The sequence below is a fragment of the Diadema antillarum genome, unplaced genomic scaffold, assembly GCF_040938485.1.
Source record: "Diadema antillarum isolate AM-2024a unplaced genomic scaffold, OU_Dant_1.0 seq00000829_RagTag, whole genome shotgun sequence".
NCBI lineage: Eukaryota > Metazoa > Echinodermata > Echinoidea > Diadematoida > Diadematidae > Diadema > Diadema antillarum.
Window position 1 is genome coordinate 72,923 of NW_027271705.1, and position 72,089 is coordinate 145,011.

The following is a 72,089-nucleotide window of genomic DNA, read 5'->3' on the forward strand; positions in this document are numbered from 1 at the left end:
AGTAGGTTTGAAACGTATAAAATTTGTTTTAGAGACATTAAGGGATAATTTATTACATATAAACCATCGGGAGACTTTGTCTATTTCCGTGTTCAGAGTATTAAACAGTGTTTCAAGGTTCTCATGGGAGTAAAAAATATTAGTATCATCCGCAAAAAGTATAAATTTAAGAGTTTTTGATGTATTTATTATATCATTAATATATACAAGGAACAGTAGGGGGCCAAGAATTGATCCCTGGGGAACACCACATACAATATTAGAATTCGGAGATTTAGATGACTTAAATAGTACATATTGCTTTCTGTTGGATAAATAATCAATAATCCAAGAAAGTGCTAAACCACGAATACCATATCTTTTTAATTTGTAAATTAATATATCATGATCTATGGTATCAAAAGCCTTTGATAAATCCATGAAAATTCCTATAAAATGTTTTTTATTTGCAAAAGATTCAGTAATCTTATCTAACAATTGAATTATAGCTAAATCGGTGGAATGGCCCTTTCAAAATCCAAACTGATTAGGTATAAGTAGGTCATTTACATGAAGAAAAATGTACAGGCGTTTATGAATAATCTTTTCCAGAATTTTAGAAATACTAGGTAATAACGATATTGGTCTATAATTTGTTAAAAGAGAAGGGTCGTCTTTTCTTTTGAAAATTGGAACTACTTTCGCAATTTTTAATGAGTTTGGGCATATTCCAGAAGACAGTGAAAGATTGGAAATGTAAGATAAAGGTGTGGTTATTTGTTTGATGATTTTCTTCAGTATATAAACACTTATTTCATCATGGCCACTAGATCTACTTGGCTTTAATCTGTTAACAATCTCCAGTATTTCTTCCTCATCTGTTGGGGTAAAGAAAAGGGATTTGTCGCAGTTTGGTGGAAGAAATTCAGTAAAGTTTGAATGAACATGTTTGTTTTTTATTTTTGAAGCTAATTGGGGGCCAATATTTACGAAGTATGAGTTAAAAGCATCAGATATTTCATCAGGGTTTATGAGTTCTTTGTTGTCATTATAAAAAACGGACGATGTTTCCTTATTATTTTTACCTGTTATTTCATATATAGTTTCCCATAAACCATTTACGTTATCCTTTTGATTATCAAACTTATCAGAATAATACATTTTAAGAGAAATACGAATCAAATTACTGAGTATATTTCTATACTTTTTGTAATCTGTAAAATGTTTTGTATTGTGGGTAGTAATCGCCAGTTTATACAATTTATTACGGGTTTTTATTGAATTGATGATTCCCTTTGTAATCCAGGGATGTTTGTTCTTTCTGCGTGTTTTTTTCTTAACTAAAGGAATGTTTTTTCGATAATAATATAAAAGTTTATCTAGGAAAATATCATAAGCTTTATCGGCGTTATTTTGAAGATACACTTCTTGCCATTCTTCCTTCACTAAGTCAAGATTAAGTAATTCAATATTCTCGTCTGATTCTTTTCTGTACATTATCGGCCTGGGTTTTGAAATACTTTTGACGTTTTCAGAATAACGAAGAATAATGAATATCGGTAAATGATCAGATATATCATAATATAAAATACCATTAATGAATTTATTTACAGAAAAGTTATTAGAAAAAATATTATCCAACAAGGTTTTAGATGTTTGGGATATTCTTGTTGGGTTATCAATATGGGAATGGAAAGCATATGAAAAAAGAATAGTTTTTAATTTTACCGCTAAAGTATCTATTTTCGTCATGTCAATATTATAGTCGCCCATAATATAAATTTCCTTATTTTCTTGTGTAATCGTGTTGAGGCATTCATCAAAATTTTCTAAAAACATTTCGGTTTTATAATTTGGTGGCCTGTATATAACACCAATTATCTTATTTTTCATTTTATCATTAATGATTTCCACAAACAGGCTTTCACAACCTTCAATATCAATATCAGTTCTTATTTTTACTCGCAATTCGTTATATATATATAGGGCTACCCCTCCCCCTCTACCTCTCTTACGATCAGAGCGAAATATTTTATATCTATCAAGGCTAAACAAATTTGGAGACGTGTGCCCTAGCCAAGTTTCAGTTATACCGATTGCGGAAAAGGGAAAATTTTGTAAAGAAAGAAGAAGTAATTCAAATGAATCAAAATTTTTGTTTAAGCTTCTAGCATTCCAGTGGAATAAGCTAAAATCTTTAATGGGGTTATAATTAGTGTCATCATTCCTATTTGTGGAATTACTACGGGAATTATTAACATGACTTGCAGTGGAATCAAGGGAAGATTTGAACATATTATTGAAATCCGAAATAGTGTAGTATTTACTGTGATTACTTATGATACCCTGGTCAGGATGATCGTTGTTATGAGTCATGAGGATTTGAGTGCAAAGTTGAGAATGGTTGTTCTGGGGCCATGTATTTTGTGTAGTACGTTGCAATGTCTGTGCGTGAATGTAAATGTGAGTGTGTGCATGTGTGGGGGTGTGCAGTGCATGTGCGTTGATAATAACAATAATGATACTGATACATTTTTACGTTATACAATAGAACAAATGTTACATCATATAGTCTCGCTAAATTTATGTCTACAAAAGTAAATGGAATCCTCCTACACTTAACGTTGGTGAGGTAAATTCGTATGCGTAATATGAAATAACAATGATTATAAAAGAAGACAAGGCGCTTCTATGGTAATAACAGAAATATAATAACTCCAATAATAGCATACGAACGAGGTGTTCTAACAGTTAAGGTAAAAAAATTAGATTGGTTGTTTTACAGAGTCATGCTGACAAGCCCCTTCGAACGTCTATGCATTTACGTAGAGATAGTTTGTGAAGGTGAGACATGAAAGAGGAATGTACATCTGGAGAAAAATTCTTGTGTCAAACTACAATGAAAGGGTTCACAAGTTTACAAGAGTGCAAACGGGACATTCTTGAGTGATTTATAACTGTGCACGGACACAGTCTTGACAAAAATAAAAAATTTTTATGTTATACAATAGAATAAATTTTACATCATATAGTCTCGCTAAATTTATGTCTACAAAAGTAAATGGAATCCTCCTACACTTAACGTTGGTGAGGTAAATTCGTATGCGTAATATGAAATAACAATGATTATAAAAGAAGACAAGGCGCTTATATGGTAATAACAGAAATATAATTACTCCAATAATAGCATACGAACGAGGTGTTCTAACAGTTAAGGTAAAAAAATTGATTGGTTGTTTAACAGAGTCATGCTGACAAGCCCCTTCGAACGTCTATGCATTTACGTAGAGATAGTTTGTGAAGGTGAGACATGAAGGAGGAATGTACATCTGGAGGAAAATTCTTGTGTCAAACTACAATGAAAGGGTTCACAAGTTTACAAGAGTGCAAACGGGACATTCTTCAGTGATTTATAACTGTGCACGGACACTGTCTTGACAAAAATTAAAAAAAATTCATTCTGTATACATTATCTACTGGTAGCTTAGGAAAATCCAGACCAATTGAATTTGTCCCGATCGTCAAAAACATCAGCCGTTTGTTTATCTTATACAAAATTTTTAGAATCTGATTTAAATGTAAGCTGGTATGTTGTTTGATTCGTCAGAAGCGGAAATAAATGATACTCTGCTGATCAATAGTGCTCTATGGGGAAGAAGTTCAGTTTAAACAAAAACAAAAAACAAAAACAAAACAAAACAAAACAAAACAAAACAAAACAAACCAAGATGCGGCCAACTGATGTCATTGTCAATATCAAGGTTGAAAGGTAAGTGCAGTTTAGGTATAATCAGATATGCACGTAAATAGAAAGTCTTTCCGGTAATGCAGCGGCGCCGGCAGGGCCCGGCATTCGGACGAAAGGGTCATAACAAGATAAAAAAAAGAATATCTCAGTTGCTATTACTGAGTCATGCTGCTTAACCCCTGCTAACGACTGTGCACTAGCGGAGAGAAACTTTGTGCAAAGTTCATGCATTCTAAGTAGTAATATGACAATAATAAAATTATATTTCATTAAATCCAAATGGAATGATGTGGTGGGTGTAAATCCACGAAGACCTCTTTAAGAAAGAGAAAAGAAATGTGTTAATTTTGGTTTAGCCCCTTTGACTTTGATTTGTTTTACGGGGGGGGGGGGAACAAAGCAACGATAAAAGAAAGCTCTTCCACATAATAAAGACATTCGTCGTGGATTTGTGCTCAAACATGCGACAAATGATATAAAACGTTGTTCGTTGTACATGATTTTCTGCGTATTTCGTTGGTATACTGTACTCCCTTTGGCTATGTCATTTTAATGGCATTCCAAGATATAAGTGCATAATGTATCTATATAAATATACACAATAAGATTTGTATTATATTGGTACATTGCTGGAGAACACAGTAAGATTTGTTTGTGTTTATATATTGCAGATGTATCAACATGATTACAACGTCATACTGTGTTGGGGAGGTCAATAAATTAATGTATACGGCAATTTTGAGTGTATACCTCGCTTTTTAACAGTATTGAGTACAGGCATAATCATACAGTAATCTACAAGAGTTACAGGGAGTTCTGCCACAATAACAAAAAAAAAAAAAAGCAGTATGCACGTTTTGACAAAATGGGTCCTATGTATTGGGCAGGACAATAGCATCCTTTACAATAATATCATTGTCTATTAAGGTAAAGTTTATCACATCAATTGACCAGATCATGCAGTACGATCTAATTTAAAGTCATTACAGCATTTTTGGTAACTATACACAATGATCTATACATATGTTGAGCTTTTTTATCGTAGTGAAATTGTAGGGTGTGTTAGTTGTCTTATATAAATGCACATTTAGATAATAATTACGATTGTTTTCAGTCTTCGGTCTTATATCACGAAAATACATCGTAGTATAGGCATATATGAATGTCACAAGTGAATGTATCAATTGCAGTTTGAAACTGATGCATTATTGGGTTTCAATAAAGAGTTTACTACACGTACTATCAATCTGTATATATCAAACAAATCAATCTGTATATGTATTATGTCAAACAGTAAATAATGTCATAAATTTCCACTGACCATGTTCACTCGATGATCAGGGAGTGAATGAGGGAACATGTGTAACTACTCACTTGAAGTTGAAGGGAATGCCTCCATGTTGGCGCCATTTCCCGGCATAAAAACTCAGTTTGGTCCCTTTTTTGTACATTTCTTGGACTTGATCCCTCCATTTTCGTTTTTCCTCCAGGTCACTCTGGGTGAGGTCGTCGACGACGAAGCATCGCTCATCCTTTAAGGCCTCCCGGGCACGACGCATCACATCTACCTTTTCTCGGTATGAGAGAAATCTAACTAGGATGTGCCTTGGACGGCCTTCAACCTTACGACCATCACGATGGGCTCGTTCCAGTTTCGTTTCCATCTCGAACTTGGATCGAAGTAAGCCTTCAACAGCTTCAACGCAATCTTCCCTCTGGTCCTGTGGTGGTTCCGGGACTCCAACGATGCGAACGTTGTTCCGCCTGGAGATTCTTTCGCTTTTGTTCGCCGCAATTTTATTTTTCATTACCTCAGAACGGAGCTCGGCGACTTCCTTTTCCATCATTTTCATTTTGCTTTCCATTAACTTTTGATTTTCCTCAATAGCGTCGACACACCGTAGATTATTGAAGAAGATCACCCACTATGGAATCACAGGGAGTCTGCACAAGTGGATATCCGCATTTCTCACAAAACGAGAGCAATCAGTAGTTATCGAAGGGGCAAAGTCCAGTCCTGCTCAGGTAACTTCAGGTGTCCCACAGGGGACAGTCCTTGGACCCCTATTATTCCTAATATACATCAATGATCTTCCATCTGGAATTGAGTCCAAAGTATGTCTTTATGCCGATGACTGTATTCTATACCATGAAATCCGCTCACCGTCAGATAGTGTTGTTCTCCAAAATGACCTCCAGCGCCTAGAAAAGTGGGCGAAAACGTGGCTAATGTCATTTAAATTGCCAAAATGCCAGATGATCCACTTCACAAAAAGGCGTACCATTATCCCAACTTCATATACACTCTACGGCCATCGCCTTGCAGAGGTGTCACAACACAAGTACTTGGGAATAACCCTGTCATCGGATCTAAAATGGAATACACATATTGACAACATCACCAACAAAGCAAGCAGTATGCTCGGATTTTTACGGCGTAACCTCCATAGAGCCCCTCTTAATGTCAAAGTACAAGCATATAAGAGTTTAGTTCGCCCTCACCTGGAGTACTGTAGCCCTGTTTGGGACCCGCACACTTTGAGGCTTATCCAAAAAGTAGAGGCTATACAAAGGAAAGCTGCCCGTTTCATAACCAACGATTACAATTATGGAAGCTCTGTAACAACCATGCTCCAGAATATCAAACTACCTACCCTGGAACATAGGCGTCACATGAACAGTATCATATCCATGCATAAAATAATCTATGGCCTGGTTGATTTGCCCTTCGAAAGACACGGTGAATTCAACCCTGAACCACTTAGAAGGACCAGGAGTTGGAAGCCTCTCCAAATCAAGCTCCCTACTTCCAGAACTGATCTCCATCTACACTCATTCTTCCCAAGAACCACCAGATACTGGAACTCCTTACCACAAGCAATAACCAATACAGCTGATCCACGTTCATTTAAAGATACATTATTCAAACATTTTGAGTAATGTCCCTTCTACACACTAAGAAAAAATGATTCATTCTTGCACCTTTTAAGGGTGCAAAGTGATGTCACACTGGTGGCTCCCTATGGGTGTTATCTTGCACCCTCGAGAAATGGGTGCAAAAGTGGTACCTTGCGCAAGGGTATAACCTTGCAACCTGTGGGTGCACCTTTGCACCGCCAAAGAAGGTGCAACATTGCACCCTTTATTGAGGGTGCGAAGTGGTTCCCTTGGGTGCATATTTCCACCCACACAAAGTGGTGCTAAGTTGCACCCTTTTCTTGAGGGTGCATCTTTCCACCCACACTAATTGGTGCTGAGATGCACCTTTCTTGAGGGTGCGATCTTTCTCCCTTTAATTTTCGGCGCAACTTTGCACCCTCTCTTGCCTCTACTTTTGGTGCAACTTTACACCTTTCGTGAGGGTGCAAAGAAGCACCCTAAGTTCCAAGATTGTAGCCTCTTTTGAGGGTGCGATTTTGTGCCATTCTTATAGGTATAATGTTGCACCTATGTGGTGCTTATTTGATCCATGACTGCAGCAAAATTGCTTCTTTAAAGGAGCCAGTCAGTGTCATTGTCTACGCCTTTAGAGGCGCAATGTTGCCCAGTGTAACCTCAAGTGAACCTTGAGATTACTGGGCAATATTGTGTCTCTAGAGGAACAGGCAGTGACACTGATTGGCTCCTTTAAAGAAGCAATTTTGCAGCAGTTATGGATGAAATAAGCACCACATATACTTAATATATATAACAAGGTACAATTTGGTTACTTAACTACTTTAAACCTTGAATAGTGCGAACTAATGAAAGCCTGTTTGCTCAGTATATCAAAGTTATGCTGTTGTTGCACTCTGCAAAGTAAATAAGATTGGTGTAATTTGGATCCTGTGAATCATGAAATGTGTGCGTGGAATTTGTGAGTTTTGAAATGTTAATGTAGAAGTTAACTTATAGTTGTGTTTGGATGACATACTAAAACCAAATATTTACCCAATTACCTTTCCAATGAGGTGAGCACTATCACTATCTATCAAACAAACCCTCTAGGCAAGAGCATACATCTGCATGAAGGAAGAGGTAAAAATATGATATACATTTGTCTGGATACGTTTTATTCAAAACGTACTTGAATACGTACTTATTCACATAATCTATAAGAATAAGATATGCTTTTTGCCAGTACACAAAGCCTCAAAAAACAAAAACATGCTACGTACATTTCTAAAGTATACACCATATCTAAAAATAAAAAAAAAATGTAAGAGGATTTAACAAGTTGTTTGTATGCATTTAAACGAATAGGCCTACATATTTCCATGCGTACAATATTCATGTAACAGTGACGTCATCATGAATCATCAAAAAGATATGTTTCCAGCATAGATATGAATTTATCTAAAATTTAAAACATGTCTTACAATTAGGAGTTTGTTTTATAATGACGATGCCAATTGTCTTAAAGTCCTTATCACGACATGTCTTGGTGTTCACACTTATTCAAATCATGAGATTCTTGGCACTTAGATTACGACTACAATTCATTATGGTTTAGATACTTAACTGACGTACGCATACCATATTCAGGTATACGGGCATTTCGATGAAAACATCTAAATACAAAGTATAATTACAATATGAAAATCGAACTTGATACCAGCCCTTATGGGCTACCAATGGAGACTAGGCAGAATCGCAGTTATCATGGTTATGTATTCAGATTTTGTTTTGGGTGATCAATTCGAGTCCCTCGAGCTGAGATTCCGGAACTGCAATGAGCAAATCATCATAATGACTAACAAAGTGACTGAGAATAATACATGCACCAGTTTCTGTTTCGTTGTTCTATACATAGAAAGTTGTTACGTTTTCCAATCCTCTGTAGGTACACAGGGATTTGCAGATCACCTTTGGCTATAACGCCATGGTCGCGTGCAAAATGATTGCAGCTTATCTAACTTGTAGTTTCCGAATAGGGGACTACCGTGCTTATACATATTAATCGGATGATAGACCCCGTCAAAGAGTAAATTGCGGATATCGTATACCATTGTCAAATCCACTTTTTGTTCTGTACACAGTTTCACTGGACTCTTATGAACCACTTAAGCATTACCAAATCATGGAGTATAAGAACAATCTTATGTTATTTCCTTGAAACGGCTGCATTATATGAGCGGGAACAGTTTGGCATCATACATGACTAAATGCATGTATTATACAAGGTTTCAGGACACTTTGAACCGTGTTTCCCCCCCCCTCCCCCCCCCAAAAAAACCCCACAAAACAAAACAAAGCAAAACAACAACAACGAGTGAAATGTTGTATACCCTAGGCCCATTAGTGTATGATCTTTGTCCTTTGAATACATTGCCCATATTTTTCAACGAATAGGCATCTGGATGCAACGTAGGTATATATAAAATGAATTTTTTTAAAAGGAAAATACATTTAACCACTTCAGAAATAACTATGAAACAAATAGCATAATATTGACACGTTCCCTTATTCCTAAATGACGTGACAGAAAACTTCCCTCACCGAAATCATTCTGTCGTTATTCAAGTACAAGACATTGGTGATTATATACCTAGTTCGATTAAAAGTATACATGGAGTCATTGCAAAAGTATCTAATGAATAGCATGCTTCAGAACTACATCATTGTCATTTATTCTATGACGCTAATAATAGAGTAATTGTTCCGCCATACTGCCTGGCAGGTTGTAGTCCTCCTACGACGTTTGTTCAGCAAATAAGGCACAAAATAAAATTTTGCGAATTTTACACGCTGTTGCCAAAGTATCTAATCTTCTTTACCACTATTCTCAGACATAAGGTATGCTGATGCTGTATGAATTAGAAACGGAAGCTTCACAAATATTCACCATCTAACAAGGTAAAAGCGAAGTGATGTCTTGCCCACATATCGAATTTGTGATTACACTGATTTTCAAATGTAAGCTCATTGACTTTTTGACTGTTGACGGAGTCGGACGTCACCAATATCAACACTTGACAGCCATCTTTAGATGTTCTGGGGAGTGAATTTGGTGGTCATATAGCTCAAAAGTGTGGAAAGTTATTAAAAGAACACCACAATACTATGTCGACAGTGCTTACAAGGTGAGATACAAAGAAAGAGCACGAAATGACATTGTAGAATTTGACAATGACCTACAATATTTGACCTTGAACGCTGGCACCCACAAGGTGGTAGAAGAACACATAAGTGAACATGGAAAATCGTATAATGATCCAGTGGAAGTTATGCATTTTTTAAAGTTTCAGTGTCACTTTCATGTACGGAAACGTATATGAAGAAAATATCAAGGGAATGCCATAAAATCTGATTCTAAATGAAAAGTACAAATTGCCTCCACTTATTTGTCGTTGCCATAGTGTTAAGGGTAATATTACCCCCACCCCTTCTGGAAGAAGTAAATCAAGTGCTCCTTTTGTAATGCTAGAAACGTGAAACTATGCCTATTTTCTTTACATTTCTTTATATAATTTTCCATGGTTGACGTCAAAGATGTAGCTTTCTCATCTCGTAATGGCGGCACTGAAACTCGAATAGTATGTGTATATATAGCTCTTCAACGGATTTCCGATATTCCTCAATTTGTGACGATGTGTTCAACTGCTAAAGTAATCTCCCTGCATTAACTTGTCCACTTGTATTTTTCGTTTCATTTCCCTTCGTGATACAACGTTGCCATAATCGATAACAGACTGATGTACGAACGGAGAGACAAGCTGAACAACATCATTTCTCTGGTGACAATTCCTTGTAAAAGTATACACCATGAAAACTTTAGGCTGGTAAACTATATCAAGACAATTATTGAACAATATTGTTAATGAAATGCCGTAGGTTTTTCTTCGTGATAGTTGCCTGTTCAGATCAAGGCTTGCAATGTACTGCTGAAGTATGCATCGGGTGTTTCTGCCTTGTCTGGGATACTGAAAGCCACAGAGCACAGAAGGCCGGAAACATTGTAGCGAAGGAAGACACGATTGTATACAGGAATTCGGGCAGATTTCACAACCATCCAGCCAAATAGTGCGCAGCATTCACAGTGAAGATTGTGGGATTTAGTCCTGCCAGGTTCTGAAAGAGATTTTGGCATGAATAAATAATGACTGAATAAAATTTTGAAGGAAATAGGTCGTTTACACTATAGGCGGTTTTGTTGCTTACATAAACTAACAGGTTGCAACTATGACCATTGACCAGAAAATGGAAAATTAAATTGATTGCATAGATCTACTTCAGGTTTCTAACGTCTTTTGCTGAAATAATGAGAAATGGTTTTGAAATAGCTGCGATATCCAAAACAGAGCAATAACAATATAATATAGCACTCACTTTTTATCACGATCGCTGCGTTTTATTTTGTTTTTGGATGGCTCATCCATTTCAAAACCAATTTTCATCAAATAATCTTTAGAATTCCTCTTAGAATGGCATACTCTCTATTATTTCATAAGTAGGTTCTTGGTATATCACAAAAAGTTAAAAGCCCAAATCCTCACCTCCACCAATACTATACCATCCCTTTAAGCTTTGATATTGGTTTCTAAACAAATCCGGTCGGATAGATTTATTTCAGCTCTTTGTCATATAAGTAAAATATGATAATGTTGCAAAGAAATATTCCTCTTATATTTCTAGTCACAAAGCAGATGGAATTCCCGTCTCCCATAAAAAGAATAAAAGTGCAGCACTTACTTTGTCACAGACATACAGCATGTCCTCTCCAGGCAGACGGGGAATTAGGAGACAGCATGCCGACATCACTAAGTTAGAGCTGAAAAAAAAAGAATAAATGTGGAATAGCCTGAGTAAAGTCATGTTGAAAAGAAAAATGTGGCGAATTTGGACTGAGATGAAAATACACACCTTTTATGTAGGCCTGCATACATTTATGACATAGGGCATATTCAAATATTCCCACATTTTTCCTGACCAACTCAAAGTCTTCATTACATAAAATAACAAAGTAAGACAACATCAAATTACATGCCAATCTAACATCAGTTTGCTGTATATTTTACACAGTTAGGAAAGGAGTAAGACTTATAGACCTCAGCCATTCAGCCGTTGCTGAGCTTGCCACAGATGATGGTCCGGGTGCTGGCCATGGCAATGGGTGTAATGATGCCCATTATGGTTGACACCTCTAATCCTGCTACCACACACAAAAAAAAAAACAGAAAATATAGCCCCCTCTACTTATTCATAACATTGATTTGATTTGCTTTGATAATACTGGTTACAGAAAAGAAGATTACCCCCCCCCCAAAAAAAAATAAATAAATAAATAAATAAAAAATAACAATAATAATAAATAAAATAAAATGAAATAAAATAAATAATATATAAATAAACAAATAAATAAAAAAGAAAAAAAAGAAGATTCTTGCGGGGTAGAGATGCTGCCTGTATGAGTTACAATCCATCATGGAGTTTTCAGGAAAAAGTCCAAAAAACCTGAGAAGACGTAGAACGGAAAAGGCAAGAATGAATGATCGCAATGGTCCACTTGAGTAACATATCTCTCGATTATAGATGGTATCAAAAATTGCACTATAGTCTTATCAAATTTTCCGCAACCCAAAAACGGTGGCTACGTTATAGTAACAGATAAAACTGCGTTCATGTGTAATAATACGCTTTAATATAATATACTTCACGGATAGCACATGCTGAAAATCTAGATGAATCGATAACCTGAAAATACATATACAAGTGTACATGTATTACGGATTAATCCATTAATGAAACTTACATATTCTGTTGAGGAATCACTCTGTCCTTCAGAATTGCATATCAGTTTACGTGATCAGGAATGTGCGCAAATTATTGTATCTTGCTTGAATACCTGAAAAGGAAAATCAAGTGTCATGAGCTCAAGGCCACTGTTCATGCGTGTGCAATAATTTTGCAGAAGAGCTAACTTATGTAAATGTGACTACATAACTCTCTCCATGGCAGCTTAATGTATAGTTCAATTTTTATGCACTACCTGACTACAGAGAATTATCCCAGCATAAAGATAAGCGTGCAATGTTTGCCATTATAAGTTTAGTTAGTACACTAGTCTATTTATCCATAAGTTTATCAACAATTATTCATCAACTTCAGTTCCGTTCATTTTATTCGTTATTAATCAAATGTGGTATGGCACGACGCGATGTATTATCCTTGGGGATGTGTGTTTGTGTGTGTGGGGGGGGGGGGGGGAGGTGGCGTAAAGGTTTTGTTAAGGATACACTTCCTATAGGAATATCCGATTCCACGTTTTCTTAACTATTTTGTTTTGTTGTTGATCGGTAAATATAAAGAATTACTTGAAATTTGTGATTATGTATGTGTTCACTGCATTGTGAGTATAAATTATGCTTGTATAATTGTGTATGTAGTGAAAATTGTATCATTTATGTGTACATGTACATGAATATATGTGAGTTTATGCATGTACGTAGATATTCCTATGTGCACGCCCATGTACCAACAAAAAGAATTTCCTAAATGAACAATAAATGAATCTGAAATCTGAAATCGGAATGCCATGACGTCTTTAGCAAGACATTTTATCGCTAAAGCTGCTCTAATTCCACAGAATGGTTACGAAACAAAACAAAATAGAACAGAAAACAGCACGCATAAAACTAGCCAGTTTTAACAGAACTCTAAAATGAACATTTTAATATTACTGCCTGCAAGCCTACATTATAAGACATGGCTATACAACCAAAAACATAACAGATACAAGAAATTTGATGAAGGGTAATATCGAGAGTAAGGCCTTGGTCGAGAACATTGTGGATATTTCAAATCATGCTTTACGATGATGTTTTAACTCACCATTTTCCACGTGGTAGGAATCTGCGGGGTCTTGATATTATGAAGTGGACAAAATAATTTTGAAGTCAGAGTTGCAGTAAGCCGCTACGAAAAGCCTCAGAAGAGCTGATCTGCTATGGAAATGGAATTTGCGCTAGATGCTCAGCTCAAACACGCATGAACGAGCTGTACAATGAGCCATCTGGGAGTCAACTTATGTGCACATAAGTTTGCACGACTCAACAATTCAATGAATTCATAAATCATGTTCAAGAAAAGAATGAACATGCCCACACCAGGTGACCAAACTACTGGGTCCGTGAATTGACACTCTAGGAAACATCCATGTCATTATTTTGCATCGAATGTATTCTATGGATTAATAGGCGTTTAAAAAAAAATCCCCTTTTGATTCTTAATAATTCAGTAACTATATATCAGATAACACTATCATTGATATGGGAGATAGTTGTATAGTGTACAATTTCGTTGGAGGTGGTTTAAAACACAAATCAGTTTCATGAAATCCATGATCAATTTCACAGTTAGGTTACAGATTTTGCTCTATTTCCAACCCTCTGTACAAAATTTTCACTTTGCACAGGGGTCAATGGGTGTGTATGGGAGTATGTGGTTAACACCCTGACATTGGTGTTGAACAATAGCCAGGGTTTTAATGCTTTATTATTTATTCATGAGAAATTCCACTATCACAGCTAGTCTTTATTCATTCTAAAATGTGGTGTTTGCAAGCACACGGAAACATGTGCTTACATTTTCATGTGCATGCATTTTACCCTTAGGCTTTACCGTGCATGAATCCATGAAAAAAAAGGGGGAAAAAATCAACCTTTACAAATAAATCGTGTAGTTTGCACCCTTATATATCCGCGAGTTTGCTCTCTAAATGGTTTTAGTTTATCATTTCCTTTACGTTCACTTAATAAAATATGCATACATAAAATGTGACAATGGTATGAATAAAATGACAATGTGACAAACAAACAAACAAAGCAAACAAACAGCAAAAGATATCAAGTGAAGGGGTGAGTGAGAAGGCAATTGGCCTTATTTAAAACTAATCCCGGAAAAGTAAATACATTGTATATACAGAGAAAAACATTGGCACACACGCACACACGCACACACACACACTCACACATACACACACATGCATACACAGACAAAAACATGGACCAGCGCATATTAGCAATACACAAGATGTCATTTTCACAAACACACCCTATCTTGCTAGTCTCTTATAAAATCGTAAAATGATATTGGTAACTTCCAGAACCTTTCAAGTAAAATACATTTTAAAGCTTCCTTAAAACTTTGTACCGTTTTCTTACATTTCACGTCAGAGTGGATGGAATTCCAGATTTGAGGGCCTTGAAAAAATATTGACTTTTTTTTCTGTCCCGAGATCGAGTCGCAACGAAAATCTTTAGCGTCTAGTAGGGTTTGATTCCATCATCGCACAGTAAGCATGCAGGGAATGCTGTGACATATTCCATTTCGATTGGTCAATACCAGACGAGCAGTCAAGTATTCTTCGTTAGCTTGTTCGCAGACCCTTTCATCAAAGACTCAACTTCATTTAAAAATGCTCCGATGAATGATTATGAAATTATGGGAGAACATCAAGTTTTATGATGTCTTTAAAAAAACATGTACATAGTAGCACCACAACGGTATGCAATATTGTATTCAAGTGTCGATCAACACCATATGGGTCTTTCTTTGAGACTTGTTATGGGCTCAATATTGCACCTTAGCAAGAATGAACCACAAACAGGAAGATATGTCTTTGTAATGGTAATTACGTTTCGACATCCCAACCAATAAGAGATAGGTTAGGTGAATGTTAAAGACACGGGGATACCCGAATAGAAATTGCTCCAAAAAAAAAAAATGAAATAAAACGAACATTATTCTAATAGGCATGCCTGGGCAGTAATCTGATGTTTCTATTGATAGAGAATTCTATTTGAAGATTCATATCAGTTTGCTTTGTCAGAATCATGAGGAAAAGTGATAAAATAAACCGGCTACTAATATCCAGGGTACAGTTTAAACACTTTCACATGAAACAGCTCTGATTAACACTTTTGCACAATAATATTTCTGTTCAGAATTGACTTTTGTTTTATATGTTTTTATCTTAAAGTATAGGATTTCATTTGAAGCAAAATATAGCCAATATTACGTAAACGTCCACAATAAATCTTCAGATTGCTCAGTGAGACGGCGGCATCGAATCTCGATCAGCGAAGGCACAAATGCACCTGTGGAATTGTTTTGTACAGCAATAGAAATCTGACGACTATTTGAATAATTACATCCAGTTGGAACTTCACCTGTTAAACCTCCTAGGTTATGTGTACAATGTGATTGGTCAATACCAGACAAGCAATCAGGTATTCTACTTTTGTTTTTTTAGTAGACCCCTTTCATCATGGACTCAACTTAATTTGAAAATATACTCTCGATGAATGATTATAGAATATGAAAGAAATTTAAGTTTCCTGATATCAAAAAATATATGTTCATAATATCAGCACAAGGATATGTAATATTGCATTTTAGTGCCGAGCAACACCATAGGATGGCCTTTGTTTTGAGACTAGTTTGGGGCGTAATATTGCACCGTCAATGACCGTGGCAAGATCGAACCCAAAATGAACCATATAAGAAGCAAAGTTCCACCATTTTCGCAAATCGTGTAGTTTGCACCCATTTTCGCGACTTCGAACCCTTCTAGCTCCCTTATTGAACCTTTTTTTCTTAGTGTGTACCATGACCTATGAACCAAAGTTGAGTGTTGCTCTACCAGGGCTGATCAACGTACACCATCAAGATCAAGATCAAGACACGCTTCCTTTCGAATTGTATGGAGGCATCAACACTGGATTCCAATGTGGTCAGCTTCTCAAGACATTGGTCCACTGCTTTCTGGATCATAGAGTGGAAACGATCTGTTGCCTGCTTGAAGTATATATCCAAGTATCCTGGTGTAAGGATATGGGTAGGTGTTGAGGCCATGGCATTGCCTTCCTTCTCGTGGGGAACGGCGTGTTGCGTGTTCTCTTCATCTACCGATGTGGATCCGGCGGCCATATTTGTGACGTCATCAGGTACTAGTTCCACTGATTCCGCATCGCTGGTTGTTGCCTGACTGCTAATGACTCTCGCTGCACGGCGGCCGGAGTCAGTGGCGTGGGGCTGGCAACCTTCGCGTTGGGATTTGGCGGGCTTTTTGAATGTACCTGGGTAGTGATTTTTCTCGATGCAGGACCATAGTTTTTCGGCTTTGTAGCGGCCACCCGCTGTGGACGAGCAGACTTCAGTGGTTCCATCTTGCACAGTAGTTATTAATCCGTCGTTTGATGAAGTTGTGTGATTCACATAAAACAGGAGGATATCCAAAATAAGTGAAATTTAGTCAGTTTTGCGAGACTTACGAGAGGTAGTGTGCAACTCAGTCCATAGCGCCCTCTATCGTTGAATCAAAAATGAAATAAGGTTCGCTATTCACTTATTCCGAATGTTCGTTTATCCAAAATTTTAAAAAAGGCTCGTTAATCAAAAAATGAAAAAAAGGTGTGTACTAACGAACATTCGGAATAACGTACACCATCCCTTTCTATGGACCTGATGCTTGCCTATATTATAAAAGGTTTGTGGTTCTTCTACACACGAGTTGTGCTAAAACAACTTATTTTGTTTTCGGATAAACGAACCTTTGGAATAACGAACCTTCGGAAAAACGAACAGTAACCCATAGAGGGTGTCTTTATGTGTCTGTATATATGTGTATGTTTGTCAGTGTGTGTGTATGTGTGTGTGTGTGTGTGAGTGTGTTTGTGTGAGGCGCAAAGTTGCAATCATTACCAAGTAGGCCTACACTGGCAGTTTCTATGTGTATAGTGGTTGCCTTGTGTATTTGAGGCCAGTTAACCTCCCCCTTTTGTCTAATCTGTCGTCTTTTCTTTGCATTGTTTGTCTGTATTTCAAATCCGCCAAAAGGCCCAAACTATTCCTTGCATGGAAGCCAGTTGTATGGCAAGATGGACCGTTTTGAAAGGAGAAACGTTAATAGCTGTATGTCCTCAGACATCTGGACGACAATCATCGAGGAAGAGGGAAAGAATTCATAATGACTGTTACTACGTTTTCGTTGATAGTGAGGACTGACGTTGGAGTAGGTCAGCAGTGTCTGGACAGGCAGTACATCTGTGCGACACACGGTTAAGAAGTTATCTTCATCTTCCGCTCAAATGTTACCGTTATAGTGTGCCATGTGCGTTGCACATTTGGGTTCGAATGTCAGTCATCTCAAACAGTCCATTCTCCCTTAAAATTTGTCTAAACCTTAATTGATAAACGGTGTTACTGTAATCTACAAAAACACTTTCGATGCTAGACGCTAATAGTTCGAGTATATGACAATCCGAGGACAAATATAAGGTTGATAACTATCAAGCTTATTTTTTATTAATACTCATATGATTATAAAACAAGAACATTGACAATGGTAACAATCATATGAAATTATAAATGGTGTTGAATAATTACCACCATACTATAGTAAATAGCCAATGACGCGAAAACCGTTATTACTTTGACATTGGTCACGGCACGTACACACAAATAACAAAGGATGATATTCAAGCAGACATACAGAGCCAACAAATAGGATAGCTGTAGGGTAATCAGTGCAAAAAGGACCCCAAACAGACAAAAGCGACAACACCTCATAATTAAACTAGCCTAGTATACTGTAATGATCTGAATTTTGTAAAGGATAAGGAAACTACTGCATTACTATACTTTTCACTTTAATAATGTAAAATGGGGTTGATTCGGTCTGAAATAGTGGAAATGACTGAATCTAAAAAAATAGAGAATAAAAAATGACCGTCACTTCACTTTTTCCTATCACATTCGTATCGTCGGATAATCATACAAAGAGAGAGAGAGAAGAGAAAGAGAGGGTGAGATCGAGAGAGAGTATGTGTGTGTGTGTGTGTGTGTGTGCGTGTGAGAGAGAGGGAGAGAGAGGGAGAGAGAGAGAGAGTGTGTGTGTGTGTGTGAGAGAGAGAGAGAGAGAGAGAAGGAGAGAGCAACTTATTACGTGATGTGAAGATAACAGATAAAAAAAAAGAAGATCAGAAATTTTTCTTCAAATTATTCTTACAAGAACTTAAACTTGGGGATGCCTTTAAAGTATAAAATATTCAATTTTGAGAGACGTAGGGTGGTTATCATCTCCAGCATGTACAGTATGTCAACGAAAAAAAAGGATTATGATCAGAATTTTCCGTTGACAACTTTCAAAATGATTAAACAATCCCGATGTTATTTCAAGGTATGAAACTACATGTATAACTTCTTACTAACATCTTGCGGAAACCCCTCTTCAATTTGGTTAAGTGGTCACAGTGAAATGCAGATCGTTGTAAAGAATGTCATGGGTCCATTTTAGCACTTGGATGCTCGTGGCATCCATAACACAATGGACTGAACTTGGAGGGAAGAGATTTCTGACATGCTCGACAAGGGTCCCCATTTCTCTTTGACCACTGAAGCAAATTGGATGGGGTTTACTGTAAGATGTCGGTTATAAGTTATAGTTTCATACCTTGAAATTGCATTTTCATTGACCCACTATTCTTAACGTTAATTTGTGAGATGGTGATGTCTCCGCCGCATACACCGTACATGCTAAATTTCTGTAGTGCTGTGTGACTTCATTAAAAATCACAAAATATTGCAAACGTTCTATTCTTAAATGCTCTTCTCGAAAGTCTGAAGTTGTTATAAAATAAAATCAAGCTAAAGCTTCAGCTTAAGATGACGGTCTCCTGCATTTTGTATATATCAACTCAATTGAATAATCGATGTTTTTTTTTTTTTGTTTTTGTATGAGTATAATTCACCTATACAATATTTCATTACTGGTACATTATGACTATATTTCTATTCATCTTGTGTTGGATTATAGTATTGGAAAATTGTTTGTTATGTTGTAGGCCTATATACTTTGTGAAAAATGCAGAAATAAATCAAATCAAATCAAATCAAAATCAAAACTTATCAAATAATGTACGAGTATTTTGAATGATACATTTGCCTTTAGTCGACGTGTTCTGTATGCCTTGAATGTAAGTCATAGGTGTAAAATAATGTAATTATTGTTTGTTTAGTCGTGCTTCTTTGACATCATGAATATTAGTGACTTTTCAATATTCCCTTCTTTCAACTCTAGGCACAAATTAACGTATCAATACGTTACGGTGAGATCATAAAATAGATTCGGAAGAATAGTTTTCATTTACTCATTTTCACTCATTTATAATACAAATAGTGTAAAACTGTGATCTTGATAATGAAAGAAATGAAATAGATCCTTATAAATCCATTCAATTCAATTCAATTCAATTCAATTCAATTCAATTCAATTCAATTCAATTCAAACTTTATTTTCATCTTTTTTTTCCAACAGAATGTAAAAGAAATATTAAGAAAAAAAATCTAACATGCGTGTCGTTGAGAATATAGAAAAACGTCTGCTTATACACACATTACACCAAAGGAAACATGTACGAGATTTGAGATTAGAAACAAGTTATCGAAAAAAAGTCAACTTTAATGAAGACAAAAATTACAATTTCGTTATCTTTTTAGAGTAATGTTGAAAAAGAAAATGAGAGGAGAGAGGCAGAGAAAAGTAGTTTAAAGATGGCGCTATTGCAGACAGCAATTCACCCATATTGAAGTGCTTACGACACATTTATACAGGGCCAGAGTCTGTAATAATAATAATAATACAGGGTACTTATAATGCGCCAGTTCCACATAGTTAACGTGCTCAAGGCGCAGTAGAAGAGTAAGTTATGAAATACAAAAATCTTTACACAAACATGCACATGAAAATGAATGAAACAATAATGACAATGAAAAAAAAATATACATCATAATATACAATTCTACCGGAAAATGGTCATGAACAAATGAGTCTTGAGGGCAACTTTAAAGGAGTCAACATTCGAAATGTGACGGATAGCTTGAGGCAACTGATTCCACAGGTAAGGTCCAGCATGTGCAAATGACCGATCCCCCCCATGATTTCTTCGTTTTTGGAACAACAAGCAATCTACAATCGGATGACCTTAAACATCTGGAAGGATTATAAAATGTCAGTAAATTAACATTGTACTCTGGGGCAGATCCGTGTATGCAATGAAAAACAAATAATAATAGTTTAAATACAATGCGAGATTCAACAGGTAACCAATGCAATGAGGACAAAACAGGGGTAATGTGAGTATTTCTCCTGGTAAGGATAACAATGCGGGCTGCTGAATTTTGCAATTTTTGTAACCGTGAAAGTTGAGATTGTGGTAGCTGAAATAGGAGTGCATTACCAAAGTCAAGTCGGAATGATATAAGAGCATGAACTATTTTTTTTCTGTGGCTGAACGAGTTAGATACTTGCGAATAATGCCCAAATTGCGTAACTGATATCTCACAGATTTACAGACCGCAGAGATCTGAGATCTGTAGACATGGTAGAACTGATCGATGAAGCAAACTTGGCTATTATACTTGACTCCACCTCTAAATATTCTCGGCTTCTGCGGAATTCTCCAGTGAGTGCATCTTGACTTCCTTTGTCATCAATGTTATTATGATGGTTATGATGGTGACATTTTTTATCAGTGTTTTTACTAAGTCACAGGTTTCCACACACATCCGACACATGCCTACAAGAGCTTTAAACTCTGACCAAGATACTGCTCGCGACCCCTACAAAACACAAAGATTTAAACGTTATTGCGCCATCAACGTTGACTGTCAGTCAATTTTGTACAGTGTCGTTCATGATCATGGCAACAATCTAAACTTTAGATTATTGGCTAGCATTTCGACACGACCCTGAATCAGTCGCTATAATCATGAATTGTATCTACTAAATGTGAGTTTGTTTGTTTTTTGCATTGTTCTAGGATTGTTGTTGTTGTTATCGTGTTTGCCTGCGTGCGTGTGTGTGTTTGTGTCCACTTTTTAGACCTCAAAATTCCACTCCAATGATCAAGACTAAAATACTCAGGACACGAAACGTTTCATTTTGCAACACTAATATGGAAAGTCATGGGATTTTACCCAATATTACCACGAATGAAAACAGAATTGGGCTATGATGTCAGTGTCTTAGTATTTTTTTTCTTGCAAAAGTAATCAATGCAATATCAGTACAAGACCGGGTTGATTTTGATGCGAGGAAGTAGGTTAATGTCAACCTGATCATGAAAGGGGAGGTTCTCCTTGTGGGTATCAACTGTGATGTCTCAAACTTACAAGGTTGTTTTATCCTCTATGGGAAGCTCTTTCAGTTTCCAGGAAATCTAATCTAAGGTGGCCTTTCGTACAGCAATGAAAAGAGTCAAATTATAGCTCACAATACTTCCCCGTTTAAGAAGTGAGGACCATCGTTTTAGATTTTTCAATAGTTTTGCTGATGCTAAGATGTCAAACCAGACTTCAGAGGATACATGTTCTATATAAATGCCGTCAATTTCCTTGTGAAAATATCAGAACAGAGATCGAAAATAGCAGCCGATTCTATAATACAAACTTCAGTTTATTTCTAAACAGCAGTAATAATTGATTTTGGACCTCCTTTTAGACGACTGACTCTTTCCTCTTTTTTATTCTTTTTTTAAACGTTTCGTTCCTTGGTATAATATTGTTTGCTACTCTTCTTTTATTTCGTTCTGTCTATCATTAGATTATGTCGATTTTGCTGTTAGCAACATCTATTGGTAAGGAACTGTGTACGTTCATTCGATGATCTATAAAGTAATATAATAAAGGAGAAATGAGTTATTCCACAGAGCTATATTAATAACTTACCTACTCTTTTCATTGAAATCACGCTAAATGACATGGAATGAGACAGGAAGAAGGCGTTATAAAACGTCCTCACTATCAGTGTCCACACCAATGATTATCATATCACGTTCTCACTGACCTGTCACCTTCCCATTCCATTCCTCTCTATCATTCAATATCATATTATAAAATGGGCTTTAGAATCTCTGTAATCTGATTGGTCCAATTGTCATGCATTGATGTTTACTGATCCACACTGAGCCATGCGTCCGGTAAAATCAGAACGCATGGCTCAAGTCTTGTATAGTGTAGTAGTAGGTGTACCGGACGCATGATGAATTTACGGGCTCATTTTATAACACAAATGATGCACAGGCCTATTTCATGGATGAGTGAGAATTGGATGCTCTCGTCTAACTTTAAATGTTAAAACAGTCTAAAACCCACTCGCTGCGCTCGTGGGTTTAAACAATTTCAAAGTTAAACTCGCGCACCCAATTCTCACCGATCCACTCTGTCCTGTGCAGCATTTATATGTTATTCAACAAGGTTGGATATGCCAATCACTGGCCAATGAAATGTATAATACAACTTATGCAAATTGAGACGTCCTCAAAATTATCTTGACGTAAATCATTCGAAATTCATGAAAGTATTTGCAAAACATTTTTTTTTCTTTTACCACAAGAAAACAAGAAAGAAAGCTCACATCACTATAATAAAACCAAATTAAATAGCACATCCGTTGTCATCAACAAGGATTGTTTGTTTTTAAAACACGAGTCTTGGTCTAATAATCGGCCAGTTTGTCCGTCATAAGAAGATCACAGGCTTATCTAGTGAGGTTTTAACAGCGGTGTAATTGATTACTCATGTCGGCGGTTTCCACTATCAAGTGTTTCTGAGACGATGAAATGCCTATACTCACCCCCGGCATTACAGTTGTTCAAAAGGTTTTAAACATTGTCTTGAATTTAACTTTAATTCTCCTGGAAGAAAGTGCTAATGTGAAATTATTAAAAGACCAGGACATTGGAGGTCAATGAAATGATTATTCATCTCTTTCAGCTTTTTAAGCCACAGCATTTGTTTAAATTCTTAGTTTCCTTCCCCCTCCCCCTTTTCCGGCCCTACCCGTTTGCTTTTCGTAAATACGCATTATGCAAGCCTCTATGGAGATGCTTTCTTTTCTAGCCTAAGCTATTCAAGCTTTGAATTTGAATTTACGTTCCTCCCTCTTACTGTCATAATGAAGTCAACTGCTGAGCAAGATTTGTTCGCAAGATGTAAATTTATATTGCATCGTAACATCCCTATTTATTATCAAACTGAATTGACATTTATTCCAACTTTCAGTTATAAACACGACACAAAATGAACAATTCGAAGTTAAGTACATTACTGGTAATAAGTTACACATTATGAACAAGACAAAAGTAGAGTTCACTCCTTTTGAAGTAAGCAAACGCAATTTTATAGACGTGACAATCTTAAGATATATGATTTTTTTCTTTTTCATGGCATAATTCGGAAGAACAAAACAGAAATTGAAGTGTATATTATGTTATTACCAAAATGATACTAATTTTAGCAGTGTTTAGTGGGGGGAACCTACTGAAAAGTTAATAGGCTTGTAATAATAGAGCAGGAAAGAGAGAAACATGAAAGTAGAACACAGAAATATACAAAGTACTGGTATGCACGTACATAGCAGTAAGTGTATGAAAATAATACACACATAGACAGTATCCAGTGGAGATACACTCAATGAACATTCAGCTGAAATTTGATGTATGCCAAGAGATTTTTAAGAAACAAACAAACAAAACTCTCTGTCACACGTATTGTTTGAATGCGCTCATTTTCCTGGTTCACTTCATGCAGTGAACTCATATTGTGCTCATGCTGGCAGGGATGAGAAGAAAGGAAAAGAAAAGGAAAAAGGAACCATGGCCGCTTTTTTTTTGGGGGGGGGGGAGGGGGGGGGGGAGTGGTCACCCACCCTTATTTTTCTTTGGACTTGGATATACGAGATTTTCAAATAATTTGATAAGTGCTGGAGAAAATCACGCAATGAATAAGGAATATAATATACTATATATTCTTCATTTCTTGTGTTTGGAATTATCATTTCTCGCATCTTATTCTTCTAGTGCGAAACATGACATCTATTTATCATGATACCGTAGCTCCATGGTGATACAATACAGTGTATCTGTCTGAGGGCGGCGAGGTGGCTCAGTAGCGACCGTATCAATCGAATCAATCGAATGACTTGGTTTTGGCGCTGGTTCGAATCCTATGCAGCGAGTACTGAGCAATGTTGAGTTTTCTGCCGTCCCATCTATAGTAGAGGCAAACACACTGTCAGTCGGATAGGACCCGTGTTTGAGAGAGTCACAACCAACGCAAGTATTAAAATGATTCCACTTCATACATCGCAAAAGAGCAGGGTGCATAATATCATACTGTGTAAAACCAGAATATTCGCAGCATGAAATATTCTTAAATTGCCACTGGTATTCAATGTATTTATAGTGTAGACAAGAACTTTCGCGTGCATTTTAATTTCTCGAATCTTGGCTCCTCGCGAAATTCGTGAAAATTTCATGCAAGCAAAAATTCTGGTTTTGTAGTAGTATATAATTTGGTAAACTGGTCTGTTCCTAGTACATACAACTGGACCCCACGGAAGACCAGCTAGTACAGGTGAATATGGGCTATCCATCCTTCCCGTCAAACGGAAAGTTAAAACAAACATTCAAACAAATAAAATGTCAACACTCCGTTCACTGCTGGGGCCGGTTAGCGCATGTACCTCCATAAACTTTCATAGTAGACAGATAAACAAGCAACAAGATGTGACAGATACCATGATTCCAAAAGCTCCCTCGTATGGGAGGGAGGATACCTCTTGCCACACTCTTTCCCGCTCGTTCAATATCCAATAAACGCTGATAGTTTCTTTTTTTTTTCTCGCAGACGAAGAAAGAGGTGACAGATACAATTTAGTTAGTCACATTTTGTTTTTTTACTTTTTCTGACTCTCTGGTTATTAGTTTTCTGAATATTACACCAAAAAGTGTGCATTTAGTTTGCTGTTTCTGCGTTGTTCATCGAATCTTCATCTACCTAAACTGCATTTCTCTCCTCATCTGTCAAAAATGGTTTTGTCGGTAATTTGAGCATCCTGCATAATTGACATCTCCCGGCTTCGATGAAGGTTTTGTAATCTGTTTCTCTCTCTTGAACGGACGACACGTTAATAAGTCTTCCAATCAGTCATCCAAGGAAAACTTACATTCACTTCCGAAGAGCTCTTGACTTCGTTGTCAGTGAACAGGATGCAAGTAAAATCATATCTCTATGACTACGACTTTTTTCATTTTTCCAAACATTTTCCTTCCATTGACCATCCTCCTCCTGGGAGAGCTCACACAGTTTCACTTTATCTCCATGCAGGAATCACCATCCTTCCACCTGGTTATATTCAATTTCCCAATAGTTCCTGAGCAGAAACTAGGATGAAACTTCAGGAATCATATTCAAGGACTACTCTGGACTGTGCCAAGCCAAAACTCATCTGAAGGGGCCTTATTACAGGTCACGTGGAGTTAAAAATAGACATTTGCCCTCATGATATGACTGAGATTCATTAACAATGATAGCATGCACTAAAACTTTTGTTGTTACTAGTATCATTAAGCTTAGGAGGTGAAAACAATCCTCTGCTCCGGAAAAGATTCCAGCAAAAATTTCTATAAGATAAAAGGCCTACCGCCTTGGCGTGTTCTACAGGAATTATCCTATAGAAGTCTCTTAATAACATTTGAAAACAAAACAAACACAAATCATAACACTACTGGTCACTAATTTGAATGACAAAATTAATGATTAAGGAGTAATTAAGCGAGATTGCCATGGCTATTAAAATTATCTATTACTAGTGACACTGACAATAGCATTGATGAAATTGAAATTAATTATTTTACCCACTAACTAAGGATAATTAGCACTGTAACCCTAGAGAAGAATAAAAAGAGAGACTGCAATGATAATATCAGTTATTATAGACATGAACTATGTCATGATATAAACGATATAAACGTGTTTTGCATTATTTTGATACAGGACACACACACACAAAGACACACAAACATGATGAGTTAGTTTATCAATAAAAAACACCAAGATGTAATCAAACACACACACGCAAACACACACCAAGAAGCACACAGCGACCTAATTGTCTTGATTATTTCATCATAATTAACCGGAGTTTCTCAGCTACATGGAACGTATTACTGCTGGTCTGACATGATCAGACAGAGGAATTACCAATGTAATAGCTTCCATCAACATATCTTACCTCGCTTTCCTTCTTGTCATTAAAAAAAAAAACAACAACACGGTTTTGTCGGTTTTGACAATTTTCTACCCTTTGTTGCCAACGATTAAAACATATTGGTTTTCCAGAATTCTTCCATTACATGCATGTGGCATGGTTTGAAACAAAGTCTCAAATTCTGTGGACGATTGGACACTGGACAGCTACTAACATGTTGAGATGTATCAGTATGATTATGACTGAAACGATGCACGTTCTGACAAAATCTTGATGCTTTCTATAGGGGAAGGGCAATCGGCGTTGAAATTTTCCCAATTGACACAAAAACAACCCCCAGCAAGTCGTTGGCAGTTGCCATGACAAACAACTTAAATGCTCACAGCTGACTGTTCTCTACTTAGGTGTTCCTATTGCAACTGCAGATATTTGAGGTTGCAATCGCTGTAAAGAAATGCAATGAAGATGTCGGCTTCTGAAGGCCTTCAATATGATGAGCGGCATATCGTCTGCCAATGTCATTTTCCCCCTTTTTTGCGAAGCGCATGTGAGGTTCAATCATTAATCATATCTTCTGTCGTGAAAACTCAAATGTTAGTGACAAAGGCAAAGAGGGACAGGGCTAGAAATAGATTTAGAGATAAACAAAGAGAAAAGAGAGACAGAAGAAGAGAGAAGTTCTTATCTGGAGAAAGAAGATTAGATCACACTCAGAAAGGTCAAAGTTATTATGAGACACTAACTAACAATAACTGTCTAAAAGAGGAATTAACAAGGGGTTGACATGATCCAACATGCCGCGAATATCATCGTGGACAATGCGATCATATTGAATGTCCGGTAATAGTGGCCAAAAGGAATTCACATTCAGAAAAAAATATATGGCGTTTCTTTTTGATTTCATAGACTCATTGCGCCCAGTGCTTAGTGAAGTGTTATTAATGGCTGCATACGATCACGTTCATGGGCTCACAGTTCACATGCAGTTCGTTATTCCGAAGGTGGGTTAATCCGAAAAGGAATGAAATAAGATTCGTTAATCCGAAAATGATTAAAATAAGCTTTGTTAATCCGAAAAGGAATGAAATAAGGTTCGTTATTCCGAAGGTTCGAAATTTCGAAAATTAAATAAGGTTCGTTGTTCCGAAGGATCGTTAATCCAAAAAATAGAATAAAAAATCATAAGATAAACAAACTTCATTCAGTGACAAAATACGGCTTGTAGGTAAAAAAAAAAAGAGTAGGATTTTAAGCAAGGCAAATCGAATGAAAACATGCACACACACAACCCCACTGACATGCTTATCAATGAACACGAATACAATAGTAATCTGTAACTGTGTTATTGATAAAAAAGAGGTATTTTCTCCTCCCTCTGCTCCTCATGCCACCCTTCCTCCTATCTTATACATCATCATCAGGATAAGTTATGCATGACGTAGAAATAACTATTTTAAAAGACCACTCATCAAAGGTAAAAAAAAAAAAAATACTGATCATCCAATTTGAAAGGATCCTGTGTGCTCCTCTGGTCGTGGTAGATCAGCCCCTATCCACCATCAAATCAAATCAAATCAAATCTACTCGATAGAAACGATGATCTCCCCTCCGTCAGCGTATTCAGTTTTGCGGATTAACGAGCCTTATTTAATTTTCGGAATAATGAATCTTCGGAATTACGATCCTCATTTCGTTTTAGGATTGACGAACCTTCGAAATAACGCCGCAAATGTTCGGATCATTCTGTCATTACGAATCCTAAGGGGTGTAGGGGGGGGGTAGGTGGTTTAAACCCCCTTGGCCTCTTTTTTTGTTTTTCTTTGTTTTTGTTTTGGAGTTTGGGGTTTAACCCCACCCCCACCCCTTGGCAAAAAGCTAGATCCGCCCTGAATCCTTTCAGATCCATTTTCGGATCAACCAATTTTCAGAATAACGAGCATCATCCCGTTTATGAATGACCCGAGACCCGAGTGGATGCAGCGAAGAAATGCATTCTTAAAAAATTATCAATGTTTTTGGCCGAAATAATTCATTTTCTGTTAAATCTCATGAACAGATCGACACAGATACACAGATACACAGCACAGTGAAAAGTCTGTATTGAAAAGAATACGATTTTGTATAACTGAAAAAAAAATTGCTCTTGTATTTTACAAGTCCATTATTCAGAGTAAATTCGATTATTGCAGCGTTGTATGGGGTAATATGCGAAAAACGGATTCTGAAAAGTTGCAAATTATTCAAAATAGTTTTGAAAACTGTCACTTTTGGTTGAACTAAGGTACTCGACTTCAGCAATCGACAGTCGTTCGTCATTAGATACTTTGGAAAAACGAAGATATAAACAATTATTACATGTTATGTATAAAATTTCTAATGGTATGTTTCCAGAATATGTATTGCAATATTTTGAAGAACATATAACAAATCATTTTTTGAGAAACAGTGTGAAGAAATTTATGATTATGTAAGGTAAAAACAGAAGTTTTAGAGGAGTCCAGAGTTGGAATCGGTTAACTTACGACTTGAAATGTAAGCTCTCTCTGTCCAGTTTCAAACGAGCTCTTGACATATCTCTGCTGTAGCCTAAGCAACTGCCCAGGAATTTTTTTTCTCTCCTTTTTTTCTCTTTGTCTCTATTTGATATTGTTGAAATAATATATTACTGTAGGTATTTGTTCCGTTTTCCTTTTTTTTTTGCTGTACTTTTTTTAAAGTTTCGTTGTTTTTTGTTGTTACCTGACACTTGTTCCTTTCTTTATTATTGTATATGCAGTTTGTATCTATTTCTGCTATTTTTATGTGGTTCACGGATTTGCAGAAGAACAGCTTTGCTGAAGAAAATTGCCGTGATTAAATAAAATAAACTGAAACCGAAACAGATACACAGATACACAGATACACAGATACACAGATACACAGACACACAGACACATTCACATACGCATATATAATCATACATTTCTTCTTGGTAAAATGAAGGAAAGAATTAACGGCAAACTTCTGGTTAATTACGTGAACATTGTGTTATGTCTGAAATGATAAAGATTATGACCAAATTATTACACTGTGAGTCTTTCTTAGCGATGCCACCTTCATCTTTATGATGAATGACAAACGGAAATGGGTTTTTTTTCGTTTTCGATGTAACTATGTAAAATATGTTTTTTTTTTCTTTATGCTATATTTTTTACATTGACACACTTTGTTGAAAATGAAAATGAATGGAATGTATTGAAATGAATTAATCAACTTAAAAAAAAAAGGAAAATCAACGAATTATTCTGCCATTGCCAACCCCGGCTACAATTTGCTGAGAAACTGAAAAACGTTGCATCGTTGCAGATTGCTCTCTTTTCGGGTTGGCTCATCTTTGTCAAATTTAGTAACTGAGTGGTAAAGGGCAGCATATCAACGCATGTGACATCTTTGTACCGTGGGCTTAATTCCTGTCAATCTGAATTCGTTCAAATTTCAGACTATTTGAGTGCAGTAACACTGCTGGTAAGTACAGAAAATGCGTAGTCATGATGGCCTCGATCACACACTTGCCATCCATACGGGAATCTTTAACAGTTACCTGTCGTGTTTTCCCCTACGTCATGCTCCCTTGCGAAACAGTCATCGCTCCGAAGCTGGCGAAGTTTGCCAAATTCATTTTGCAATTGCCATTCCAAGAAGTTCGCTGTAGAGCGCACGAAAACGGTAGAGTTTCTTTTAGTTTGGTTAAAGCATATTTGCCAATTCTTTCTTAATTAGAAGAGTGACAAAGTTTAGTGAGAGCCAGTCACCACAGCTTCCGTTATATGAATGCATATAACTATAATGTTTCACAGTCATGATAGGTTTACACATGTCAATAGGGGCGATTTAGATTAGGACTCGTACTATCTGATCATATAAGTATAACGGCATGACTTTACATGAAAAAAAAAACACGAAACAAACAGACAAGCAAATCAGAAGGCCAACAAGTTATGTCTGCGTCATAGTTGTTTAGACCTAATTCGTAAGCTCTTATATATCTTATACATGTTATAAGATCACTTGTCTTTTACTGCAGCAGAGGGCTTCGGCGACCACCCTTTGCGTTTATCAAACTTGGTGTACTTTAGAATGATTGCTTTGCCTTCTCTGATGCGATGGCAGACCATTATGATATGAATTATGATAATAGGTTTTTGTTTTCAGCAAGTGTCTTGGGCACAGCCAGACATTGTTTGTAATCATCACGTCTTCAGGCTGCTGACTCATGGCATAAAAGTCGTCTTTACAACGTCTGATACTGATCTTATTGTGAGGGTAATGGGTTTTCACCTGACTACATGCTATAAGTAAGCCGGAAGATGAGGAACAAGAGATAAGAAAGCAGCAGAGGACAGGAGAAGAAGGGGGGGGGGGGGGTCGAAGAAGACGAAGAAAAAGAAGAAGGAAAAGGAGGTGAAGATGAAAAATTGCGTAACATGGAGAATAAAGTCATTGAGTATGGTTAAAAGAGATGCCAGAAATGCTTAGTAGTTAGTACTATTAGTACTTCTAATGGTGTCTGCGTGTCCCCTGATGCCAAGCAAATTCTGGCTTTCCTCTATGCTACATTTAAAAAATCAAACAAACAAACAAACAACAAACAATCACGTTCAATACTTGTCAATAGCGAGTAGGTTCATTTAAAGTAACTACTAAAATTGAATCAATTCTCTTTGTCTTATACTTATGAGACTTTGTCATGATCGTTAAGTAATGCACACTTTAACAATCATCCTTCTCGACGGAAGACATTAATTGATTAAAGGCATATTAAAGTTAAGGGAACTCTTTAACTGAATTTGGCTTACACTAAATCAGGATGGTTAATTCATTAATCCAAAACGAGCCGAAGTAAGTACGTGTATGAGCTCAATCAATAAGCTTGCTCGTGACAGCTGTTAAGTAGACGGAAGTGAGATAGTCTACCTCCAAATTAAGCTCAAAACGTTAGTTCCTGACACTATAAGAAGTGTTTATTATGTTACTATTTTAGTGGCTTTTTTATTTAGGGTTTTTCAAAGATTACTTAGTTATTTTGATCATGTGTCTTCAATCTGTGCCATAGCCTACGAAAAAAGCTGAACATTTAATGATGAATCTAAACTATGGCGATCAAATATAACTTTCCGACTATAAGAATATTTCCATCTTCGTCTAATCCGAAAATGAGATAGGGTTCGTTAATCCTCATATTTGTGGCATTATGTCGAATGTTCGTTGGTACGAAGGTGAAAAGTCGGTGCCAACAAAAGAACCCTTGGAATCACTTACGAACCTCATATCATTTTCGGATTGACAAGCTTTCGGAATAACAAACTGTAACCGTTTTACTTATACCACGTCAAAATTGTATTCCACACATCACAGTTATGTTCAAAGACAGAAAACACTATTCCAGGCATGTCAGGTATAGGAGGACCTAATTTAATGAAAATACAAACACCGTCGAATGTGTCTTCCTTAATACCTTGCATGAAGCTAAGACTGGAAATGGAAGGTCTTCTCCGACTGATGATCCAATTTACTTTCTGTTCAAAATCTTAAAGCACAAAGAACTATTTCAGGTGGAACAAAACTGCGCTTCTCTCATATTTACCTGGCGCGATGCTGTGACTTATATAACGCTAAAACAATGGGTAGACTCTCCATAGACTAACCAATTTTCAGACACTACTTTGGTGATTAATTAGGACATCTGATGAATCTACACACATGATCTCTAACCACTCGGCAACAAGAAACAATTTATTCTTACTCAGCCTGACGCATCTACGAAACAATTACAGTGAAGAAGAACATATGAGTCTAAATAAAAAAAGGGGGTCAGAAAGCGGTCGTTTCATCTTGACATGCTCGTCGACCAGTTACCATGGTAACATTCTTTTGATAGAACAAGACGGAGAACCGTCAGACGAGTGAAATAAAATGAGATGTTGGGAAACGAAAACATTTATTTTCAAGCCCTCGTTAGATCAAGAAACGTATGGCAGTGATAAAGAACATCAAGTTAAACTTTATTTTGTTATTTCATTTATTTTCCATGCCCAAATTAGACAAAATTATCACAAAATAGGAAAAAAAAACTAACTTTGTTCAAGCAGGTAAAAGAGCATATTGGGATATTAGAATAAAGTAACTTTTGTTAATGCATGTAATGTATTCACTTGCTGCCAATAACGTCACATCTATCTGTTAGTTTATGATTCTGAACTTAGTGCCCTAAGTCTGGGTGATTAAGGCTTCCATTTGGAAGGGCAGTCCTTGTCAGATGTGACTAAAGAGTAAGTTATCATCAGGAAAAATAATGAAAATGATGACTTCCCTGCATGGTAGGTATCGCTCAGATGACAATGAGGTCTCGTGGTTAAAGTATGATTTTTCATTTAAGAATTTCACAATTTTGACGCAAGGTTGTCTGGAAGTCCTCTGAAACGACGTATGATGAAAAAAGAAATAAGGTTAATGGAAATATTTTGTAGCCTGGCTAGGATTAAGAGTCATTTGATATTTCATATAACATGTAAAGTCTAGTTCAGATACTGTTTACTCAAGTGATGTTATTGAAATCAGAAAAGCGATCCGCAAGAGAACAAGACTTTAAATGGTTACATTAACGCCATTTGTTAAAGACAAACAAAGTTAACCACGAGAGTGCATCACGTACATTGCCAGTGGGTGATAAACAGAGCACTGTAAGTCATGACAACAAATTATTTGATACCTGTTCAATGATCTCACTCAACTCTTAATAACTATTTCAGGCTGGTAGGGAAGAATATGTTACAAAAATAGATTTTACAAAGTAAATGAGTGTGATTTCGGAAAGATGGTGGTGGGCGGGGGTGTAATCAGCCCCTTCAGACCAATACCTCTCCCTCTTGTTTGATAGATGACAAACCACTAAAGAGACACAAGGACCAACGGACCTGCTCCGATTTAGCATTTTCGCCGCTCGAAAACAATTCCATCAATGACAAGAGATTTCGAGGGTAAAATGCTCGACAGTAATGAGATCGTCATCACTCAGAGGATAGATGACATCTATTTCTATTATACTCCTTCGATTTCTCCAAAGTGAGAGAACCAGAGGAAAAGAGGAACAATGCACATAAATCACTTTGGGCGGAGAACAATGACAATAACGATATTGTTTTTGTCCGGTGTGTTTCTCTATGAATTCTAAGACAAATAAGGCGCCGTATCGATTGCACGATTAATGGCTGTCACTCGTTCAGTAACAGCTTGTCGTATAATGCGCAACAATCGCAGAACCAGTTGTATCTTGTCGTGTTGTACAGTAATGATGTTTGTTTGTATATGTTGATATATATATATATATATATATATATATATATATATAAAGCTTGCTTCCAAAAGGAGCTGAATTCATCATTTTTCAATGGATTTAGCGCCTTTTGGTTGCAAGCTCTTCATATAGAGACATACATTTCATTTCATTTATTTAGTTTTCACATAAATTATACAGTGTTGTATTTGTAACATTCATCCACAGAGATCAATGAACAGTAATACATATCTGTTAAATTCAGTATATGAAGACTACAATAACATTGCACGACACAAAATGAATTCAAATCAATTTAAAGCACATACAATACTTCAGTGCCGCATATATTTTAAAGGCAATATATAACAAGGCCCAACCTTAAACTAGCGACGATAAAGGATGTCAAGAGAGTCAAACATATCGCACAATCCCAGACAGGTTAACAGACAAAGGACAACAAAAGAGCCCGCTATGATTGGATAACCTTTTGATGACAAAATAAGGACAGCCATTCCCCCGCCCCTCTCGCTCTCTTCAAACCCGCCGCTTCTGCTGGGGTCAAACTCCTCAGAGGGTCGAGCAGTAATTGCCTTTATGATCGAGAAGAGAGCTTGTCATTATTTACTTTCATCCCCTACCGCGTTCCCCCCAACGCCCCGTGCAATGGCAGAGCAACACTCTGTATCGCTAAACTGGTAAAGATTTATCTACGAACAGTACTGGTTAATTGATGATCGATGAAAAGAATGAATGTTTGAGCATACATTTTTGGCCGCCTCGGAGGAAGTGGGTAATTTGGCTATAAATGTGACAGTATGGTTAGTGGAGAGGCATCGTGCTTGTCTCTAACTCACAGGTCTCTCACTCGACGCCTGACGAAACCCGTCACCGACATTATTGAGATAGCGATTTGGAGTTCTCGCCTTGCTTTGCAGTCGATATAAACGAAGACAGAGGGCTATATGCTTTATCTTGACCTCCTGCAGAAGTCCTAGGAACCCCCTTGAGGAATTCACTCCCCACTGCTACAGATGTTGGTGGCTGTATTCGGGTATTTCCTCTCATCCATTCTCTATTTATAAACCTGCACGATATTGGAGTCAGACCGCACCGGCTTCCGGCTCATGAACCCTCACCATCATTAGCCCGTCTTCGCTCGCCCTTGTCATTTCATCGCCTTTCTACACAATATATACCCCATCTTAAAAAAAAAAAAGGAAAACCCTCGCGTAATCCTAACGTTTGTGATCGTGGATTTTGTAGATTTTTTGAAAGCATAACCGCCACTGACACGGACACATGTACTGAAAGGAACGCTCGCATGTGTTCTGAAGAAATCTTACTGCGCTGGACGGAGTGACAGAGAGGTGTTTTGAAGAGGATGTCTGAATAGTAATTAGAGCGAGTTAGACCCTTTATCGGACTGCCGCAAACTCATCGGAAGAGTCCAATTGCTGCAATAAGTGACCTCCCGTGTCATCCTGGCCCGCTCGACTAACCCTCTAAAAGAACTCACTCAATCGCCTGCGACAGTGCCAAGTAGGAACATTATACACCGAAGAAGGCAAGATGTCACCCACATACGCGAGTATTGCTGTGCTACTTACACGTAAGTAAAAACAAATCGTGATATCACCATGAAGCTACCATGATATCATGTTGGCGTGTGTTTTTCCGCCCTGCCGTTCGTGTGACTGTGGTTACTTTGTAAATTTTTATGGTGACAAGGTTAAGAGGCCTTACCGCTTTGCGAAATGAGAATCCAAGGCTGTGGGGGATGGCGCGTGTCGCAGCATCTGCCTGTTCACCCCACAGAGTAACTGGAAAGAATAGCTTTTGTAGAGTAGTGTTTAGAGTGGGAGATTGGCGTGCATACCCCTCTTCCCTCCGTCAAGTAACAGGTGGATGGATGTATCAAAGCCATCGATGATTGCCATCGTTGATATCAGTTTAGCGATTCGCAGTCGCAGATCATTTTTGTCTCTGTTGCAAATCGATATTACAAGTCTACCACTATGTTTCAGTTTGAACAAAACGATATCATGAAATTTAATTAAGAAAGTACAAGTGGAGCAATTACTTCTTCAAACAGTACTAGCGGCAGGGGCCACTACGATTCTGGCTTCAAGAAGCATAATGGTAAATGGATTTCTTTCTTTATTTTTTTCTCTCTACTTTTTTTTTTTTTTTTAAGCAGAAAGAAAAAAAAAACACACAAGTAGTTTGAGGTCACGAATGAGCCCGCCAAACTGGTCCCTCCAGACAGTCTAACTAATGCCAAGCCGTATAATGTGTGATACTTTTGACTAAATAATTTACGCCAAACCTTTGACAGGCTGTTTATACTTGAAAGTAGATACATCTAACTCGTCGGCGGTATCTGACGTATCTCCTTTCACTTTCTCTGGAATGAAGCGCGCAGCAATCGCACGCAATGGCCATTACGGCAGCCGGTTTGATTAAAAATAGTCCGGGCTTTGTTTGAGGTCGTTGAACTTGCTCTATTATTTTCCTAGCAAGACTAGATCTCAGTGGGTTCCTGTCATGAGCACCACACTGTGTGACCTTTGCTCTCCACACTATGTTTAGTACCTCGTTTCGATTTGTTTCATGTTCACCGCTCTGTCGTTTCCAAACCCCCAGTGGAGAACTCCTCCGAAGTGAAGTTCGTTCACTGTGTGCCCGCTTTTAGTTTGCTCAGTAATTCAGTCGCAACTTATATTGATTGATTGATTGTGAGTTGCCTCTTGATGCTCTAGTTCACTCTTACATTTCCTTTTGCTAAATGTCCTTATTTTTAAATGGAAAAAAGTCACCAATTACGTGTAGCTTGCGATGAGGTTAGTGTCGAAGTGGTTAGCATTAAAGACATAATTACATTGTAAAACCCACAAAATGATAAAACAAAATCATATGCATGTTTTAGTGATACGCAAAACACGAGTCGTCGAACTGCTGTCCTGTCTGATTGAAATCAGAGACACTTTGTTGCCTCTCTTCCAGCTGAAATTATGCATTATAATTGTAGTAGTCGTTGTAGTTTTGTTTTGGAAATATAACGAAAGTAGGACTCTTTGTGTACTGACTTATAGATTGATCATATATCTAAAGAGAGAGAGAAAAAAAATTAATCAGTGAAATATTTGTAGCAGTTGAAAGGGTAACTAGGAGTTAAAGTACAGAACAACTTCATCATAAAGCCTGTCTACCAAAAAGTGGGATCTGTGTGGTGTAGTTAGCTGCTCCCAATGCCTGGAAGTGCGTAGAATAATATGAAAATAGCTAGACCAAGCAATCGTGCAAATTAGGACGCAATCACTATAATAATCCACAATAAATTATCGGTTAATTCACAAAATGTGTTTGTACGTGCAGTATTGCAGGCACTCTCTTTAACACAACATTCACGTTATCGCACGTAGAGCTCGTGAGTAAAGTTGGAGTGATTGAATATTGATTCTAAACTGCAAAGACACAGTGCACTATTTCATGAGATACCAACAAGTAAGCCATGTTAGCGTGTCTTACGAATTACCGCTACAGGATCAGTGTCATTAGGGATTGACGAGGGATTCTTTATTAGGGCAGATAGCTCAAGAAACGAAGCCTTTCATCGAGGATTCTTATACCATTTAGAGCTGAGGTGAGCTCAAGCTGTTGCCTGAGCAATATAAGAACATCAAGGTCTATTTGGAATTTGATATTGCCTCGCTAAGTGCTGCTCTAGGTTTCTCCTAGAGCTCAGAGAATTATTTTTCTCCTAGAGCTTAGAGAATTAACCTGCCAGTGAATGGATTGCTAACCCACTGCTTGCAGCAGCCAGCTGTGCCACTTGCTAATCCTGAGGGAAATGACAAAATCTCGCAGGGGGAGGGTTAAAGTCAATGGACATGAGCTTCTCTTTTGGATAGATCTTCTTTAAACGTCTTCCTTTCATGAAATCTACAAACACGAGTGGTTGATCATTCATCTCATCGAAATGACCATTCATCTCATCTAAATGACTGCTTACTACACTATGCCTAATCATACCATCATATCATTGATAATTGTAAACTTACTGTATTTCCTTGACAATCAGCAGGGGATCTTGCTGTCATCAATAAGTAACCCAGTCTTTATACGCGTAGGTTGTCATGAAATTACAGATAAAAATGACTAAAGATTGGAATGAAATGAAGCTGACAGTAGCTTCCATGCCAGAGAAGGATAATGACCATTGTTGAACGCTGCCAGTCAAAAATGACACTTTTTAAAACAAAATCATGGAAGATTTGAAATGCGTTCTTCATAGCAAAAAAAGAAAAAGAAAAAAGAAAAAGAAAAATTAAACCAACCAACCAAAAAAAAACAAACCAAAACAACAACAACAACAAAATAATACAAAATTAAAAAAAAATACCAAAGATAAGCTCATGGTAGCTTAAACTACGTCATGTTGCTCGGAATAAAGTATGTCACCGGCAAATGAATAACGGTGAGAAGTGAAAGATTTGGTAGAAGGATATTATTTGATTTTTTTTTTCATGAATTACACCTCGCGAATCTTATGCACACAGTCCCAAAGTTCTATCGTTTTATGATGAAAACACAAATGGACATTAAAAAGGGAAAGCAATGAGCTAGGTTAATGTGGAGCACAACAACTTGTTCCAAAAGGCAAAGAACAGAACAGCATAAAAGGATTGATGACGTTATTATCTGATTATTTATGCATATCTGACTTGACTTGTATCATTGTTACTTCGTAAAAGTATTTGAAACTCCTGTTTGTGTGACGTTATGCTTGGACTGACTTAAACAGTGAGAGTAATTTCCCTTTAAACCACAGAAATCAATCTCCCCCACCCCTCCAGCCGCTTCCTGGGTGGCCTGATTTTCCCCTTGACCCTACCTCAGTCCCAATAAGCCACGGGGAACCATTTATTAACGTGTAAGATAATTGAAGCCAATCAAAAGATTAGTTAGCACTTGGTTCGAGAGGAATAAAGGTAGTGGAGGGGTTGGTGTTTATTTTCATATTTGACGCCCCTTTTGTTTTCGGCATGATTGCATTTGGCTTTGGGAGATTTTTTTTTTCTTGTACCTGCTGGAAATTTTTTTTTTCGAACATCTTTTTTTTTTCGTTTCAGTTGATTACTAAAATTGCCCTACATCGACCTAAATAGGCACTGAATTGTTAAGTGTTTTAATAGTAGCCATGACAAAAGAAATCAAGGGCATACATACTCGGGCAGGATTATTACAATGAATTTGAACTTTTTTCGTCCCTTTTATGTTTAAGGGACAATGTACAGTGCATGTTTGCCTCCCAAAATATATAAAATTGATAATGTGGGAGGATAAAATCTTACGGTCGGTGATAGGCAAAACTAAGATTATGTAACAAACCATTATTTCTTACTGATTTTCCTCAGCAATTTGGAGCAGTAAACGCAGTTTCTCTAAAGGTCGGGTATACATCGCTCTCAGTCATTGGTTTGGGCAAAATGTAGAAGCTTACAAAACCTCCTTTATCTGGACCATTAAAGGAAAAGAGATCCTGTAGACCTAATCTTAACTTTTGTACTCTTCTTGTATGAAGAAGAGCAATCTTACTTTCAATTCACAGCTCTCTTGGTATATTGTATCCGACATGATGGCAGTATTCTATAATTTAGGAACAGCCCAGTTTATTCAAATTAATGATTCTTGTAAATGCCAATAATCTTTTTTTTTTTTATCATTGCTGTCACTCAAACACAGAATAATCAGTGTTTGTTTACATTAATGAAGGGCAATTCTTCCATCAGTTGTGAGACCAAAAGTTGTTTTCATTCATTTTCCCTTTCAACGGAACATTCGTTATTTTGTATTGAAGCACTGCTATCGAATACATTTCTCCTGAAAGCAATAAAACTTATGATTTAAAGACTTTTAACCAGAAGTTTCCCTTCGTTGAAAAGAAAGATTAAATGAAAAGAAGTGCCCTGCATTTGACGGCGAATTTGCGCGTCAGTTAAAATCCTCTCATCCTAAAAATGAAGACTCAAAAAAAAAAAAAAAAAAACCCGAATAAAGAGATAGAAGAACTCAGGCATCATGCTCAACTTTTACAGCATGGTAGAGTGCCGATGTTAATGATGCATATAAACCCGGCGACGTCCTCTTTGAAGTTTGATGTATCATGTTGCTACCTAACTGTCATCATTTTTCTTCTCGAAGATGAAACAGCAGAAGAGAACTTGAAATCTGTCCAGACTTTGTAAGGCTGTCAGCTGTCTGGGCCAGACATGGGGTTACAATGAGGCTGCTAAAAATAAGTTGAGAAATCAAACTGAGTGCTAGTGAGCTGTGGAGACAGGATTTTCCGACTCAGGGTGTTAAGACCCCGATTCCTTACCGATACACCAACACTGGAACATTCAGGTAGATCCTCTTGTGTGAAGTAAACATCAATTAGTACAATATAAACTGTATTTTGACAGTTTTTATTCCTTAAAAGTAAGTTTAAACAATTCAATTTCTGATGAGAAGAAGTGAGACAGTCAACCCAATGCTTGTAGTGTTCGAAATTATATTAACACGCTTTGATACGATAGTTAAGTGAAATGAAATCTTAAGAGTCATGTTTTAAGTAGCCCTAAGTTGATAACAATCCCTAGGAGGGTAACGGAGGCGGAGGTAACTTTCTTCCAACATAAAAAGAAGGACTGGCGTTCTGTTAGGCGGGGAGAGGGTATAGGTCAGAAATATGTGTCCCTTACCTTGTCATCGGGCATTCGTCACCCCTCAATAAAATGGCAGACGGAAACATAACTACGTGCAGGAAAAGGTGACTAGGCATTTTATGTTTTTCTTTGCTCTTTAACGCTTTTCCCCCATATGTCCCTCTTGCTGCTGACATTCCAAACATTATTCGCATCTTTGTTAATATTGAGCTCTGCCGCGCTATGAACTTTCGGCATTGAAAATCTTAACCCGTTCCCCGTCTTTGATATCTGTTGACATCCCTTTTATTGCGAACTATAGGCTTAACTTAATTATAAGAAGTTTTCGCTAATTATCTAATAATGATGCCAAGATGCCGAAGAAATTGCTAATGGAGTCAGAACACACAACCTCTTATTCATGTTACGAAATATTGAGGCTTACATGATACAAAAGCGTAAAGATGTAGGGAACCACATCGAGGAGAACGTGACACTTGTAAATTGATTATAAATCGACGTTTTTGCTCCTCCAGATAGTTTTAAACATTGACCAGCATTAACACCGACATAAAGATGATGAACATAAGGGCTCAATTTTATGCGAAGTGCCCCCCCAAAAAAACAACAACAACAACAACAACAACCCGAATTAAGTTTTGTAAGTTCAATGTTTGCGGAATTTGCTTTACTTCGTTTGTTTGTTTCGCTGATTCGTTGCATAATCATATTCCCCTCTGGTGCTGGAGGTTCTGTTTTTGATTTTGCTCCTCGACACGGATCAAAAAGCAGGGTGATACTTTCGTGAGTAACCTTATCAACGGAACGGTGGGAATCAACAACTTTGATTAGCGGTTACATGTAGAAGAAAGATTATGTTGCGTATAGTGTTTAAAGTATCTCAGTCCTGTTTCGCGTTTGTCTATCCACTGGCAAAGTAAACCTGTTTTCAAGGAACAATCAGAGGATTCCTTGAAGTGTCATTCTTACATCAGAACGAGCTGATGACGATTAGACAGTATTGGAGCAAAACGGAAACGCATCAGCGTTTACTACGAAAGTGTCACTGAAGTCTTCAGGGGTCCATCCACTTCCGAAAGGGGATGTCACAGAAATAAGGAAGGAGAAAATGGACAGAAGCCAACTTTTCCGCACTAAGACGGACTCTCGAAGTTTCCAACAACAAATTATTTACAAGAGTGTCATTTGCTGTAGATGCATCTATGTCATCATTCTCCTGCGTCAATACTTTCTTGGCAAGTTGTCAAAACTGTGCCCCGGGTTCGTCCATTAAAATTAAGGTTGTCTGCGACAGAGTTGCTACTTTAGCTGCAGGACACAGCTTAGTATATGCTTGTCTTTGTAACATGACACCATTCAGACAACACATACAAAAAAGAATTCGATAGAAAAATGAACAACATCCGTTGAGTCTGTTAAAATCTGCTTTAATAGATGTTCGATCAATCGTCTGTTGTATTCATTCATAATCTCTCTCTTCAAAATTTCTTGTTCTAAGTGTTGATAGCTCATTTCACTCTGCATCTTGAGTATCATACTAGATATATTTGACGAATTAGGAATTATCATTATCACTGAATACAAGTCAACGTTAGAATGTTAAAACTCATGAAAAACGCTGGATCATGTTTGTTTGTTTTACTATATATTTCTTTGTTCAACGACAAGTGTAAACCATCTTTAGTTAAAATGCCTACTCACTCTCATTTTTCTTGCAGTACTCTCATCGGCTCTTACCCTTCCATTTGAGGAAGAGAAGGCGCGATGGCTGGAGGCAATGGGTCTGGCCGACAAGCCTGGGATATACGTGGGACCCGGCCCCGTCGATATGGAAATCAGCGGCGATCTCCCCTTCGGTCTCGAGGGCAGTGCCGACCAGCCGCCAATCAGAGACGAAGGGTCTGACCTGAAGATCACCGATCTCCTGATCGCCGTCGACCATCGAGGTCAGGAGGAGTCTTTCATTCCCTCGTCGAGTAGCAGTATCAGCAGCATCGTCGAGGCGTCCGTCAGCTCCACGTTCGACATAGGGTATGGCATGGGCAGGGACCAGGACATTGCCATCGATGAGGAGGAGGAGCAGGAGATGGAGCAGCCGAGTGACAGGTATGCGGAGGAGAACGAGCTAGGAATGGGTGCAATCGACAATGCCCTTCCCGATGACGGCGTCATCAATCCAAACCTGCATCCCAACGAAATCCCGGACGCTTTCCAGAACGGGGCGAACGCCGAAACTGGACCCGAGAGTGACCTGGCCATCAACAGGGTGCTGACGAAGGCCAGATCGAATTACGAGGAGAATCAATTCAGCTTCAAGGAGGCCTCGGAAAGCCAGCAGGCGTCAAAGTCGGGCAAGAGCAAGAAGCCGCCCAACGTTATGAAGTACACGGCCGTGATCGGTGTGGTGATGGTGGCTGGAGCCGTCGGGATCGGCACTCTGCTGAGCGCGGTCGGCATCGGTGTCGTGAGACTGATACGGAAAGCACGAAGAGGGGACAGAACGGAAGCCTAACTCTCTTAAATCACTCCTCAGGAACAATCAAAAAGTTAGAAAAAATCGGTATCAAAAAAGCCCAAACGTTTAAATGACTTTTTAATCATATTTTCAGAGGTGAAGGAGGATTTACCTCTAAGACTGATTTCCCTTTTCCTCTCCCCTTTTCCTCAGGTTGGTTAGTCAGAACAGAGGAAGTGGTGTTTAGCATTAAGTCAAGAGTGGCGTGTGCAACATTGTGCAAAGCTTGAATTTAACGTCGCATTCCAATAAATCTTAAATTTCCTTGAATCGAATTTTTTTCTTACCTTTCCATATATGTTTAATGTCGTTTGAATTGGCTGTAGACGGCTTATATACAGAAGAATACATCTTCTCGAAATAGAGAGCGAAATCCAAAATAGATGTATTTTGTTTTCTGTCTCTCACCGGTCAACTGGAAAAATTACAAATCATACGTTAAAAAAAACATTAAACATGGCCACGATGATGCATTCTGTGTTAAAGAATATAATTTTGATGTCTTTTTAGCATAGAATTTTTGATAAACCTCTGAGGGCCCCTAAGCCTTGCATTGTGTTCACGTTTGCTTGACAAACCTGTCTTCAATAACCTACAACTACCACTTATTAATTACTCAGAACTTACCCAGTGCATTTCTTAAAATGACCGAATGTTGTAATAAACGCATAGAAGATGCTGTGGAAATTATTTTGACCCCCTGTAGGAAGATTGTCACCGTAGTAACCGATATGTACAAATTAATTTTGTACTGATGCTCGTCCGTCTTAATTGCCTCGATTCTGAAGAACACATTAGCAACCGAATCAAAACCTTTGTCAGATCTTTGTCCTATCCCCCCCCCCCTTCGACGCATAACCCAGAATACTTTGTAGAAAGCGGTATAATCATGGTAGACCGAAATGAAATAGCATAAAACACACACTCACCCACGCAGTCACGATATAGGAATGATTGGGGAGAATTAACATTCGCTTTATTCGTCATTAATTTCCGTGAAACCATGTTTAACCTCTCTGAGTTATTTCAGTATCGCAAAGATAAATGTGCAGAGTACAATAAATGCCAGCATTACAGCGACAATTAAAACCGAGAAGATTTAAAAAGTGTAATGACGATTTGAAAGACATTGAGTATTAAATACTACATGCCAGTATAATCTGTCACAGCGCCCTTCAAGTCTAGTTGTTTTTCCTTTTACTCTTTCGTATTAGTATTATTTTCTTTAGTCACATAACTGTGACAGTGCTTGCCGGAATTTTCTGCTTGTGTTCGAAAATAACTACAGTCAAACATATCAGCTTTGTTCAATTTGGTGAAGGCACACTAATGATTTCTCCAAGACCCGCGAAGTGAATTCATTGTAATAAGGCACAGAGAAATTACAAGGTGCCAGTTTAGTACAGAAGAAGCCACTGTGAGCGGTGATTAATGCGATTAGTTGTGGAAATCGAGTTCTCGTAAAGACTTTCTGGCAGCCGTTTTACTCTCATAGACTTTCATGAAAGGAAAACATGTGCTCGTGTTCTGCTTTTCATTATAGACTTGTTTCTCCCTGATTTCCCCCTAAGATTCTGTAAATATCCATGTATATATTTGTAAATATGTAACTATTAGTACATTTTACACAACAGTAGAATTAGCATCCGACTTTTCCCGTGTATAGATTGACTTAAAATGATAAATTGGTATAGCTTGTCTTGTCATTTGTTTGGAGTTCTATGTACTATCAAGATATCACGTCAGGTACATTTCAAGGGTTTTTAACACAATCTTTGTAAATTGTGATTTTTATTCTTACTTTATTTCATGCAAGAAATGTGATTTCATGTAAGTTCGCCCTGTTAACATGGCAGTAAAAGACCTTTCCTTCATGTGTCCTTTGGTTTTCTGTCAAACTTCATTATAAATATGTCTTTAGTTGAATAAATACCGCAGTATTATATCTTTATATGAAATCAAGACTGTGGATGGAATGTTTTGAGAATCACTTTTTCACTGTTATCATTTCAAATGTCATAAACAAAAAGGCAACTTAACTGTGTTCTCGGGTGTGTAATAAAGAACGTGAGTTGGGTTAGATTTTAGCCTCCAGATTAAGGCAACTTGTGTGATCACTCCACCATCAGTGAGCCGCTTCTACTCAGCGTGTTTTAGCTGCATGACACCCCCGCCTCCCAAAATAAGTGTCTGTGATAGTAACATTGACAATTACATCTCTTAGATATTCCAGCTATAACTTTAATGCAAAACAACTGATTTGGCAATCTTGAAGATGCATAGTGATCAATATTCATCCAGAGATACACTATATGATAGTAACTATTAAGATTTAAAATGCCATTTTTGCCATTTTGTGCACAAGATAGATTTAAAAAAAAAATACACATGGTCACGTGATCAACACGGCTGTATGTAAGATGTCCACATGTCGCCCCCGATAGGCAGATTAACTTTGTCATACGCATATTTTGGTCCTGTTTTGCTAAATTCAATTTTGAATGGTACCTCCCCTTGTATTTCAAATTTCTAATTGGAGCAGAACTTCTTTTTCTTTTTATATATTTCAAATGAATATGAACATTAACTCGATTATTACAGATGATAGTCAGTAAGCGATGCTATAATATACTGCAGAGGCTTTTGTACATGCGACGGGGAAAACTACACGATGTACTTTTAATTGAAAGAAGTTACGTATTTCTATTATATGCCTCCTCCCTCCCTCTCTCTCTCTCTCTCTCTCTCTCACCCACACATACACCCGCCCATATGTTCTATATATTGTGTGTGTGTGTGTGTGTGTGTGTGTGTGTGTGTGTGTGTGTACATGTTGATATTTCACTTATTGGTTCCACGAAGAAATGAAGAAACAAACCGGTAATGCGTTTTTGGCCAGTAAAGCATGAGTTTAAATCCTTCCACTCAAATTTTCGGCGTCCATCCGAGAAGATGACATCACTTACTGACTATCATCTGTGATAATCCGTGTGTGTGTATGTGTGTGTGTGTGTGTGTGTGTGTGTGTGTGTGTGTGTGTGTCTATGCGTGTGTTCATACGAAAACATAAACCACAAAATATGATGCGAGGAGATAGAAGAATTTAATTTGTTGATGCTGCTGCTTGATAACATGAATGATATAATGTATGAAACAGCAGAATTTACTTCATGATGAAAGACCGAAGCAGACAAACAAACCGTGTATCCAATCATTCTGTGTAAACTGACCCTGCTAACATGATACAATATCCGCCCTTTACACAGCTTTCACTAAGCTTTATGAATCAGAGGTGGTCTGATAATGCACAAACTTGGTAACAAATCCCTCTTCCTTTGCCACATTGGAAAGGTGGGCATCTGTCCTCATTCGATCAGTGCATTGCCTTTGTGTGTGAAGGAGACCAGTCTCAAGCGTGTGATTCAGTAGTTGAAAACGGATGTGCGTCGTTCTCTGCTACTTTGCGCCGTTGAGTTTATCAGTGCAGTGTCGGCTGATCTGCCTATATAGCGCTGCCTGCAAGACTCCGGGTGGACGGGGTTGCACGGGAGGGAAAGGACGCTAATCGAATTATACACAAATTTCCACGTGACAGTCGTGTCGTGACGGTCACGTTAATTCGCCAAACAAGACATTTTTGTTGTTGTTGTTTTTTGTGTTTCTTTTTTCCTTCACTAAATCCAGTCACCTCTGGTAAATCCTAATCATGAGTTGTAATGCATATCACGTTTGGCGCAGCTTAAATACCTCGAATATTCCAGACTCGTTACCACCTTTGGTAAAACAAAACTTAAAAACCTTTTAGCCACAAAACTCGTGATGGACCGACATCACACCTTATCCCATATAAGTTTAAAAGGAATGTAGAACCTATAAGCTTTTCACAGCCTTGTCAAATTGTATCAGTCATATATTACACTGATCATAATACTTATGCTGACGAATTTCATTCGTTATACTTTTTTTTTTACATTAAGTGAAACTGTAGGAATATCAAATAGTCATGAAATCACTTAGAGAGAGAATTCTTTTTACTTGTAGGATTCTTAAAGAAGAACTGCTGCATTTTCTCTTAGTTGGTTGCCGTCATTTCGCAAAGACTATCAACTAAACGGTCTTTACCATTATTCCTGAGTCATATTTGGTGCAGGGATGAGTCAGTTGATTCACATAAAAAAAGAAAGAAGAAAACCTGAAATGCAGAAAGCCCCTCTTAACCATGTTGATGACAATATAGGCCCACCCTTGCCACAATGCTTGTTACATAGTAAGAGAATAACCAACATAAAAGGTCGGTTTGACTGTCTAAAGACCATTGGAGTGCATGTTCTGAGAAGTATAGTCTTTTCGTATGGATTTTATACAAGCTTCCGGAATGACATCAATTAATCATCGTTGAAAAAAGATGAAGTTGATTTGCTAAATGTAAGCTCTTCATTAAACCAAAGAAAAAACCCAAATGAAAGAAAAAGAAATGTGAAAGATGTCAAGTCACCAACAATTTTATTAATTGGTAGAGAGTATTGTTTTTAGACAGAAAAAATATAATCCATTGTGATTTGTTTGTAATCAACAATGAGCATCTTGCTGAAGGTATTTTGAATGTGATCCGATCCAATTACACAAGAGAAATTACTGTAGGACTTTAATATCCTATCATATCCTATCTAAACTGAGCAATGAGTTATATTTAAACCCTCAAATATCAATCGTCATTACCTCTGCACTATAAACGGACAGACTTATTCATAGTACTGTGTAAAAATTATCCTTATCTGTTCGCCGCAGTTCTTGTACATGCAAGACTTTTCTTAGGCTTGCCAGCAGGTGTTTGACAAAATACTTCCATCTGACGTGGAGTAAACATGAGAGCAATTTCAGCACATAAGCATCATCAAAATAATCATCTCGTGCAATTAACCGACAACGAAAAACATACTAAACAGATGGTGCGTCAACTGCACGGGGCCATTTCTCGTAAAACGATAAGAAATTAACGCATTAAGATTGAACTTTTAAAAAAGAATGATAATAAGCAATAAATGCATATATATGATAATTATCCTAACGCTATGCCATAAATATATATGATTTGCCCTAGTTCATGCAAGAAAAAAACACAAGAAAAAGGGCATACAGGATGGCTACACTTCCTTATTCAGAAAGTTCGTAATTCCGAAAATAAAAATAAAAAAGTTATAACGAAGCTTCGTTAATGCAGATAAATATACACTCAGCAAAAAAAAAAAGAAGAAAGTAAACACTTTTCAGAGTTCATATCTTTTATAGAAGATTTGGATGAAAATCAATGTATTATATACCATATTAAAGGTAATTTAATCGGCTATTAAGCTGGTAGGTTAATACAAAGGGAGACTTTACGCATGAGTGAACACATTCATTTTTGCCCTCCAAGACTCAAAAATAAAAATTGCAAAATTTGACATGTTGTCTTTCATTTGGCAATGCCCTTCAAGACACGAATGAAAAAAAGGCAGTTTAACACAATGAGAGACATGAATGAAATAGCCAAAACAAGTTTTTGTTCTCTTTATTTCTTTATAACTTCAAACAAAAACAAAGTTGGAAACTAAAGGGGGAAATGAGACTTTTCTGTCAGCTTAAACTTCGAACGACATAGGGAGTATTGGCATAAAGATGATTAAATATACTGAATTTCTTAATTTCACTCTTTTTATTTAGTAATTTAAGGATTCATGAGATAAAATTAAGAAAGAAATATAATCTACAATTTTCCTAATTTGAAAACAAAACGAAATTTCTACCTTTTTTCAGTATTGCTTCTTCTCTTATTTCATTTGAATTCGGAATTGACCGAAGATTCTTCATTTTTCTCCCTTATCTTTGACCTTTATAGATATTTTGGGCTTCTAAGATATTATAGAGAGCAAAGGTTTATTTTTGCAACTTAATTCATGTATCTTATTGTGTTAAATTTGTCTTTTGTTCTTACTGCTATATGGAAGAGCACTTACGCATGAATGACAACTTACTCATTTTTGCAATTCTTACTTTTGTGCCTTGGAAGAGAAAAACAAAGGTGTTCACTCATGCGTAAATTTCCCTTTTTGTTGAACTACCAGGCTGATAGCCAATGAAATTACCTTCAATATAGTATGGGGGGGGGGGGGGGAGGAGGGCTGCAACCCCGCAGCCCCCCAGTCCGCTTCCCCCCCCCCCCAGTTCCGCGGTCCGTGATATGTGTGTTTGTGTGTAACGGGTGTATGTAAGTATGTATACTTGTGGCGTGATATTCATTCCAGCAACAGATGATACAGTTTGCGATGCAGAATTAAAGTGCTTGATTAAGTGCAAAATAACGTAAAAATATGATTTAATGTGAACATGGCTGGAGTACATCATATAACAACTGTTCGAAATACCTTTGATCCTGAAACGGTCGCAAGAATGACAGCTTTGGCCTTTAATTTTGAAAATAATTTCGCTTTGGAACATTGTTAATGCGCCTATGTGTTACATACATGTTATGTTTTTTACATTTTCTCCTTCCATGTATTTCTGGGAGTAGGCTCAGTGGAGAAATGCACTAATGCGACGAGGTGTACAGGGCGAAGTGGACACACAGAAAAATAGTAATCTTAGTTCAATTTAATTTAATTCCATTTCATTCAATTCAATTCAATTCAATTCAAATCAATTCAATTCAATTTTTATTCTTTTTTTTCCCAGCAAAACACAACACAGAATAAATCAGGAATTATATGATAAGCATATGCATTCGACTGTGCAAAGGATAGAGGATAAAGATAGTAAGATCTCCTGAAGCCATTTGGGCGCCATACTGTTACCCGCAAAATCTTTCAGGTGGACCACAAAACATCCTTTCCAGAAACTCGCGGTCATCAACATGGAATCCTGAATGAAACTCCTCTGATCCGGTTTCGGTACCCACAGCTCTGGATGGCAGAAATAAAGGGCTCCCTCTAGATTAGCCCCTGGTCTGATCGCGGGGAAGTGTGAAGCATCTTCTTAAGCCGTTGCAATAATGCATAATCATTTCCTCTCCACTAAACTGTTCCCATCACTTCTCTGACAATGGCTGCAGTGTGTTCCCAAAAAGCAGACGTCACATGTGAGAATTTTCATTGATTTCTCGCGAGCAATTTGAACCTCTATATAATGTTATTACAATCTTCTTCTGTTTTACGTCTACAATCCAAATTCAAGACTTCAATGATTCCCTAGTGCCACGTCCACTTTTATTGCAAGGAGGGAAAAGAAGAGAACTGAAAGGAAATTAATAGAACATTAGAAATTTAATAGGATCAAATACATAACTAATTCCCTCTTGATTTCTTTTAATCGAAATAATGACAATATAAACGTTACTTTTCATAAATCACTTCAACATGTTCAAGAGGTAGCAGAGTAGACTTCTTACTGCATTCCACTTTGCAGTCATTCTAAACGAAAAGTATGATACTCATAAATTGTTCGGTTGAAATATGTAGAATGTAATTTACTTGTGAATGTTTCTGGAAAATTGTCAACGTTTCTTGTTTTATTACAGCTTTTAGACACTGAAACGCTTTTATTTGTCTAATTCACAAGGTGATCGATTGATCAGTCAGTTTATTAATGAGATGTAAATCAAGTACGATATCTTCATGGACTTTTAGTTTAAAATCAAATTTACACAAAGTTTGTGGTGACTAGCATTTCGTTCATTTTTTTTTTCAGTTGGCACCTGACTACTTTATTCTTATCCACACTCTAAGACAGCTGTAGTAGCACCCCGTTATCTTAACACTTTGTGGCTTGCTACAAAGTTTTTCCCTTCGAGAATACACCTCTTTCGGTCGTGATGGAATATACAGTCGGTCACCTCACGCTAAGGATGTCGCCTCTCTGAGCCACGGGGACTGATAAGAGCACACTGTCGACTATAGAGGTCGCATTGGACGAACGTCATGATGCCTCGACAGTTCCCGGAGACTTTGAGCACTCAGGTAATAGACAACTTCCTCTCTGCTCATGTTGTTATGGCAACGGCTTCCTCTCGCTGCTGACGATTGCTAGTACATGTATTTTGACTGATGTCACAAAGCAGGTTTGTTTCCCCTCCCCACTCACGTGCCCCTTTCCTCTTCCCTCTCCAGTGGGGGGTGGGGGAGGGAGTCGCGCTGTTACAGGTAGGTCACTTTCTCCCCTCCCTCCATTTTACAACAAGAAATAATTATCAATGATTTCTCGTTTTTGTTTGAATATCTTCCTACAGAATGAAAGTTTTAAGACAATCAACTCACATGAACTACGAAAAATATTCCCTTCACGCATTATTCAAAGCTGTCAACTATTATACCGTCACAAACAAAGACTTGTGAAAGTAAATGAGTTTACAAACCCTCTTTTTTCAATATCAAGCCGCTCGCCAAAACTATTCATCTGATCCAGGTCACTCATCTGCGTTAGCAACTACTACTCCCCACATCAGGGAAAAATGGTTGTTCCTTTTTTTCGATTGTGGTTGTAGATTTTCACAAATAAAAGACATAATTACATTTTTAAAACCATGTCATTTCAGGACCTCTTAAATTCCTCGTTTTTAACTTTGATATTTCGTAGGTCTGCATTTTACGCTTACATGCAGTCAAACTTACAATAAACTGAGACTCAATAGTTAATGAACTGCTGCATTGTCTAGTGAGTCAATAGTGGTATATAAGATAACACATTCCCCACATGTTCATATGACTTTGATAAAAGGAAGCACTTCGGTCTTTCAAGATTATCGTACATGTTTTGTTGCCGCAAGCCAAATTCTACAAAGCCCCGACATTCGACGTCAGACGGCGATTATAACTCTTTGCTGCATTTTTCCAATAGTTCCCCCCGAACAGGAAACAAACAAACCAACAAACAAAGCTGTAAACGCCATAACAACCGAATTGTCTTACTGTCTTTCTGGTTTGAGTTGATGATACTTCCGTGCGGAGATTTAAAATATATATATTGAATGAAAAATAAAACTATCGCTACATTCCACATCATTTTTGCTCATATCTTTTATAAAGAAAACTGGAAGCAATACCGCCTCAGAAACATGTTTTGCTGATATCAAGGAGAGTGATTACTTGTAAGGCCCTATATAGTCATTTCGCCCTCTGTTTGACTATACAGAAGATATGTCACAATACGTAGCAGGACATAGCAATCAATATACAGTTTTATTTACCCAGGGTAGCTCTTCAGTGTTAGCACTACTCTTCCAGAGGGCCCTGCATTTATCATCCGTCCATCATAGGTACCCATTTTCACACCTGGTTCGAGAGGGACGTCATGGCTAAAACATTTCGGGTTTGTTAATCCAAACATTTGTAGCATTATTCCGAAGGGTCGTTAATCCGAAAAGAAAATAGGGTTAGTAATTCCAAAGGTCTGTTAGTCCGAAATTGAATTAAGGTTCGTTATTGCAAAGGTTCGGTTGTGTGGCAATGAAATAAGGTTAATGAACCTTCGGAATAACGAAGTTTATTTCATATTCAGACTAATGAGCCTTTTTTCATCTCGGAATGACGAACCTTATTTCATTTTCGGACTAATGAACCCTTTTTCATTTCGGAATGACGAACCTTATTTCGTTTTCGGATTAACGAACCTTCGGAATAACGAACCTTCGGAATAATTGAACCTTCGGAATAACGAACCTTCGGAATAACGAGCTGTAGCCAACATTTTGTCCTAGGACGTAAGCTTTTGGCAAGATTCAAACTCGGGACCTCCGTCTGAATGTCGAGAGTCTTCTATATCGAGAGTCTTCTATATCTACTATACACCACAGTGCTCTGACATAATGCGTCTTTTTTTTCTTAAATATTATCCAATCCCGTCCCGTCCCCTTCCTTTTCTCTTTTCTTTCTCTTCTTATAGACTGCATATTTCCACCTTTCATAATCTCCACTACATTTAACATACATGTGCGTACTCGTTGTCCATTCATGGGTTGATATGATTAATTTCTGTTCTGTATCTATCGTCTTCGCTAGTTCCTTTTTCAGTCGTTTGTTCCTCAGCTGTACAATGTAAGGTTTTTGCACTTGACACAGATAACCTTGCACAGAAAGGAATAAGACATAATAAGGCAAGACATTAACAGACAAACAGGCTGTGATTTTTTTTAATCGCCGATTTAATATCATCAAATAGCTGTGGCTATCTATGGAAAGGTGAATAAGATGCCCGGAATATGAATAACAATTACCTTAATATTCGTCACAAGATAACATCCAACGCCCCAGACAGTATCCTTGGAAATGAAAATCCTTCTTATTCTAGGTTGCTTGTAAGGTTCTGATCCTGTAAAACTATACCCTTGTGAAGACCGAAGAAGGACATGTTCAATTTTTTATCATTATTTTTTTTCTAAGTTAAGATCACGCTTCTATTGTTCATCGGATTTATGGGGAAATAGTATCGTCACCGCAAGGTGATTGACGTCATAGACAGGTCAAGGGGGAAGGGAAAATTACTGTGAACGAAAACTAGGATCTGGTGAGCACCAACCTCATGTCTTATCGCACTTTTTGCTAATTGTTAATGCAGACCAAGAACAACTGATGAGCGGTAACGAGGTCATCGTAGATTAGCTAATTTACTGAGTCATGACACCATATAACAGTAAACATTTCCCAGGATATTTCACGATTTATTTCATTGATGTAGTCACGTGCATAAAGTATCCCACTCGACAATTCAACGAATTTCGTCTTCCCTTATTCAAATCAGTACATACCCAAAGTCATTCTTTTATACTGGACCCAAACTTTTGAATAACTTTGACAACAGCTTGAATGGCCGGATGTTGTAGTTTTGATTGAGATGGGGATTCGGATTCTAATTTTTTGTGAGATAATTATAGAGCATACAATTCTTAGATGAATTCAAAGCTGTTTTGATGAAAATTAGTTTTGAAATGACTGAGATATCAATAACAAAGTAAAACAAAGTGGCCCTGATAAAAGTTGGGGCCCACCTTTCATCAGTACGTCTTTGTGTTTAGATATCGCAGCTATATCAAAACAAATTTTAATCGAACAAACTTTAAATTCCTTTAAGAATTGTATGCTCTTTCATATTTCATAGGAGGTTTCCCATTACCTCACAAAAAAAGGGAAACTTGAAGTCGCATCTCAACTAAAACTATACCATCTGTTTAAAGGAGTTTTCATCTTATTTTATTTATTTGTTTTATTATTGTTTTTTTTTTTGCTTTCGGCGCATAACAATAGATATTTTTGATGTGATAACATTCGTGCATGCACTTGCCATGACGATGGATATGCGTGTTTTATTGTGCTGATGATGATAATAAATGATAAACCATTTTTATAGAACATTCTTCTTTGCTCCTTTTGATTTCTTCTGTCCTCTCTCTGGACTGTGTGTGTATGTATCTGCTATTGCTGCTATTGTGTGTGTGTGTGTGTGTGTGTGTGTTATTACAATCTTTTGGTTGGGTAACACACATCTCATCACATAGTGCCTACAGGTTGTAACATTGTTAGATTAGTCTAAATTTGATTTGTTTTTTTTACTTTGATTTTTTTTTACTTTGAAATAATTACAGTCTATGATGATTATTTTTAGATACATATTTGAGTGATCCACGTATTACAAGCCCTGTTTGTTTTTTTTTTTTTTTTTTTTTTTTTTTTTTAGTGGACCACTCATTTCCATTCTTACTTTTCTGCCAACCTTACAGACTATGCAATGTTGGGTTTTTTTGTGTGTTTTTTTTGCTTATTCTACTTATTTGTACATATATGTCTTTTATATACTTTACTATCAGCATTGCGTTATGTACTGTTTTTTTTCTTACAATTTATCTAACAATATGACTGTATAAGACATGCTTTATATTTTCTTCCATTCTTTGTTGGTTGGAAATAGATGAACAATTCAATTCAATTTAACTAAATTTTTTCAATTCAATTATAGAATTGACAAAATTGATTGAATTGATAAAATTGAATCGAAGCAACAACTTTCATATACATGCATGCATGCATTTGCATTAATTTATGGATAGAAATAAATTGAATTGAATTGAATTGAATTGAATTGAATTGAATTAAATTGATTCATACATCAATAATATATGGACATATATGGCAGTGCATAAAACAAATAAAAAGAAGTCAAAATCAGTATAGTTGCAACAGACAAGAGATAATTTGATCAGTAAATGGAAAAAAAAATAACGGAAAAAACTATGAAATTAATTTGTTTGGGGTGGCTCTTTATCATTTTTTTTTACAGTTCAAATAAACAACAAACGTATGGACCCACCCCCCTTTTTTTTTTTGGACTGAAAATTTTCCAAATAATGGTACCAAAAAGGGTTCATTTCAATTTCTATTCTTAAAATGTAAAAAGTTCCCTCGCCGGAGAGGAGGATCAAATCCTCACCCTGTGCTATTTTCACTTCCTCTCCTCACCCAAGAGACTGAATATCTTTTTATCCCCTATCCCCATTCCCTGGAAAAAGTTCCTGCGTAGTAGGTAGCTACCATGCCCCTCCTAGCCCCTATCCCGTTTGGTCGCTTCACTTTCTCAGAAAGGTCCATTATTTCCAATTTTGACCCTCTTGAAAACTTTAGATATGGAACTGTGTTATGTGCATGTAATTGCTTTTTGTTTGTTTATATGTTGATGTGAATATTATCAATTTTGTCAAAGTCTGATCTATGTTATCCGGTCATGTCCCATCCGGATAAGCGATTTGTGAAAGTCATAGAATTAAAACATTTCACTGGAAAATTGATATGATTTCTATTGGGAATATAACTAGATTACGTGAGATTTTTAGTAGATTTAATTGTGTTTGAAATCACTTTTTTCTGTGTTCACTGCTCGAAGGCGTCCGGATGATAGAGAAGCCCGGATAAGAGAGGACCGGCTAATCGAGGTAGGACTGTATAGTGATTTCATTGGTACAAGTTGAAAAATACAACAAACTGAAAGTTAAACTGAATACAATGTATGCAATTACAATCATCCTCTTCTAATTATTACTTACCACTGTTATCATCATCACTACAAGCCCATTATAATAATATTGATGGGGTCATGACGTCATGAGGTTCGTCACTATATTTGGTTGCGCGTGTAGTTTGTTTATTTGTCGCTATATCAGCATGAGATGTGAAGTGTGACATTTGATGAAGGCATTTCTACTCTCCGAGTAAAAAAATAATAACAAAAGCCATCAGCTCGACACTAAGAGAAAGAGACGAGAAAAACCGAGCGTAACTTGGAATGGTCTACTGCGGAAGGTGTATAAGTTGCTCATCTGCTTTATTCATGTCACTGAAATATTGAACTTGCAACCTCATTTAGTTATAAAGCTTCCTCTGTTTACTGGTGTTGCTTTTTCGGAGCCTTTTCTCTTTTCTCTTTGTTTGTTATCATTCATTGTCGCCATTGGTTCTCACACACCAACAACAACGACAACAAAACCAACATCAAACTGTTTCCATTACCGTCAGCTCGTGTTAATTGTTAGGAATTAGGTTGGAAAGTTCTGATGATATTCATCTTTTTCTTTTTGCTCACGCAATGTTTGCTATGTAGTCAGACAGATGCAGCAATCCAAACTATCATTTTTTTTCTTTTCCTTTTCCTTTTAAAACCTGATTGTACGACGGTATTCATGAAAGGTGTCGCGACTATTGAACTCTGACTATGTTCCATGAGACCGGGAGAATTGTCGGCTACCTTAGACTGACGCAATGTGATTAACAATAATGTAATGCCCACGGAATATCTTAATCAATGTTCTTCCTTTCGTCAAACTTAACCCTATAAAGCCCGGGGGGTACATTGTGCCCCCTTCCAGATTTTCATTTGCCACTCCTTTGCCCTTAATCCAATTTCAACCAAATTTGGTGACTTTTCTTTAAATCTTATTACAAACATTTTGATATAAAATTGTCTATATTCTATATTGCTGGTCGCCATGGCAACCATAAACTGACAACCATGTCAGTCAGATTTTGCATCTTTTTTCCTGTTCCAATTTCAATTAACAATATCACAGTGTATGAAATGGGTGCCTCTTGGCTGAAAGTTGCTGAAGAAGCAAAATGTGAAGTAATTATTGTCCTGGAATGTTTTCCTTATTATTTCCCTTGTTTTATGTAACAAAGTCATAAAACAATAGATATGATAGAGACAGTTAAAAACAACAGCATTTTCCAAAGATTGCCCTTCTATTTTGTGTCAATTTCATTCCTTCACCCACGTTATGCCTGTTAGTAATATCACTAATTTATCATATTATCCATCTGCAAACTCAAATTTCCAATATTATGCAAATATGAAATGTCATAACTATACATGTATTTATCCAAAACATTTCGTCACAGGTCTCATAATGTACTTCTTAATGTTGTCATGAATAGTGTCCCAATTTGATGACTCTGAGAAATTTCAACCACAACAAATAATAAGGTTCCACTTGCTTATCATTTGTGGCAAATTTGAAAATGACTGGTCTATAATAAGACATATGTAATGGGGATAAAGAAATCCTACAGAAAATCATGTTTTAGCATACTTCCTTTGTATTTCCATATATTTTGGTAAATAGCTCTGTTATCAACAATTTGGCTTTGTACTGTGATTATTTGTAGAAGCCAATGTCGTGTCCAATTGATGCCAATGCTTTTTCTGTATTAACTTTTGAAGCAATCATTATAGTGCAACGAGTTGATCTGAATGTGATATGTCAAATAATATGCCTGCACATAATTATATATGTTGCAATGTTCCAAGAGGAGAATGAGATGATTTGCCATTCTGACGTGTGGTATACTTTCTCACCCTGAGCCCTGAGCCCGGCCCCAGTATCAGCTTGGAAGTGAAGTTTCTGAGTTCTGAAAGGACGCAACGCTGCGCTGCGCTCAGGAAACAGACTGCTGAAACGCTTTGGCGATTGTGGGTGGTGATAGGATGGGGGACAGCATGGCTCAAGGTGCACCACTCAAGTTGACGCGTTTACACGATCTCGCCCTATGTAAAACATTGGATGCGTTACTTCTAACTACGGGAATGTCTAACTTTTTAGGTTGCTGATTAGTGCGCATAAATGACCATTCTACAGTAGGGTATTTACATAATAGGATTTCTTTTTATGCCATTATCTCAGTTAAGACGTAAAATGAGGGTCTTGATGGTTTACTCAACAGGAATACCAGGCCCTCATCATACAGGCATGTAATCATCATCAATTATATAAGCCGACGCTTTATAACCTTTTAGGTTTGGTAAACAATGAATCAGAAGCTCCCTTTCATGAGCATTACAACCACTTAATTGCAACAAATCTTGAATAATTTGTTGGAAAGGTAATGCCTCCGCTTTTGAATTTATTGTTACAAAACAGGGAATTTAGTCAAGACTAGTAGGCCTACATGTCTGCTGGACGGTTGTTAGGAGATGATTATTGTACCCTAATTCTATTTGCTTTATGATACATGATATCATCATGATATTACTCTAAAAAAAAAAAACATTCGTTTTTAATCAGTCTAGTCCTGCTATGATATACATTGTTTAAGATTGCTCTTCTCAAAGTAAATTTGAACAAGGAAGTTTAAAATCACATTTTATCATAACGATACACGGACTGATAACGGACTGTTCGTAATATGGTAAATAAAGGCGTATACTAGAGCATACTGTGATCATGATATGTAACACTTCATAACCTACCTGAAATACATGAGCAAAGCTCTCAAGCACACAAACAGAAATAGACTTTGATAAAATCACCATCACAAAGCAAACAACATGTGTGGTCGTGGTGATACAAAAAAATCGACTGATGTATCATGTGCCAATCACAATGTGTTATGTCAAACCAACTAAAATTCCCTTCGTTCTTTCTTTCGGAAAAAAAAGTTTCATAACGAGAAGATGTAATATAGCTACATGATAAAATTCTGTTAATCGGTGAAAGTGATAGTTTGTTCGACCTTGTATAGAAGAAGAGGTGACCAAAGGTATGCAATGAAATGAGGTAATAAGACATCCTCAATCGTTGGTTTTTGTCATTTGATAGGACATACTCGGCTCGTAATGTACTGTCATGTAATGATACAACATATGAAAATTAGCTGTAATCAGACAAAGTCATGCAAAAATAAATGAATCGCATCAAATTAACTCGATACCTAAAGATATGAAAAATACAACTTCTTATAGATGATGAATAAACCCTAATATCGTTTATATTTTTTTCCTCTCAAATTATCATGAACTATAGCAGGAATACTACAAAGACTGTTCGAAAACGGTCAAGCTTATTTCAAATTCAGTGAAAATAATGGCCTTTAGGAAGATTTTCCCTAAAAAATTGGGTTTATTTGTAAATAACTGGATATTTCAGAAAGAGGTAAAGCAAATGAGATGAATTTGGATATTACACTGGATGCAAAGTTTCATACATGACTAAAGAAATTATTTTATTTTTTACTGCAATCCAAGAAACGTTTTATTTCTACTTTGTATTCATTATTGTAGTTATTTTTTTCACTTTTACCACAAGTGTTATCTTCTATTCAGTATTTTCCAGTATAAAACCAATGCTGTTTAAGCGATGAATAATGACGTTTGGCCCATTAGAAAATGTTTAGAAAACGTTTAGAAAATGTTTAGAAAATGTTTAGAAAACGTTTTTCCCATTAGAAAATGTTTACTTTGGCATAATATAAGCTATGAGAGCCGCGAATAGAGGATAAGGGCAGCTGAATATTATATTTACCTGTAACCCTTTTACTCTCCTTTTTCAAGGTATCCCAATCATAGAAGACGCAACTGGAGGTTGAAATATCAAAAACAGTGTAATATAGGACAATGATGTAAACATATTGTGCTGCTCTACGGAATCATGGTTGTTCGATTGAAGTTTTTCTCTGTCAAGAATGCATGGAATTAGGCGTTTAATTATCAAGCGTGAAATGAGCAATAATGTAATATATATAAATATATATATATATATATAGAGAGAGAGAGAGAGAGAGAGAGCAAAAAGTACTCCCGTCATTCTCAGTACTCATATATTTCGTCACTAACATGACTAACCATTTATCAATTACTAATTTGGTCAATTATTATTGATACAATTATCGCATAGAATGTTTGAGACCACACGAGATGCACTTGTGCTACAGCACAGTATCCTTAACTCGTTTGCGCTGTATTATCACAACCTAATCAACACGTCTCCCTTTGGATTTTAGAAATTGGTCTTTGGGTTATCAGGTGCAACTTCCCTTCTAGACGTCCCTGCGGCGTGATGTCTATGTAAATCATACTTGTCGCGTGAACTCATACAGCGTTTGGCTATAGTCTAGCTAAATTTACCATTAAAGTGGCATGACATGGGCAAAACTTGCTTCTTTAACTGTAGGAATTAACAACTGTGAAGGACAATTTGATATTTATAGAAGGTGAGACCCATTTTTGGGCGCACCAGGGAAATTTGGGAACATTGCCATACATTGCGCATACACATAGGAGCCAAATTCAAGCCTTAAATTTTTGCATGAAGTTAGATTAAGCGCCTGGTAGTTGGCCAAAACTTGGTGAACGAATTTTTAGGTCCGAAAATATTGCGACAGAGCATACCTGGTATTTCTCTGGTGGGAAGGGTGAGCATTCAGAGCGAATCAGCATTAACAAAGACGGAGAAACAAACAAACAAACAAACAAACAGACGGACAAAAGCTAGCAAGCAAGCAAACAAACAAACAAACAAACAAGCAGAACAAAACCCGGTCTTGCTTTGACCACATGTACACATTCGGTGCAGTCTGCTTGTAAAATTTGACTTTTACAATCATCTGCAATTATTGTGCTTTCTGGTTCTGAAGCAAAACACCAATCAACAAATGGTAAGCATTGAACGTTTTAACTTTCAGTCTAAACATGCTGAAAGCAGATGATTAAAAAATGATAAAATTTCAAATTGGTTCCTTTCAGTTTGGAATGTAGTTTTATCATAAGCGACTCGGCGTATTTTTGTTCCGTGTAAAGATGAATGTTTATTTCATCGAACAGGTTTATTTCATCGCCTACATCAGTCATGTAGGCGAGTTTGAGTGAACCTCTGAGAAATGACCTCACAGTATGTATAAATTGTTTCCTTAAAACGAGTAACATCTCCTCGGCTATGGCGACAATGACATATCTATACTTGCAAGCCTAATGAATAAATGAACTTAAACGTGGACTTTTTGACCCTCATATACCAAGCGTCAATCGAGTAGGAGCAACACATAAGGTCTTTGTCATGTATTTCCTAAAGCAATAAGGCGGAAAAGGGAAAGGAAGAAATATTTTTTTCGGTCATTACGTCATCATCCATCCACGCACGAGACAGCGCACCGTATGGCACCGCTTGGTTCGAATCGTCACTCACTGTAATAACCCACTTCCTTACCTTTTTTTCCACCTCCTCCTGATATCAAAACCCCACTCATACATAATTAAGACACTGATTCCTCATCGAGCCCCTCCCGCGAGTATGCACTTTTTTGATCCACCCTACCTCCCTCGTCATCACTAATAAGTGTCCCTCCCCCCACGCACAAAACTTCCCGCTCTTCAGGCTGCTACGCAAGACTTAGCAACGGCACAAGTCCGCAACGCCAAACTCTCATAGCCGTGACGCATCCAGCAGTCTTTAAAAACGTGTCTTCCCCGGCAAAGCTGTCAGTCTCTCTAGGAACAGTCAACCCACATACGGGCTTACCCTCGTGGCTGAACCAAGTATTGATATCTGATTGCTACTTTAAACACGCAAAGTGGTGAAACTTTTACCATGGCAAGGTTACGAACACTCTTTCTCCTTTTCGTTATCGGTAAGTAAATGAAGATTTTGCCTCTATCTTGTTGCTTTTTTTATTCCTATAATTTCGTCTGCGGTAATTTTCAGTCAAGGTCTTTTATTACAGAGCACGCATTATATTTTAATGTTGTGTATCTGTCCTTCAGAATGAGAGAGGACACGTGGGAAACTTGAATGCTTCCATGAAAAAGCAGATTCAAAACGGAATAAAAACTTGGAAAATAAAAGTGATAATGAAATGTTTTATATCATTTTGCTTTAGAACACTAAACTTAGTGCTGAAACCTACCAGAACTGAAATTCATCGTGAATTATTCTTTCTTACCATGTCTTTGCAGGGCTTCATCAGAAATAATAATATGAAGGACAATACAAAAATATGACATCTTAAGTAGTATCATCATAATAATCATCAATGCTATTATTGTTATCATTATAGTATCATCATCAGTAGTAGTTTTGGTAGTTGTAGTAAAAATGATGGTGGTGGTGGTGGTGGTGATGGTGGTTGTAGTAGTAGTAGTAGTAGTATTCTGATTACTATCATCATCGTAACAATTATAAACCACACAACGGACTGACACATGGTGAGAAATAAAAGCATAAGAATCTTCAAGCGCTGAATGGAGACTTTCCGAGAACAAATCGGCCACACATTATTCATTGCCCGATTCAATTAAAGGTAGATTTTATTCTCTTAATACACTGTAATGATTTCGACAATGCAATGGATTTATTGATTTTTGTGCGTGTTTTATTGAGAGTTAATGCTCAACGAAATATCTATGTTCGCAAGGAAATGGAACAGGCATAGGCCTACTTGTAAAAAATGGAATGACACTTGCCTTGTCATTTGGACCAAATGAACGAATAGAGAATATCAATAAAAGACGCTGAACATTAGAAAAGACAGAGAATGCATTAGTGTTTCTGAAACACAATGTAGGCGATTGCGACTTTAAAGCGAACTATCCTAGTATTGAACCTTGTTCTTGAGCTGGCCTAACATAAATGATAAAAAAGGAGCAGTTAATTATGGTTTTGGCAAATCTACTCATGCTGAGGCGCGAACGTATTAGCCAAATGTAAAACCTATTTTGGCAAAAGAGATTTTACCTCAGTCCTCTGGTGATTCAGTTTCCTAAAATTCTGGCACTAGGTTGGCAAACGATAGAGAGATTGGTGCACTGTGCTACATAGTTTACTTCCCCTTGCTGCTACTCATTACATTTTACCATTCAAACTTTGCTTCCTTCAGAAACTGTCTTTGAATGTGCTCGGGAGAGGGGGTGGGGATTGGGCACGCATCCATTGGAACCTCAACATTATCCCTTTGTCTGATGATACTTGCATTCTGCTTTATTATACTATTCCATCAAATCAATATGTTTCTATTCTTGCAGTATATCCATGATTACCACAGCTTTCTTTTATATATATATATGACCTTTAAACATCTTTTCAACAATCTAAAAAAATACCAACCACACCTGGTATCACACCTGATACCGGATTAGATTCGACGGGCTTAGCAGAATCTAACTAGTATTTCCTTATCAACTGATTCTTATGTCCTCCACTGTCGATGCAATGATTTGAAAGCAAAGTTGATAGTTCTCACTATTTCTTCTATCTTAAGAATTACTACCATTACATTGTTCCACTTGTCTATCACTCTGCTGTCAATGATATCTCTACGGCTGCTACACAGTAACGGTTGCCATTAGTACGACAGATATAAGTATTACTGGTAAAACACTGTGACCACTACTTACTTTTATTCGCCTTTCTCTTCTACCACCTGTCTACCTCTTCCCCTCCTATAGAGCAGCCGCACGGTGTCTGCCTCTACCCCCGCAAAATGTTGTCGATTATCTTAGCAATCGTTCTTTCCTGGGCATGATATAATTACAGGATGTTTGATAGGGTCATTTACGTTAATTAAGGCTAGGCGTTGAGGCTGTATTCCTCCACATCTCATTAAATCATTCTTCTCAGATGATACTCATTTTATATGATATCTTTATTTATTAAAAAAGTATTATTTTTAAATTTTGAAAATTTGTCATTTATAATTTAGTAGGTTGAGGATGTCAATGTATTTACTTACTATTCCAACATAATGTTTTCAATGTTTTCCAATGTAATGTTTTTGGTCGTCATCATGACTTCAGTCAATATGGCATTAAAAAAAGTGGTTGACGCAGCAATAAAAAGTTCTGGTGATATAAGCTAATTTTGAATAAATTTAGCACTGCAAAGTGTTAGACACTCCTAACAAGATTCAAGTCCGGAGGTAGAACTATAGGATGAGTAATGACTCTACACTACAAAATTAATCTGATTACAGTAGTCCCTCATGGAGGGTTTAATTAGCATCACATGTTGATGCACCTATATTTAAACATCTTTCATCCAATCGTGAGCAGTGGTGGCACTGAGGAAGTCAGAATTAGGTACCGCAGACTGACTCACGTAAAGCGGCACATCATGTGCCAGCAGCAAAAAGTCAAACAAAGGAACGCTCATCGAACTGCGTGTGTCTAACATCAACTCCCCGAATACCATGAGGTTGCCATTTGTGTATTTCAGTCTCTGTTGTTTCAGGCATCCCGTTCTTTCAAAGTGATGTAACGTGCGCAGAAATATTTGCACATCATACAGAGGGCTACTGTTAAGCTAATATTCCATTCGATGTGTAATCAGAGAAGTAGTGGTCAAGAGACTCGAAATACGAAATGAGGTCACGTCTTGAGGTGCTCAGCAAAAGCCTAAAATTTCAATGAACTTAGCATTGCCGTAGACATGTCTTATGTTCAAGTCTTGTAGCCATCTCTTCGAAAAACGGAAAACAATCAAGCGATGTAATTCTATTTCCCTTCAAAACTCATTATCAACGCCGAGAACAGCTGAAAAGATGCTGTAAAATGGAGAGACAATTATGTGACTTGTAAAAGGGCTTTAGACTTCCTAAAATCTATGAGCTGTCTAATTTGTCACCATCTAATCCCTAAAAACTCGGACATATAAATTTTCATGCTTGAAATTAAGATTTTAACTTAAATGCATCATAGTGCTTTGGCCATTAAGTGAACATTGAGGGTTAGTTGCACATACGAAATATCGGTAATCATGAGCTCACTTGGCCTTTCAGGTCTATCGAACAAAAGTTTAAATAAAAAAGATGAGTCATATGACGTCGTGTTTTGGCAAAAGTACAACTCACTGTATCGTGGACCGATCAACAAAGGCGTACGATACGAGAACTATGAGCGAGCGACTTTGGCAAAAGTTGTTTAGCAGACGCATGCTTCTTACGCATACGTTTAAACCCGAGTAGAGTTTCCTGGTTTGGAGCCAGCTTAGGCCTGGGATATCAAACTCATAAATTCGTCTCGTTCTTAATGGGGTTAATATCCTCGTCTGCAATATTGGGTCAAGAAGTGCATCACGTTTCCTTATCGTTATTTGTCTGTGAGATTTTTTTTTATTGGCCAATGAAAATGAAACTGTTCATTCATTCTCCACAATGATTTTCCATGATATCTAAATTTCCCGCTTTCAGAACTTTTTTTCTGTAGCAAAAAGGAGAATTCAGATTGAGGATGTCTGGTAACTCTAGTGTAGGTGTATCCACAGCAATACGTAGCATATAGCTAATTCAAATTTTGTTGCTCTCAATTAATAATCACGTTTCAAGACAGTCTTGCCTCAGCTCCTTACTTTTAAATTTACCCTCGTCATTTCTGTCGATGTGACTTAAGATTAATCCGTGATGGGAAGGACCTGGTCAGTAATTGATTAATAGGAAAGGACTTGCATTACGTCCCGGAAACAGGGCCGACTTGGAGATAAGCTAATACACTTGGCTATCCTTAAATTGAGATGACAGAATCTGCTTGTGATGGCAGGCAAAAAAAAAAAAAAAAGAAGACTCGACCACCTCGTCGTGGGTCGGAAATTTAACTGAAGACGAATCGAACGTAAACCTTTGTACACACTGAATTCTTTTTCTTGAAAATAAAATCTTCCTTCTCAGTTGCTTTATTGCTGTGTTTTAAATCAAACATTCAAATTGGGCAAATGTAAAATCAATTATTCTAGATACAAAAATCAATCCATTTACAAAAGTGACATAATGAAGTTTACTCCTTCTTGACTCCGCAGCATTCTGTGTGACTGTCCATGCTGATGAGGATTCAGAGGAAGAAGAGGCAGCTGCGGGGGCACAGATGTACAACTACCCGTTCATGGGCCAGATTCGCGGGGACAATGTAGACCCGGAGGAGATCGAAGAGCCGGAAGACCCCGAGGAAATCGAGGAACCAGAAGAGCCCGAGGAACCAGAAATGCAGGAAGCCCCTGAGATGGAAGAGTCCGAGGCCGCGGAGGTCGAGGAATCCGAAGCAGCGGAAGTGGAGGAACCCGAAGCAGCGGAGGTGGAAGAACCAGAAGAAGTCGAGTCAGACACAGAACAGCAGTCTATCTTTTCCTCAATCCCAGGTAACACTGCTATGAACATGGGCAACCCTCAGCAGCAGACGGGAGCAGAAGCCGCGGCTGGAGGGGACTCCAGTGCAGAAGCCGGTGGAGCTGCAGTGATGGATCCGGCTGTGGGTGGGGCTCAGACCGCCGGAGGTGACCCTGACAATAGCGAGGAGGTTGCCATGGTAGGAGGCGCTGCAATGGGAGGTGCTGGTGGTGAGACAGAAGAGAGCAACGAGGAGGCTGGAGACAGCATGGGCAGCATGGGCAGCATTGGCGGCATGGGCAGCATTGGCGGCAGTATGGGTTCCATCCCTACTTTCGCTCCCTTCACTACTGATCCTCCTCTCATGATGGATACCACCATTATGGCATCCACGCCCCGTACCCCGGAACCAATCCAGGAATCCAGGGGAGACGGCATCATGCCAATCTCTGCAGCAGACACCGGCAATGCTGCAGTTGCGCCCGCACCACAGACCATGTCCAAGCAGAAGGTGGCGGGACTCGCCGCAGGACTCGGTACCGCAGGTGTGGTGGGAGTAGGAGCCGTCGGACTAGGAGTTGCATTCAAGGCAGGCCTGATTGGAGGTGGTAGCGGTGCTGGTGCCGCCGCAAGCGGTGGTGCTGCTACCGTATAAACTTTTGAGCATAGTACAGACTTATTTCGGACAATTATCAGGACCTCCTGAACTGTTTTTAAGTTTCGTCTTATCATGGCCATCCTTCCACTGATCACACTCATCGCGAATGGTGAACAGACGAGCAATCATACAATGATTATCATTTTTACTGGTTGTTTATATTTTGTTAAGCCTATTATGGCCTTTTTTAATCTCAGCAATTGTCACAAAAATCTAACAAATAAACCTATAAATACTTACATTAACTTCCATCTTCACCAGAAAATAAGCCTGGAGAACATTGATTGCTCAAATTCGTTGGTGTAAGAGAACGCTTTTCTTTGAGAGCCAAGAGTTACTTACAATACTATGGTAAAGGCCAGCAAAGCGTCGTAAGTAAAACAAGAATACACCTGGGCAAAGCGTGTCATACATATTAACAATTTATGGTGCACCCATATAAATTGAGATGGTTTTGATATTAGATATCGAAATGGGAATTTGATTTTGATGATTGTCCACCAAATTATCATCATAATTCTCATTGTCTGGTTAGATTGACAGCTGCTCTTAAAGAAATGATAACGATAGCGACAAGAATGATGATAATAATGATAGATGGAAAAGATCAGACTTTTCATTTCCCAAATACCGTCTGCTGTTTCTTACTCACGGGAATCGAAGAGGTCTGATAAACTGATGATGTTATGTAATGAAAGTCACCTTCTCTTGAATTCTGCTTGTTGACGTTGCATTGGGAAAACGTGTTTATATTTGGTATATATTTATATGATTTTTGTTAGCAACATATAAGTCTTAATCATTTCAAATATGTCGAGTGTGGTTCAAGTTGTTACATAAAAAATGGGTTGACTTGCATTAAACTTTGAAGCTGGAAGTTCATGATGTCCATGATGAATTCAGTCTAGCGATGTAAATATTGCGTCTTTTGATTCTGTTCTGAAATGGATTTGGAAGAAGAGTGAATACGTCCACGATGAAAAGGAAATTTAATATGAAGCAATAAATGTACTGACTTTTGTTGAAATACGGAGACGTATGACTTTGTTTCAATCTGTAAAAATCATGTTTGTATATAGATGAAGATCAGGAGTAAATGGAGATATCTCATGTCACCTTTCACAAAATACTTTCTTCATATGAATTGGAAGTATCGCAGTTCATGAAACGTTTGTCGTATAGGTAATTGTTCTTGTTTGCCACATGGTTTTTGCGGCCATTTTTATTTCACATGAAGTTTTCTTCACATGAAAATCCATAAAGAAAATGATTAAAAAATTGAAAAAATATGTGTTGCAACCATGTTTCAACATTTTGATATTATATTCATCCTGAAACATGGGAAGCATACGAGAGGCACTTTAATTGTAATCTTTGCCTTCGCTTCGCAGTTTTTTCCTCAGAAACTTTAACTACAAGCAAAAGAAGAAGAATATTAAAATTGTTTTCAGATAGATTTGAGAAGACCGATTACCCTGTAATGATTACTGCGCGTATTTGAGGAGAAATCAAGCTGAGAACAACTGCTCTGTGATCGGTATTATGACATTAAGATATTAGATACGTTAATGTGGTGCTACACAGAAAACAATGAAATCTAGTGGACTTGGGTACATCAAGAAGGTATCTATGATTATGTCTTAGGATACAAAATAAGCCTACTGAATGAGAAGTAAAGATGATAATCTCATCGAGAAAAAGATGGAAAAAGCGAGAGGTGACGACGATAACATAGAACAGGAGTAGCAGTATGAAAGAGGAAAGAAAAAGTTTCCCTGTGTGTACGTGTGTTTATACCAGAGAGAGAGAGAGAGAGAGAGAGAGGAGAGACGGACGGATAGATCAGGGGAAAGAGGGAGAGAAAAGAGAGAAAGTAATCAGAACAGATAGCTATTTTTGGTAGACACGGCAATACAACTGTATATATCTAATTTGTTTATCCACAAAACGGATTCCAATGGAGTTGAAAGTTAGTTTGAAAAGAAAGACTTTTATTATTAGCACAACAACGACAATTTGATCAAAATCGGACGAAAAATAAGGAAGTAATGACATTTTCAAGTTTCGCTAATTTTTCCCGAAATAGTTCTTGAACGGCCAAAATAGATATGCAAATAGTGAAATGATGATGCTATCCCCTCACATCTTGGCCTATACAGTGCGTATCAAAAGAGGATACTATTTCATAATTGTCAGCTATGGAGAGCCCAATGTTGGTGGTAAGGGAAGGGAACTCTTCCTCTTTCCATTGATACCTAATCATGTCGACAAACGTCATGCATGACTGAGCACATGAACTTTAAAGACAACAATAGCAAATTGCACTTTTTCCAAGTTAACACGTGTTATTGTGAAGGAACAGCGCATGTCTCACTGCATGGATGAGATCTGTCAATGAAAGTGGCCAAGTAGGCCAACATGTACGAATGCAGGTTTGTGTTTCGGGTTTGTGTTTCGGGTTGTTTTCTAACATTTTATGGTCCTTAACCTGTAACATGGCCATCTGTCCAATAACTTGGTCGCTCCCACAGAGGTCAACCCACACAGTCCAGTTTTCTCTGCTCATATTCAACACATAGCTCCCAGTGACAAACCATGTCTTGAATATGAAGAGAGAAAAATGGATAATGGTTTAGTCTTTATGAGAAGGACCAAGTTATCGACAACGTGGCCATGTTGAAGGTTATGAACCATAAAAAGGTTAGAAGAAACCGTAAACTCGAATCTGCAGTCGTGCAGGCTAGTCTGATGATTTGAGCACCTTTATTGACAGACCTCATCCATGCAGTGAGACATGCATTGTTCCTTCACAATAACACGCAAACTTGGAAAAGTGCAATTTGTCATTGTTGATTGTAAAGTTCATGTGCTCAGTCATGCATGACATTTGTCAGCATAATTAGGTATCAATGGAAAGAAGAAGAGTTCCCCTTTCCATACAACTAACATTGAGCTCTCCATAGCAGATAATTATAAAATAGAAGCCCTCCAAAGTTGGATTACCCTTTTTTTTGATGCGCGCTGTAGTTTGTACATAAAATTCAGAAATTTCTATTTTTTTTATTTAAACGCAATTATGTCCAGTTTTAAAATCGTGATATTTCCGACTGATCAATATTTTGAAGTTATTCAACAAGGAATAACATTATGTTTTACACTTTACTAACAGAAAAATTTGAATTTAAGTCTTTTTTTTAGGGGGTACATATCGTAAAATCGTGAGGTGATGACATCATTAGCTCACTCATTTGCATATCAATATTAAATGTACGAGAACTGTCCTGCAAAAATTAGCGAAAGTTCACAACTTTCCTAATGTTTATTCGATTTTGATTTTCCCCTTTTTTCTCTTTTCTCTTTGACAGTTATAGATATAAAAGGTCAGGTATTGTGCTTTATAAAACCAAAAATTATGACCTATAAAACCCCTATAAGAAAAATAGGAAAGAATCCCAGCAGGGAGTGACAAAGTAAAAAAAAATGACTGTGTGGTGTTACGATCAATTTACTTACCTTAACGACTAAACTAATGATAATCCAGTTTCCTCGTGACGTCAGGGCGAATCCTTTGACACGCCATCCTGTATGAATGCAACCATTTCAGCTGAGAATCTAAAATAGAATCCGTGCTAGGGGACTAAATGTCAGCAGGAAACTCCAATTACGATACAGCAGGAGGCCCCAACATAGGCCGAGATAGAAACACTGTGAGATATGCGTAATGCGGATAGCGCATGGTTTCGGATAGGGAGTGGTCGTCAGGAAAACTTTGACAAAGTTTGCCCTTATGAAATTAAAAAAAAAAAGTATAAGAACCCAGGGCTTGCTCCCTTTCATGTCCCCTTTTCTTATTTTCTCCTCTTTTTCTCCCCCTCCCCTCCTGTCTTCCTCCCTCTTTCATCTTTCTTTAGAATTCTGGTTTTCATGGCATATTAGATAGAAACTTTGCTGTATAGCACACTAGAAGACATTCGTAGACATAACCGATTGACAAATTATCCTGCATCGACGTAAATTCGTAAAATCGACATATTTGTCAATCAGTTGCCAAAAAAAGCAACAATTCGACTCAAGAATTTCATCAATTCATGCACCTGTTGTAACACATGCATTTATCAAACCTTCTTACACTGCAAAAAGTCCGGTGTTAAATAGTGAACACCGAGCTGGTGTTAAATTTTCGGTGCTCATTTATGGTGTTAAATTAACACCTCCGGGTGTCATTTTCAAATTTTAAACTGTTTCTTGAAGAGTTTCTTAGTAACTGCACTTCTTGTTGATTTTTGATTTAAACAAGACGATCAAGAATTTTACATTAAAATACTAGATTTTTGAAAAAAATGTGAAAATAAGTTTACACCAAAGTAACACCAGCTGGTGTGGTCTCTTATTGAAGCTGGACGGGTGTTAAACCATTGATATTAACACCGACAAATATCAAATCATCACCATGTGGTGTCATTTTTGAATTAACACCAGTACAGTGTCAAAATAACACCAGGTACAGTGTCAAATTAACACCACAAAGTGTCAGGTGAACACTTTTCAACACCATCACAGTGCATTTTTAACACCTGTTGGTGTGGTCCATTATTGAAGTTTGATCGGTGTTAGATTTAACACCCGTGGTGTTAAATCTAACACCGATGTTTTTACAGTGTATTGTTAGAATACATAAAAACTCCCATTGTGCCCTCGTAGTGAAACAGACAAACTGCATCATGTTACAAAACCAGACCAGACAAGAGACAAAACGGCCCAAACAG

The 72,089-nt window shown here is 37.4% G+C and overlaps 2 protein-coding genes across 2 annotated transcripts; one reads left to right on the forward strand and one right to left on the reverse strand.

Moving 5' to 3' along the window:
• Positions 1–5,092: 5,092 nt before the first annotated feature.
• LOC139740045 (uncharacterized) lies at positions 5,093–16,636 on the reverse strand. Its single transcript, XM_071650637.1, has 2 exons — positions 16,370–16,636; positions 5,093–5,652 (listed from the first exon to the last, which is right to left on the reverse strand). Exons 1-2 carry the CDS (start codon positions 16,634–16,636, stop codon positions 5,098–5,100), a joined length of 822 nt encoding a protein of 273 aa, XP_071506738.1. The 3' UTR covers positions 5,093–5,097.
• An 18,666-nt stretch (positions 16,637–35,302) lies between these two features.
• LOC139740047 (uncharacterized) lies at positions 35,303–43,296 on the forward strand. The gene is made up of 2 exons (XM_071650638.1): positions 35,303–35,683; positions 42,503–43,296. Exons 1-2 carry the CDS (start codon positions 35,644–35,646, stop codon positions 43,294–43,296), a joined length of 834 nt encoding a protein of 277 aa, XP_071506739.1. The 5' UTR covers positions 35,303–35,643.
• The last annotated feature ends 28,793 nt before the right edge of the window (positions 43,297–72,089 follow it).

Bases quoted from the DNA above. Each gene is read 5' to 3' on its own strand.
- LOC139740047 (XM_071650638.1), top strand. From the start codon at position 35,644: ATGTCACCCACATACGCGAGTATTGCTGTGCTACTTACAC. The intron at 35,684-42,502 runs GTAAGTAAAAAC...TTTTTCTTGCAG, and splicing joins TATTGCTGTGCTACTTACAC to TACTCTCATCGGCTCTTACC.
- LOC139740045 (XM_071650637.1), bottom strand. From the start codon at position 16,636: ATGGCCGCCGGATCCACATCGGTAGATGAAGAGAACACGCAACACGCC. The intron at 5,653-16,369 runs GTGTACGTTGAT...GTGATTCCATAG, and splicing joins TCTTGATCTTGATCTTGATG to TGGGTGATCTTCTTCAATAA.